Source organism: Mytilus galloprovincialis, chromosome 4 (assembly GCF_965363235.1).
Source record: "Mytilus galloprovincialis chromosome 4, xbMytGall1.hap1.1, whole genome shotgun sequence".
Lineage (NCBI taxonomy): Eukaryota > Metazoa > Mollusca > Bivalvia > Mytilida > Mytilidae > Mytilus > Mytilus galloprovincialis.
In genome coordinates, this window is record NC_134841.1 from 104,399,039 (window position 1) to 104,471,127 (window position 72,089).

The following is a 72,089-nucleotide window of genomic DNA, read 5'->3' on the forward strand; positions in this document are numbered from 1 at the left end:
TTTAAATTCAATAGCGCTTAAGATATTCTTAACGATTAACACCATACAAAGTTTTGATCATTTTGGTTCTAGAGTGTCCATAACAATTTCATCTACACGCAACTTACACGTAGAAGCCGAGGGGATAATAAACTAAGTTTTTTAAGATTTAGACAAAAAGATCGAGTTCCCGCCATGCATGGCAGACTTGTACAGAAACGATATGTTGTCGAAATTCTGTTCGTATCTTTTAGACATCGTATGGCCATTGCGCCATTATCGTAATCCATCGTGTAGCCTTCGTAATCCATCGTTTAGCCTTCGTGATCCATCGTGTAGGCTTCGGCTGAGATATGAAGCTTAAATACCCGTCTTCGGTTAACCTTCGTATGTCCATCTTTTGCTATCGTATATAATTTCGGCACCATCGTATAGACTTCGTTATTCATCGTACTTGCTTCGGTCACTTTTTGGTATTTTAACGAGATCGGGACCAACTTCGTACGAACTTACAATTTTCGCATTCGGGTGTCCATCGTATATAAAAATCGGGACAGTGTGACGCGGGCATTATTACATAGACGTAACTTGATGTGTGCTTTTTTGTAAGGTAAGTGCATCAGATATATAAAAAGGACAGCATAAATTATTACAGGAATTTACAGAAATGAGAATAATAAGACAAGACTAGGAAAAATGGATAAAAAACATAAAGTAGAGAGACTAACGGTGACACAATTTACTGATGGTTGGTTGCGTAACGTCCAGTGACAAATATGTCATGCATGTTTAGGACGATGTGATACAATATAAAGAATAGAAAATAGTGGAATTTTATCGTATGAAGATAAGAGAAAAAAGTGGACAGGTGTGCAATAGTATAAGAATAAATTTATCTTGGGTTGCTTTTTTTTTTATCGTCCTGTGGTAAATAATGATAATGTTCCGGACGAAAAGAAATTAAAAATAATTATGAAAAGGAGGTCCTAATGTATAGCCCGTTCGGGATAAAGTTTGGAGAAATTATGACTCACTAAAAAATTAGGTAATATTGTATTGGGGTAGAATATAGATAAGTACATAAGTCCACCTACGGACACCTTTTTAAGCGCGCAGAGAGCGTGGTATCCTCAATACACGAACAGTGGCGGGAGGGCACTACACCCACTCATGCTACAGTGTTTCCCTATATAATCAACCACATTTTTCCTACGAATAAAAGGGGGGTTGGATCCCCCTATGACGAGTGCTATAATATTTAGACAGGGCCGTATCTATACACCTTGTTTAACTACCTGTACATACGATTTGTTCCCACTTGTAAACTATATATATGTCATTTAAATATGAAAATATTCCGTTATCCAATTTGATAAAAAAAAAAAAATGGTCATACAGATGATAAAAAAATATTCTGAATCAAGAGTTTCCCCATACATTATAGTGTTAAATATTGAAAAAAATGTATTTGATCACCAGTATTGAAAAAAAAATCTGACTCAGATAAAAAAAAAATAACCCTCCCCCTTTTTTAAGTTAAATGGTTGCTACTTTATGAAAATTATTTTTATAATTTGCAGTAGTTTGAATATACTAGAAATGTCTCGATTACGCATTAGAAAACGTTAGCCGCTGCAGCAGCGTAATTACAGCCGAAAAAAAGGATTGAGATATTAGGGATCACTACATTTTTATCTTTTCTGTTTGTTTCAAATGACATTTCTTCTCCAAGGAGTATTTGGTAAAAGAATAGGGTAACGTTTTTTTTTATTTATTTTAAGTGTTATTTAACGCATTTGAGATACTAGACAAACATATCATTTTTTTTAGTTATGCATTTATGCGTGAATCGTTGTTTCAGTAAAGACCAGTGGCGAATATTTGTGTGTACGTCAAGTCGATTCGGGGAGACCTTTTCAAACGAATTAGGCAGCAACTATTTACTTCATTTTTTGGGGAGGGGAGCAAGGGGGGGGGGGGGGTAGAGGGGCGTGGGCTATTGATTTTTTTTCAGGACAAATTTTGGTGAGAAGTCGACTGTAATAGTCAGAATCGAGGGTCCTAAAAAATAGTTCATCTTGACATAAAATTTATTGATGAGAAAATGTGGTAAAAAGCTGCGTTTAAGTCCATATATTAGATGAAGAATACAAATATTTTGTCAGTAGATGCAAAATTGATAGTCACGAGTTTCAAAATCAAGTCATTTTGCAAGTCTTGAAAATGAATTAGATGATATTCCATTTTATCAACTGCACTCAAAAGATATTCGATTTTATCAACTGCACAATTAAGTTATATTTTATAGCATTATCATAACTAATTGGATTGGACCAGTTATGTCAACTGAGGATTAAATTCAACTCAATATACAGACTGTTTATATAATATTTTGCACTTTTTTTTTTACACCAACAACCTCCATATTTCCGGACCAAAGTTTTGGTGCATTGTACATTCATAATATAGTTTTTGAGATTTGGACGAGTTTTCACCGCGCCTTCAGCCACACAGGTGTAAAATTGATACACAAATAGATACATATTAAGAATAGTTCATGAACAGAGCGTGCAAGAGATTTACAGCACATTTCAGTCAGTTTCGTTTCCGTTTTGTATCCGTTACGTGTCCGTTATACATCCGTTGGAGGTCTGGGGTCTGTTGTTCAACTTGTCGTTAGAGCTAACGCGTCGTTAAAATTTCTTAATGATTCGATTAAAATTAATCATATGATTAGTGTGTTGTTCAACTTGTCGTTAATTTTAACGCTGCGTTAAAAAGTCTTAAACTGTCGTTAAACTTAATCCACCTCTTTGAGGTGTATTAAATTTTAATCATATGATTAAAGCATCCAAGATGGCTGCTGTATCAATGCATAAATTAGTTTATCCTCGAAATATGAGGCGTTTAAGAGATATTTAGCTCCTGGAAAGAGATTTCAGCCATAAAATACCTTAATATTTGAAAGAAACACAATATATTTGCTAAGAGTTGAGTTGAACATAAATTGGAAAGAGATTTGACAAGATGGGACGAAGGATCGGACGCACTCATACAATGGTCATTTGATAACAGAGAGAAATTGCACATTTCGGCAGTTTTTCGTTTGTATTTTACCGCTCAGTGACAGTGTTGATTGCAAAAAAACTAAACGTACGCTGAGACGGGCCACATGTTATTGTGCGGAACCATTCAGCAAATTATGACAAACAGCTTTCATAAATAAATAATGTTACCATAGCATTAATGTACAGGCCATAATTGATTTTCAAAGCAAGTCTTTGCTAATTTCCCCATTTTCGAAGTTCAAATATTAGCACTTTCAGTTTCAGTAGCTCCCTTGACCTAGTCCTAACTGTTTACGCAGGTAAATTATGATGGGTGAATTCGTCCCCGTATCTATATCTCGGACCTTACGATTTTTATCTTTGCACGGAGTTTTTAAACATTGTATATTGTTTTCCCATTTAGTAGAGTTTATGAGCTATGGGTGGATCCAGCCATTTTGGGGGGTTTCAACGTAGCCCAGATTAAAAGGGTTGTTTCAAACCTCACGTCGCCTTTCAAAAACTTTGATTGTCAAATAAAAGGGGGATTCCAACCTACGGACTCCCCCTTAGGCCTAGGATCCGCAACTGCAAATATTTATAATGAAAATATACTGCCATCAGTGTTTAATATTACTGATTAGGTAGTAAGAGACTGAGTCAATAAAATGTCTCATATTTTTTATATGACACAATATACAAAAACAAGCACCTGTTATTAAGAATCAGATATATTTCAAAACAAGTATTATACCACCGTTGGGAGAGAGGTACAACAATGTATGATTTATGTGACTAGTGCTTGTTTTTCCAGATCATCACAGAATATATGTTTGATTTTTTTAACTTCCAACTCATCTATAGATGCTTCTCTGGTTAGTCCGAGTAAGAAATGATAAGTATAAATGATCATAAATTGCATCAATATTAAAAAATAAAGAGCATGCAAATATCTCATAGAGCAAATAACACGGATAATTTATATTGACCATTTGTTATATGGTTGTGGTCTTCAGTGGCGACACGTACATGCAGGTCATGTTCCGGAGCACCTGAGATAACCCCTAGTTTTTTGATGGGGTTCGTGTTGCTTATTCTTCAGTTTTCTATGTTGTGTGTGCTATTGTTGTCTGTTTGTCTTTTTCTTTTTTGGCCATGGCGTTGTCAGTTTATTTTCGAATTATGAGTTTGACTGTCCCTTTGGTATCTTTCGTCCCTCTTTCATAAATTAATTTCACTTTGCAATGGATCAAATCTACGAATGGATCCAGGTAATGGGTGCAGTAGGAGCTCCACCGAAGTTTTGAGAGAGGAATTCTTGGCATGTAACAGATGGAAAATTTAGGGTCAGTATTCATAAAACAGACATGGGGCAGTGGCAAATATGGCATGCATATTTGAACACACAGAGGGTACCCCTGGCACCGGCTGTTTTCCCCAAAAAAACATAAATCTATTTCTCTTCTATGTGACTTCAGACTATATATGTTTTCAATTTTAGTTTCACTTTCTATATTCTGTATTTATTCTTATGTAAGCCCAAGGTGAAAAATAAATTGATGCAGGAATATATATATTAATAATAAACATCTTGGAGTTGGGCTATTTCTTTCTGTTCGGGTGGGGATCAACTCCAAGAAGACAACATGCATGCGTATAACGACACTGAAGATTTTCTTTTTTTTTAAATAAAGACAGTTGTTGTCAGTCATGACGTCCTTGAATAGATCAGTTAGAAAGCAAGGTTTGAAGTTAAGTACACTGGAAAACCTCATTTCTAGTGTTGAAAATAGAGGGAGCAAAAGTTCCACATCCAGGGAATATTTTTATATAAATAACTTTTTATTTGAAAGATTTATCTTTTTTCAGTTTAATTTAAAAATAAAAACAATAGACAAATTGTGATTGGTCTTTCTTCCTTTCTTTTGTTATCTTGTGAACTATCATGTTAAAAATCCGGTGGCAAATACTTCATGCCTTTATATAACGGAGAACAATTAAGAGAATGTATTTCAAACAAGAAGCTAAACGTTTTGCCACAAAAATAGATACATAATCATAATTCATAGTTATTTTATTCACAGTGAGCAGCCATCTTTGTTGGTCGGTTGTAGCACAATCTCATCAAATGGTAAAAAAGACCACACAATAGGTTCAAGGACACAGTTATCGTCCTTTGGTTTTCGTTAGTTAGTCCCTACTGGGAACAGTGTATAACTTGCATTTTTATTTGATACACTTTCACAATTTATTTCTTGATATCTATTGCATGAAATATTAAGTAGGGGCTGTTATTACATGTTATAAAAATTTGGGTGCTGAATCTTTATGTTAATTAGTGATTTGGTCAGTTTAAAAAAGGTCAATTTTTATTACGTCGGAAGCTGTCAGTTAGAGCTGGTAGAAGTTTCTATTAATTTGATATTATTTGTCTCACTAGTAGTACACTACACTGTAAAAATCTTTTTGAGAAAGAGTAGGTGCGATTTTTCAAATTTGAATTTTTTGTCTAAAAAAAATGCTCTACGAAATAACTGTGTTCTCGGGCCAATAGGGACCAAATAAACATCGTCTACTTGTATACCGTAAATCAGCATTTGGATGTGCCTGTAATTCAGTTGTTGCATGTCGTTTGTTGCTATATATATTATTGTTTTACGTTCTTAGTTTTGTTCATGAATATATATAACGCCTTTAGATTTCTAGTTTGAATTGTTTTACTGCCTTGATTTGTCATATCTATAGGTCTTTTATAGCTTATGCTTCGATATGAGTTTTGCTCGTTGTTGAAGGCCATACGTTGACCTATATTATATTTAACTACTACATCTTTTGGTTCCCGATAGGGAATTGTCTCTTTGACAATCATGCCACATCTTCTTGTCTTTATATTTACTATTAGCAAAGCCCATACCGCATAGTCAGCTATAAAAGGCCCCGATAACGGATAAGACAATGTAAAACAATTCAAACGAGAAAACTAGCGGCCTTATTTATATATATATATATAAAAAAATGAACGAAAAACAAATATGTAACACATAAACAAACGACAACCACTGAATTACAGGCTCCTGACTGGGGACAGGCACATACATAAATAATGTGGCGGGGTTAAACATGTTCACTAACCTGGGACAGTGGTATAACAGTACAACATCAGAACGAACTATAAAAATCAGTTGAAAAAGTCTTAACTCATCAGATGGACAAAATACAAGTGGACGTGGTCGGCCATTATGCACACCATCCCACGTGAATATTGGATACCCAAGATATATCATACTGTCTTATTACTTTCTTTTATCTCTACTATTGTATTTATTGAAAAAAAAATGTTCTGACAGGGTATTGTCAGGGGCGGATTCAAAGGTGTTTTCAGGGGCCCCGGACCCCTCCCCCTTTTGTGGAAAAAAAAATTGGTTAATTATATAAAGGGAATCACTGAAGCACGATTGGAGCGGACCCCCTCTTAGGCAGTCAGTGCCCCTCCCCCTTTATGAAAATTTCTAGAACTAACAAGTTGTTATTTCAGTTTTAGAAAATCATTGAAAAGGTTCTCGGACTGTGCCATTACACTTGCACAAGTGAATATTTAAAATTGTCACGCTGTATCTTCTTATGCCGTGTGAACTGCAATCGATTACAGTTCTGTTATTTATTACGATCTACACCATCCGTAAAAATGATCTGAAATGTTAACTTGGCATGCCATACTTGATAAAATGCGGACGTGAAAGAAAGCTCCCTTCACATACGCGTCAATGGAGATCGTTATTCCAAATTATTTCGTCATTTAGGCCTGTAAAACAAAAGCGTATCTTTCGCATGTGTAGAAGGTATGACTTAATTAACAAAAAATATTTAACAGATATTTGAAGGAATAATTATGTAAAAACAAAGACTTCAACTGAATTATCATTGCAATCACGGACACTGTCGTTGTTGTCAGACACCAAATTCCGGCATTAAAATCATGGCCATGAATGATGCATTTTGATTGAGGACCGAAGACAATCTCTGACATTGCTTCTGAGTTAGAACAGTCATGTTGCATGATAGGACTATTTCAACAACGATTGGAATTTTTTAATATAATTATAAGAAACAAACTGATTTCAAGTTACTCATTGAATGTTGGTTTTTCGACCACCTGCATGACCTCATCATTTCAGATACAAAGATTTATGAGAATAACATGAAAATCTGGCCCTAGTCATAATTTAAAGTGGAATGCAAATGCTGATTATTACAAAATGCACCCTAAACCATTTTCATGGTAAATAAATGCATATTAGATCATATTACTTTTGAATTTAAGATTACTTAATCAGTGCATTCACTGAAATTATTTTTTCATTCATTAACTTTTAACGACTGATTAATCAGTCGTTAAAAGTTAATCGGATGATTAGTAAATGCAATGATTAAAATGCGTTGTTCAACTTATTTTAATCATTGTATTTACTAATCATCCGATTAATTTTTAATCATATGATTAAATTTGGGTAGTTAGCAAGTGTTTCCCACAATGCATTGTAAATCAGGGCCTGCAAAACTTCCTTTGATGCATTAAATTATAACATTCTTCTTTTAAACAGGTTTTGGGTGCCAATAACTATCATGATTATTGAATAAATATCTTATAACATGTTCATGTTTTTTCTTGTGGAAACATAAAAATATTTTAGATATGTTTCCAGTTCAAAATGAAATATATGCTTGAATGAAAAAATAATTTCAGTGAATGCACTGATTAAGTAATCTCAAATTCAAAAGTAATATGCATTTATTTACCATGAAAATGGTTTAGGGTACATTTTGTAATAATCAGCATTTGCATTCCAATTTAAATTATGACTAGGGCCAGAGTTTTTCATGTTATTGCTCATAAATCTTGGTATCTGAAATGATGGGGTCATGCAGGTGGTCGAAAACCCAACATTCAATGAGTAACTTGAAATCAGTTTGTTTCTTAATTATATTAAAAAGTTTCAATCGTTGTTGAAAAAGTCTTATCATGCAACATGTGACAGTTCTAACTCAGATGCAATGTCAGAGATTGTCTTCGGTCCTCAATCAAAATGCATCATTCATGGCCATGATTTTAATGCCGGAATTTGGTGTCTGACAACAACGACAGTGTCCGTGATTGCAATGATAATTCAGTTGAAGTTTTTGTTTTTACATAATGATTCCTTCAAATATCTGTTAAATATTTTTTGTTAATAAAGTCATACCTTCTACACATGCGAAAGATACGCTTTTGTTTTATAAATGAACAAATAATTGGGAATAACGATCTCCATTGACGCGTATGTGAAGGGTGTTTTCTTTCACGTCCGCATTTTATTAAGTATGGCATGCCAAGTTAACATTTCAGATCATTTTTACGGATGGTGTAGATCGTAATAAATAACAGAACTGTAATCGATTGCAGTTAACACGGCATAAGAAGATACAGCGTGACAATTTTAAATATTCACTTGTGCAAGTGTAATGGCACAGTCCGAGAACCATTTCAATGATTTTTTAAAACTGAAATAACAACTTGTTAGTTCTAGAAATTTTCATAAAGGGGGAGGGGCACTGACTGCCTAAGAGGGGGTCCGCTCCAATCATGCTTCAGTGATTCCCTTTATATAATCAACCAATTTTTTTCCACAAAAGGGGGAGGGGGCCGGGGCCCCTGAAAACACCTCTGAATCCGCCCCTTACAATGCCCTGTCAGAACATTTTTTTCAATAAATACAATAGTAGAGATAAAAGAAAGTAATAAGACAGTATGATATATCTTGGGTATCCAATATTCACGTGGGATGGTGTGCATAATGACCGGTCACGTCCACTTGTATTTTTGTCCATCTGATGAGTTAAGCCTTTTTCGACTGATTTTTATAGTTCGTTCTGATGTTGTGCTGTTATACCACTGTCCTAGGTTAGGGGGAGGGTTGGGATTCCGCTAACATGTTTAACCCCGCCACATTTTTATGTATGTGCCTGTCCCCAGTCAGGAGCCTGTAATTCAGTGGTTGTCGTTTGTTTATGTGTTACATATTTGTTTTTCGTTCATTTTTTATATATATATAAATAAGGCCGTTAGTTTTCTCGTTTGAATTGTTTTACATTGTCTTATCGGGGCCTTTTATAGCTGACTATGCGGTATGGGCTTTGCTAATAGTAAATATAAAGACAAGAAGATTCTTAATAACAGGTGCTTGTTTTTGTATATTGTGTCAGATAAAAAATATGAGACATTTTATTGACTCAGTCTCTTAATACCTAATCAGTAATATTAAACACTGATGGCAGTATATTTTCATTATAAATATTTGCAGTTGCGGATCATAGGCCTAAGGGGGAGTCCGGGGGTTGGAATCCCCCCTTTATTTGACAATCAAAGTTTTTGAAAGGCGACGTGTGGTTTGAAACAACCCTTTTAATCTGGGCTACGTTGGAACCCCGCAAAATGGCTGGATCCACCCATGATTTTACTAAATGGGAAAACAATATACAAACTCCGTGTAAAGATAAAAATAGTAAGGTCCGAGATATACGGGGACGAGTTCACCCATCATAATTTACCTGCGTAAACAGTTAGGACTAGGTCAAGGGCGCTACTGAAACTGAAAGTGCTAATATTTGAACTTCGAAAATTGGGAAATTAGCAAAGGCTTGCTTTGAAAATCAATTATGGCCTGTACATTAATGCTATGGTAACATTATTTATTTATGAAAGCTGTTCGTCATAATTTGCTGAATTGTTCCGCACAATAACATGTGGCCCGTCTCAGCGTACGTTTAGTTTTTTTGCAATCAACACTGTCACTGAGCGGTAAAATACAAACGAAAAACTGCCGAAATGTGCAATTTCTCTCTGTTAACAAATGACCATTGTATGAGTGCGTCCGATCCTTCGCCCCATCTTGTCAAATCTCTTTCCAATTTATGTTTCAACTCAACTCCTAGCAAATTTATTGTGTTTCTTTCAAATATTAAGGTATTTTATGGCTGAAATCTCTTTCCAGGAGCTAAATATCTCTTAAACGCCTCATATTTCGAGGATAAATTAATTTTTGCATTGATACAGCAGCCATCTTGGATGCTTTAATCATATGATTAAAATTTAATACACCTCAAAGAGGTGGATTAAGTTTAACGAGTGTTTAGCCTTTTTAACGCAGCGTTAAAATTAACGACAAGTTGAACAACACACTAATCATATGATTAATTTTAATCGAATGATTAAGAAATTTTAACGACGCGTTAGCCCTAACGACAAGTTGAACAACAGACCCCTGATTTCTTAATATTCATGAATTCTTATTATTCATAATCGATTTTAGAGTATAGGCACGTTTTCACAATCAAGCAGTTCTTATTCAGGCCAGACACTGCCCTTTGGCGGAATTTTGAAGAACAAACCAAAACCAGTTACACAGAAACATTTTGAATATTTATGCGATTTACATGTATTATTATTGTCGCCTTTGATTTTTCCGTATATCTTGTTCATCCGTTTTATTCGGAACGCTTCCGTTAGGTGTCCATTTTATGCGGTACTCGTCCGTTGGATGTATGTTCGACATCCGTTCTGTCCGGTACGTGTCTGTTTCTCGTACGTTGCATATCCGGTGTGTGTCTGTTATGCATCCGTTACACGTCCGTTTTATTCGGTCCGTACATCAACGGACTCCCAACGGATAACAATTTTGTCAGCCGACAACTTTTATTTTCATCCGTTAGGCGTCCGTTCGTGCTATCCGGTAAGGTGTGACCGAGGCTTTACATTTGACGCTATGATGACTGGATATAATTGATATTTATCATGCCACTGCGTATACATCTTACACAGTAAAGAAAGTTCGAACAACAATTGAGTCATATAGATTCTACCACTGCATCGAGTGTGATACGATATTTATCCACTCCAGACAGTTAAAATTTAAAATTTAACTGTCGAGAGTGGATAAATATCGTATTACACGAGATTTGGTGGTAGAATCTGTTTCTCTAATGATTTTCAAACAATACGCAGACAAACTTATTCTTTCTTTTCGACTGATCTGCAAAAAGATGTGTTCTTTCTATGTGACGTCATCAGACATGGTCGCCATTTTCCATACCGTCACAATAAAAAATTCAGAGGAAAGCATGAAAATTCAACGTCACAATCGGATTTTAACCAATGAAGTACTGAGATCAAACGAACCACACGTTAATTACATTTTTTTATACAATGGGTGCAGAATAGGATAAATTGACGAAGAATTAGAGAGACCTTAATTCATGTTTGAATATCTTATAAATCGTTGTTACAAATAAGCAAATACGTAGTTGTAAGATAACAATGATATATTGAATACAGTTTAATAATTTAATTTTAGATGTAACGCGTCTTCTGATTGGCTGACGTTATTTTGTTATCAGCCCATAGACATAATTTAGTCATGTGACCGTGACGTCATGAACGTTTTTTCATGGTTTTCTACGGTTTAAAATGGAATTTAGAATTAAATTATAAGAAATGACTGTAATTTTTTTTTCTGTCTGTTCGAAATAACATAAAAAATTTGGTGCACACTGTTAAATAACCCGCTACGCGCGTTATTCAGTGTGCACCAAATTTTTTATGTTATTTCTTCATAGACAGAAAAAATATTACAGTCATTCCTTAAATGTTACACGTTTTTTTGGTTCTATACCACTGGGTATAACCGCCGTACAGTTGATTCCGGACGTTAATCGCTGCATCGCGAAGCGATGTTGGTAGATATACCGTCCTAATATTTTCATCAAAGACTAATTGACACTGGCGTCAACGTGATGATCTTAACTGCAGTTACGATCATCCCAATATGGCGGACACAAATATAGGGATATTTTAGAAGGCTGATTTCTCCACTTTAACAGCTTATTTTCAGATTTGTTTTATATCAAGACAAATCTTTATAAGCATTGCCGTTGAATGTGTTTTTCATAAGTTACAGAAAAAAACCCAGAAGAACGAAAATCGAGATTCAAAAAATCACGATGATGATCGTAACTTCGTCTACAGATGATCGTAACTTTGACTTGTTTTTATAAAAAGATGATCGTAACTCAAAATTTACGAATGTTTTTTTTCCACTAAATGAACACCCTATTTAGTAGTCACGATAAAAAAAATATTATTTTAAAATCAAACAAAGAATAAATGATAACCGCTATTCTAAAAAGAAATGACATAAGGGGGATTAGCAGACTTATATGCAAATGTCCCCAACATTATTTTCTTATGAGTAATTAAGTTAACATTCAAAATGGATTTACGTGGATATGAAGTTGAAATAAATATCATTCTCATAATACAGTTTAAGAATACAGACCTAAACTTTCACTGAATAAAGTAAAGGAGGGCATGAAGTTACATTATTTTGATGACTTTCTATCGGTTTTAAATTGTTGCCTGGTCTTGGTTTTTCTTAATCAAACTATGACTATTAAAAATTAGAAGACTACAGAGGTGGACTTCGAGGGAGGGTCAAGGTACTCGCATCACCTTTTTGTGGGGGAAATTTGGTTGATTGTATATGGAATAAATGAAGCATGACTGTAGCGGGCCTACTCTTAGGCAGCTAGTCATCAATCCCTTTTTGAAAATCTCTGGAAACGCCACTGAACTACTGTTGCCTATATTTACCATGGGTTGACTATTTATGTAAAGAAGGAAAAGTTGAAATAGATGGTATACACGTTCATATTAGATTTTTCAAGCTACAAATTATTACATTTATACGGTATATGACATGTATTATTGAAGTTGGTCGGAGAAGTTGTGTTGAGCCAAACATATCATTAAGGGATCTATCATAAGGGGGGATGTTTGGAAAAAGGCAGGACAGGAGATTTGAGTAAAAAAAGGCCGGATGACAATTTATGTAAAAAAAATCAGGATGAAAAAAAGGAGGACCGAATAGAGTAAAAATAAAAACACAGGATAGAGAATTTCAAAAAAAAAAAATGCAGGACAAAATTATTCATCCTAGGCCCTCCCCCAAAATAAAAATCAAATAGTAGCTCCCTTTATTGATGGTTTCTTGGTTTTTTTTTTTATTCAACAGATATGATTTCACTTCTTAATGCTTTATTTTTCCAACCTCTCCCTTAAAAATCGTAAATCTGTTAATAAAAGAAACTGTAAAGTCTGAATTCCCCGAAAATACCAGATCCTCGAAAGGTACTATTGTCCCTATAAAGTGTAGGAAAAAAATGAAAAAAAAATCTTCAATTTTAACAAACTGGTCATTAATATGAACTGTCCAATACCTTATTTATATAAAACATACGAAATCAATATAAAGCTGTTAATCCCCAATGCATTTTAATATTGAACTAGATAAATAAGAAATACCAAATCTCGCGAAGTCATAACCATTTGTGCACTTACCAATAGGACGTTATCCTCCCCTCAGTGATCGTTCCTCATTATTATCACAATATCAGCTGATAACGTACATTTTGTCGCATACAAGACAGCTTTATTTGTCCTTATTTATCAGAAAATGCTTCGTTGGAACAGACAGTTACGATCATCTTAAGTACAAGTTACGATCATCGTTTATAAAAATAAATAAAAGTTACGATCATCATCGTGATTTTTTGTATCTCGATTTTCATTCGTCTTGTTGCTTTCCCATCCAGTCCGAAAAAATATTTTATTGGCAATGCTTATAAAGATGTTTCTTGAAATATACATATTTGAAAATAACCTGTTAAAGTGGAGAAATCAGCCTTATAAAATTTCCCTATATGTGTGTCCACCATATTGGGATGATCGTAACTGCAGTTACGATCATCACGTTGACGTTGAATTGAAGTACTGTTTATAAAACAAAGTTTACTGCTCCCTCTCTAGTTTCAGTAAGTTCTGTTTCACGTCAAACAAATACAAATTCAGGTTGTTTTAACTTCAATATGAAATGTTAGAAATGTCAAATAGTTTTAATAGTTGTAAATGCTTGCTAACACAAAATAAAAGATAAACATTTAAATAGAAACAGCTCATTATGTTCTCGATGTTCTCAAATAGTACGGTACAGAACCATGACGTAAACATGCAACAAACGTACAGAAAAAAATTCGAGGAACGCGGTACACAACACACAATGTCCAGAATCAACCATACATATAAAAAATAAGATGTGGTATGATTCCCAATGGGACAACTCTCCTAAAGAGACTAAATGACACAGAAATTAACAACTATAGGTAACCGTACGGCCTTCAACAATGAGCAAAGCCCATACCGCACAGTCAGCTATAAAAGACCCCAAAATGACAATGTAAAACAATTCAAACGAGAAAACTAACGGCCTAATTTATGTACATAAAATGAACGAAAAACAAATATGTAATACATAAACAAACGACAACCACTGAATTACAGGCTCCTGATTTGGGACAGGCACATACACACAGAATGTGGCGGGGTTAAACATCTTGGCGGGATCCAAACCCTCCCCCTTCCCCTAAACTTGGACAGTAGTGTAACAGTACAACATAAGAACTAACTATAAAAATCAGTTGAAAGAGATAAACATACACATACTAAAAATACAAGTGGACGTGGCCGGGTACTTGAATATCCCAACAACAAAAAAGACACAGTACAGATCTGAGAGTACTCGCAGTTACTGACAGCTAGTTCAAAGCCACTAACAACTAATAAAAAAACCCATCATGCATCTAAAACTAAATTATCAATCCGTACACATCCAACATCCAATTGATTTAGTGTAAAGACGTGATAAACAGTCAGAGAAAAACATGACCTTGAGTAGTATATATTGTGTGGCAGCAGCAAATATTTTTGCCACGTTGACAAAAATTTTGCCCCCGTCAGCAAAAATTGCATAATATATTTGTTGGATAATATCAAAATATTGATTTTTAATTTGTAAAATATAAAAGAATGTTTTTATTTTTTTTTTCACTGCATTAAACAATTTTAATGCATTACCAATCAATTTAACATTGTTGATATGCTGGATATGGAAGTAGTAAAAGTAAATTGAACATTTAAAAAAAAATTTTCATTTCATTAAACAATTTAACGCATTACCAATCATTTAAATTGTTGATATGCTGGATATGGAAGTAGTAAAAGGAACATTTAAAACAATTTGAGAGCTTTAATTTGATAAAAGTTTAATTGGTAAATATAATAATTAACCCTAACCCTAACCCTAACCCTAACCCTAACCCTAACCCAAACAAAAATATCATACATTATAAATTATTATTATTATTAATAAAACATGGATGAGATAGAATCATGTGAAAATATAGCCAGACTTGATAACATATTCGATATAATATATGCAAAGTCAGTTTTTGACATTCTGAAGAAGGAAAATCAAGTGGAACACATAAGTGGAGGAAATGCATGGGATTTTTTTTATCAAGTAGAAACAGATAAAGTGTACACCGATTTTGTTAATTTAGTCAGACAATCAAATATTCCAGATAATGTGAGAGTCTACTATCAACTTACATTTTTACAATCAACAGATTGGAAAAATACTATATTGAAAACACCGCACAGAGCATCTCGCATAATAGATAAAGTTGAAAAAATGATAGATTTGGAACCTATTTTTAACAATGGAAAATGATGATTTAGATGAAAAACTTAGGAATGTATATTACAATACAGCAAATGGGGGAGCATACCTAAGTGCTGAAAAAATTTATCAAACGTTGAAGACATCAAGAGATGGAAATGTACCAAGCGTATACAAGATCAGGAAATGGATGGAAAAAATAGACGACTACAATTTACAAAAACCTGTAAAACGTAGAATTAAAAGAGTGAAAATAATTGTATCGGAACCGTATGAGCAATACGATGCTGACCTTATGGATGTATCCAACATACAGAAATATAACAATAAGACACGTTTCCTGTTGGTTGTTATCGATATTTTCACACGGTTTTTATGGATTTATCCATTAAAAAACAAGTTTGGGAAGACAGTAGCTGATGCATTTGAAAAAATCTTCAAACATGGTAAAATCCCTTTGAAGGTTTCCACAGATGCGGGAACTGAATTCAAAAACAAAGATTTGAAACGTGTGTTTAAAAAATATGACATTTACCATCATGTCTATTTAAATTCCGACAGTAGTAAAGCGTCAATAGCAGAGAGGGTCAATTTGACATTTCGGAGGATGATGTTCCGATATTTTACAAAGCATAGAACTTATAGCTATCTCAATGTTCTACAAAATTTGGTAGCAAGTTATAATGCAACGCCACATAGAAGTTTAAATAATACAGCTCCAAAAGATGTGAATGAGAAAAACAAATATGATTTGTGGGCATATATGTATATTAAAACTCCACCCAAAGAAAAACGAATCAGAGAAAAGAAAGAAACATTAAAAGTACAACGTAAAAGAGGGAAACAGTTTCATTTTAAAATCAATGACATGGTAAGACTGAGCCATTTGAAGAAACCGTTTCAAAGAGCTTATCAGCAACAGTGGACCTCCGAAATATTTAAAATATATAGACGATTTCTAATACATGGGAAAATCTTTTATAAAGTACAAGATTTTTTGGACAAGGAAGTTGTAGGCAATTTCAATTATACAGAGTTGCAGCGTGTGAAAAAGGAGGCTGACGCATTGTGGTTTGTTGAGAAAGTGCTTAAATGGCGAAGGCGGAATGGTCAACGTGAGGGTTATGTAAAATTCCAGGATTGGGATAAACGTTTTTGTCAGTGGATTCCTGAGAGAGATATTGTTGACTTTTAAAATGAGCTTTTACATGGTCATTAACAGTAACAAAAATTTAGACATTTACCCACATAACAGACCACACAAATTCCGTACATATCTTCAGACGCCAATAGTGATGAAATCAAAATGGAAAGTCGCATTAGTTGATATTAAATTATCATCAAATAATGATCTATATATATATGCAAACATATGCGGTGATGTAATAGTCGATGGTAACAAACAACCCTTATTGAAGCGAATATGTTGCTGCTCTCAAACTGAATACTACCACTTTGATCAACTTGCATACATTCCAGTGGTGAAAAGTGAAATAAGAGACATTGAATTCTTTATTACTGACATGCAAGGGAGTCATGCATCATTTTTAAAAAATCCAGTGTCGATTACACTGCACTTCAGGTCGTATCCATACTTTGCATGATAATCATGGAATTGAACAATTCTCAATATGTGCTAGACCCTAGGACATGGATAATGTACTATGAAAATCTAGCGAATGACAAACATCACAATTCATATCTTAATAATTCATACAGAAGAACTATCCAGAGTGGTGGTTCCCTCACTAATTCAGCAGCTAGCTTCATGGAACCAATCACATTACCACAAAGTAAACCACATGCGCAATCACCCATTAAACTTGTAACACATGCACAGCAGCAGGTGGAAAATGCTAAGTCGGAAATTAGTCGAGCTGTGAAAAAGATAAAACGCAAACGTGGGAAGTTACAAAACAGTAATAGAAAAAGCCATAGAGGGGAGCAGAAGAAAACGAAAAAGACAAAGAAAGGAGGAAGGAAAAATAAAACAAACAGTAAGAAAGGAAGTGTACAGAGTGTGAAAAAAAGATTAAAGAATCAGCTAATTGAAAAGGATATTTTCCAGTAAAATTCAAAATGGCTAAAATAAATCCTGAAACATTTCATGAGCTGCAACCAAGTCAGTTGTCTTTATTCAATCTACCAGGTCATCAAACTGCAGTCACAAGAATCACATATGAACATATTCGACCAGCTGCAACTTTTACAAAGACATCGCCAATAGAGTTTCACATATCTGGTGGAACAGAGTATCTAGACTTAAGTAAATCAACAATGCATGTACGTCTAAGACTTAAAAGAGGAGATGGAACCATAGCAGATAGCAGTGACGTTAATTGCGGGCCTGTGAACTATGTTTTGCATGCATTATTTAATCAAATAGATGTTTTAATTCAAAATAAAATTGTCACATCTTCAACAGGATTTTACCCTTACAAAGCTTATATGCAAACTTTATTGAAATATGGGAAAGAAGCTAAAGAATCGCAGCTCTCAAGTCAATTATGGATAGACGATCATCAAGGAACATTGGATGATGCAGATTGTAACACAGGATCAAATCTTGGGCTCTACAGAAGAACAGCATACATAAAAAATGGTAAAACTGTTGATCTTGAAGGAAACATTTTCCATCCCCTGTTTTCAATGAATCGTTACATATTAAATCAAGTAGGAGTTACTGTGAAATTCTACAGATCGAGACCAGAATTTTATCTAATGTCGGTTGATGAAGATGCTGATTATTACCTTGAGATTGAAGATATGTATCTATCAATAGCAAAGATCCACGTTCACCCCGGCATTGTATATGGCCACGATTCTATACTCAGGACAGTAAACGCTAAATATCCCATTGTGCAAAATGATGTTCGCACAATTTCACTTCCAGCTGGTCAAATAAGTTTTAACTTCAACAACATATTCCAGAATAATAGACCCAATAAGGTATTGATAGCCTTTACGGGGAGTCAAAACATAGCAGGTGACTACTCACTATGTCCGTGGACATTCAAACATTGCCACCTAAGTGAAATAAATCTTAAAGTTGAGGGAGTGCCAGTTTCCGGGAATCCTGTCAGAGTAAAATTTGACTCGTCAAGTGGAGAATCATCCATTGTTGCATTTCGCAATCTATTTGAGGTTGCTGGGAAAACTCTGCAAGACTGTGGTAATGGATTAAACAGAGACAGTTTTTCTGAAGGATATGCCTTGTATGCCTTTCAACTGGAACCAATTTTTGAAGGTTTAGATTATTTAACATTGAAAAGGAATGAACGTGTCAATTTGGAATGCACATTTGATTCTCCCCTCACTGAACCAACAACTATAATCATTTATAGTGAATTTAGTGGATATTTTGAAATAACTCAAACTCGAGACATCATAATTCAAGAATGAACACTATGCAATTGGAGTGTATGATTAATTGTGATGAACTAATGAAGGATAAAATTGTTGGTATATTTGCAGCAGATCAGATACCTAAGATAGTGAGAAATCGACCCATGGGATTTATTTGTAACACTGAAAATCATTTTGAGAATGGTGCACACTGGATCGCCTTTTTCATAAATGAGGAACGAAGAGGGATATTTTTCGACAGCTTCGCACACTCTCCCGATTATTATTCACGTCACTTCTTAAAATTCTTTGAACACAATGCGATATCTCTGGAAATAAATCAAAAACGATTACAGAGTGAGAATTCATCAGTATGCGGTCAATATTGCATTTTCATCTTATCACTCTTATGTAGAGAGTATGATCTAACTAACATTCACGATTTTTTCAGTGATAATCATCAAGCAAACGACATCTTTGTTTTCAATGTGATTGGTAAAACCTATTCACACTGCATATGAAAAAGTGTTTAAAATGATGAGACACATGGTAACAATCATCATTCGAGCAAGAGGTGATCATCATGAGTTTGGTGAAATTTCAAACACCCATGACTTCAATATGTGTCGGTCCAACGGGTTCAGGAAAAACTACATACATTAAAAGATTATTAGAGAACGCTCAGGAAATGTTTACAATACCACCTCAGAAGATATACTACTGTTACAGCATATGGCAAGATGTCTTCGATGAATTGAAAAAAACTGTCTCCAACATTTCATTTCAACTGGAACTGCCCGATGAAAGTGATTTTCTTGTTGATAAGGATATACACACATTATGGATCATTGATGATAAAATGGATGAAGTAGTGGACTGTAAACTGATGCAGAAGATTTATTGCGTTTTAAGTCATCACACCTTAACATCAATTATTTTTATACTACAAAATTTATATCAGAAGGGGAAGGTTATGCGATCAATCAGTTTGAATTCTCACGTCTTTTTTCTTTTCAAAAATGGTAGAGATTCACTGCAAATACAATCTTTAGCTCGACAAATGTTTCCAGGTCAAGTTCGCTTTTTCATGGACGTTTACCAACGTGCAATTAGCAGACCATACAATTGCTTGATAGTGGATATAGCACCAGGTTCAAACCCTGAATATCAGTTGCGCGCAAATCCTTTTCCGGGGGAGGACACGATTGTTTATCAACCAAAATGATTTTAAAAGAATCAAGTAGAAGCTTCCTTAAATTATTGGCGAACACTACACCTGAACAATCTGCTCAAATCATAAAAAGCACGGACCACAGACAATTACAACTATTAGTAGAAATAGTATTCAACTGTCTAAAAAGCGTCATACCATTGTCTGAGAGGGTTAAAAGGAATCTTTCAACTTTTGCAAAGTTCATTCGTGCTGTGGTAGTTAATAATATAACACCTCAGTTGAGGAGAAAACGTTTACTGAAGATAATTGTTATTATTCCAACATTGATATCATCTTTTTTCAAATACTATGACTCGGGAGTTAATACTATTACCCAAGGAGAAATATGAAAGATTGATGAATATGTCCAACCAATGTGAAATTGTTAATGTGAAAGAAAAAGAAAAGGAATATGATGGTAAAGATAGTGACAGTATAAAAACAGAAATAAACCTAGAAGAAGATGTAACCAAACAACATGGTAGTGGTCAGGTTTTGCAAAAAACAGAATTGAAAAATTTAAAAGAAACTGTAGATCGATCAAAATCAGACAATCAAGAGGAAAATAGGATGGATGTTGATGAATATGATGGTGCAGCAGAGGGTAAAGCTATCAAGATGTCTCCTGAAAAATTCTTAAGAAATGTGGAAAAATCGCAAAATCGCAAAAGATTAAAGAGTAAATGGTTATCATTTCATTTGTAATGAAGAAGTGGATTATTTAAAACTATTGGAGACTTCAATCAATCACTTGTATTTTTCTTTAAATTTGTCTATATTTATATATGTATATAATATATTGTCTATTTGTATATTTATTTACACTGTGTACCTTTAAATTTAATTAATAAAATAAATATTTAGATAACATATGTTCGCCTATTAGTTCTAGTCCACGATCGCGTAGTATATATAAAACGTTGAAAGTGCTATTGATATCACAATTGTCATGGCTGATGATCATTTCTGCGAGGATTTATTGCGTCTTTATCCTGACAGTAACCCTCAATATCAACAGCAGTTGCGAGAGTTAAATGATCGATTGAGTGTTGATAATGACAACAGATCAAATCTTACGGTTAAGGTCTATTCATGTTATTATTGTAAACTTCTGTTTGATCACCCTTCCAAACTGAAGAGACACCAGAGAAACAGTTGTACATTTCCATGTCGACAATGTGATAGACATTTTGATTCAGCGGAAAATTTGTTTAAACATAGCAACATCGATCATACAACTTATCAGACTGGTTCAGGAAACACTGATTCAAATTCACATACTACAATCAAACATAAAAGTGTGGATAAGTCTGCTCTCTTGGGAATAGCACGAGCTCGTTTCATTTATCCGAATGAGGATAATGGGGAAAAGTATGATCTTCTAGCATTTTTATCTGGAATTAAGCATGAGGTAAAAACTCATTTACAAGAGATGTGTGATGAACTCGGTCATATTAAGTGGTATATGAATTGTCTTGTGCAAATGATCAAGCCGAATGGAGGTGAAGGTGGTAATGATTTAAAGAATAATGCACATTTTATCTCGAAGACATCGAATCTAGTTGATAGAGCAAATATAGATGATGAACATGATATTAATGTGACATATCAAAAAATATTCAAAAGTTTTGATGAGTATATACGAAATGGGAGCGGTTGGTCATTAGATCATATTAAACACATTGAGATTAATACAGCTAAATATAAACCTTTAGGCGGTGGATCGTATATACCCCTACCAAGAACTCTTGCTGCAACCAGAGCGTTACTCAACATAAGAAACTTAGATGAAAAATGTTTTGTATATGCTATTATAGCATCCATACATCCTACGTGTTCAGGTGACCCTTCTAAAGTGCATCACTACATCCCATATGAACATGAATTGAACATGGAAGGTATACAATTGCCCGTTGCACCATCATTTGTGAGTAAATTTGAAAGGCAGAATAACATTTCAGTAATGGTGTTAGGATTTGAAGAGGGTGAATTTTTCCCCCTCCATGTAACAGGTCTAAGAGAAGCTCATCATGAAGTTGACTTATTGTATTTGAAAAGTGGGAATAAAAGTCACTGGTGTTTGATTACAGATCTCAATAGACTTTTATATCGAACAAAATGCTTGGGACGCAGTCATAAGTATTGCAGATTCTGTTTATCAGGTTTCACCAGTGAACATACTTTAGAGAAACATATAAAATACTGCTCAAAATTTGAAGCTCAACATGTGACATATCCCACCAAGGGGGTAGACGATATACTAACATTTCAAGATCACGCCAAACAGTTACAAACATCATTTGTTATTTATGCTGACATGGAAACATTTTGCGAACCTATGGTTACTGAAGAGCCAGAAGATAATCGAACCAGCACAACGAAATTAACAAAGTTGATACCATGCGGGTACGGTTATCAAGTTGTTTGCATCGATGACAGATACACTCAACCACCTAAAATATATAGAGGTGAAAATGTTAGTGAACACTTCCTTCATAGTCTTCTTGACGAAAATAAACGTATAAAGGCTATTTTGAACAATCCTGAACCCTTGTGCATGACTGTTGAAGATGAGGAAGATTTTCAATCAAGTACACATTGCCACATTTGCATGGAAGAATTTACAGATTCCACTATCCGCGTTCGAGACCATGCACATGTTTCAGGTAAATTTCGTGGCGCTTCATGCAGAGATTGCAATCTTAATTTTAAAGAACACACATTCGTGCCAGTTATATTTCATAACCTGAAACAGTTTGATGCACATTTAATCTGTTCCTCGATAGGTATTTTCAAGAGTGAAGAAATTGGCTGCATAGCCACGAATGCAGAAAAGTACATCAGTTTCAACCTATCCAATCTGCGCTTTATCGATTCATACCAGTTTTTGAATTGTTCACTAGAGGAATTGGTATCGTCAATGTCTAAGGAGAATCCGAAAGAAACATTTAAACATTTTACAAAAGAATTTGATGATGATAAGCGGATTGCTCTTTTGTTGAAAAAAGGAACATATCCTTACGAATACATTGACAATGCAGCAAGGTTCAATGAAACTGAATTACCCTCTATAGACAAATTCTACAGCAATTTATCAGAGAAAACAATTAGTCAAACCGAGTATGAACATGCGCAACGGGTATGGAATCAAATGAATATTAAGAATATAGGCGAATATCACGATCTTTATCTAAAAACTGACGTTCTATTATTAGCTGATGTATTTGAAACTTTCAGGAAGAAGTGGATAACGAACTATTCCCTCGACCCTGCAAATTATTACACTCTTCCAGGGCTTTCCTGGCAATCTGCATTGAAAATGACTGGTGTGAGACTTGAGCTATTGACAGATCCTACAATGTGGCTCTTCTTTGAGCAGAGTATACGAGGAGGTTTAACAATGGTGAGCTGCAGACATGCAAAAGCAAACAATCCCTACTTGAGCAATTATGATCCAGCTTTACCAACTTCATACTTGATGTATGTAGATGCGAACAATTTATACGGTTTAAGCATGAGCATGCCATTAGCTGTGGGGAAATTCCAGTGGTTGTCAGAAGAGGAAATAAACGATTTCAATGTCTTAAATGTATCCAATAACGCTGACATCGGATATGTCATTGAATGCGATTTGGATTACCCAGATAACTTACACGATCTTCACAATGATTTTCCTCTTGCAGTTGAAAAAGGAGTGATAACAAATGAAATGCTTTCACCTCATTCACGTCATCTGTATGAGCAAGCAAATGATGATGGGAAAGAATACCAACCGAGCACCAAATTGCTAGCTACTTTGAAAGATAAAAAGCATTACATCTTGCACTATGTGAATCTAAAGTTATACCTCAAACTAGGTTTGGTTTTGAAGAAGATTCACAATATAGTTTCATTTGAACAGCGTCCATGGTTGAAACAGTATATTGACTTCAATACCGAAATGAGGAAAAAGGCTACTAGCAATTTCGAGCAAAAACTTTTTAAAAATGGCAACAATGCTATTTTCGGTAAATCAATGGAATCGTTGCGGAAACATATCAACTTCTCTCTCTGTCATAGGTGGGATAAGTTTCAAAAACTTACTGCAAAATCATCATTTAAAAGCTTTAAGATATTCAACGACCACTTGTGCGGCGTGCTACAAACCAAAACAAAAATTTTCTTCAACAAACCAATTTACCTAGGACAAATGATTCTCGATCTGTCAAAGGCGCACATGGTTGATTACTACTACAACCACATGAAAAAACTATACAAGGAGAATGTAACATTATGTTACACAGATACTGACAGTTTCATTATGCATGTGAGAACTGATGACATATATAGAGACATGTCGTTAAACAGTGAGCTATATGACTTTTCAAATTATCCAGCTGATCACCCTCTTTACACCAAAGACAGGAAATCGATTATTGGTTTATTCAAAGATGAATGCAAGTCCATTCAAATGGTGGAATATATCGGACTAAGAGCAAAAATGTATAGTTTTATCACCGCAGACGACAAGGAAACTGTAGTAGCAAAGGGTATTAAAACCCGAAATGTTAGATTCGAACAATATAAAAACACCTTGTTCAATTGTTCTCCACTACTCTCGCATATGTACACTTTGAGAAGTTTCAACCATCAGATTCACATGGTGAAGGTTGTGAAAAGTGGACTATCACCATATGATGACAAGAGACACTTGCTGGATGATAATGTGCATTCGCTAGCATATTTTCATAGAAAATTAAAAGAAAAACATTAATACAATTGTAAATTGAAAAAAAAATCCATATCCGTAATAAATTCAAGAAAAAGAAAACACACTGTACAATAATTATATAATATTTTATTTCATGTAAATAAATATATGATTTTATAATAAAATATATCAACATATTTAAGTTTTATCCGTTTGCTATCAACCTGGGGAAGTGAAATACATAGGGCAATGGGGAGTAGCATGGTAAAATGGCGACTTTAACTTAAAAACCCCAATGAAAATACATAACTTTAAAACCCAAATGGACCTTCAAACAAACTTCAAACATAATGACAATAGGACAATGGGGAATAACACCTTCAAACATTAAGGCAATAGGACAATGGGGAATAACACCTTCAAACATAGGACAATGTGAAATAACACCTTCGAACATTAGAACAATGGGGAATAGCACCTTCAAACATTAGAACAATGGGGAATAACACCTTCAAACATTATGTCAATGGGGAATAACACCTTCAAATGGGGAATAACACCTTCAAACACACCAGTGAAATACATTGGACAATGGGGAATAACACCTTCAAACACGATGAAAATATTACAAATAAATTTTAGATTAAAATATAAGAGACATATTCTTTGGTAAATTAAACACAATTATGAAAATGGGGAATTACACCTTCAAACGCACCAGTGAAATACATTGTGCAATGGGGAAAAAGACCTTCAAACACGATGAAAATATTACAAATAAATTTCTTAAATTTTAGATTAAAATATATGAGACATATTCTTTGGTAAATTAAACACGTGAAAATCGCATGTTTAATATTTTCCTTAGGGAATAACACCTTCAAATGGGGAATAACACCTTCAAACACACCAGTGAAATACATTGGACAATGGGGAATAACACCTTCAAACACGATGAAAATATTACAAATAAATTTTAGATTAAAATATAAGAGACATATTCTTTGGTAAATTAAACACAATTATGAAAATGGGGAATTACACCTTCAAACGCACCAGTGAAATACATTGTGCAATGGGGAAAAAGACCTTCAAACACGATGAAAATATTACAAATAAATTTCTTAAATTTTAGATTAAAATATATGAGACATATTCTTTGGTAAATTAAACACGTGAAAATCGCATGTTTAATATTTTCCTTAAAATATCGGAAAAGTTCTCCCTATTGAACGAAAGTCCGAGTGAATTTAAAACAGACCCTGGGACGTTCTTTAAATGAATGAATATCTCTTCAGATGTGAAATGGCTGCATTCCCTTATCATTTTATTTAATTGATATCTTTGATCAAAAATTTCCTCGGCAGCATTAAACACATCTAATTCGGCAAATCCAGGATTTAAAACAAATTGAAAGTCTGCATAATCCATAAAAATAATTAAAATTGGTGAGGGAATTTTACAAAAAAAATCTCTCATTTGAATATCACATTTTGTTGTTAATTTATTATAAATACATGCAACAGATAAAGTTCTTAATGAAGGTGGAGCTGACCGCTTTCGTTTTTCACTCAGTGTCTTTTTTTCTACTTCTTCTCCCATTGTCCTTTTTCTGTTCTGATTGGCTAAAAGAAATAAATAAGATACATAAACTCTAGTAAAATAGTTTTCACATCATAAATCTACAGATACATGCATGAAAACAAATGAACAAAGTGCGACACCTGTATTAAGAAATTGGATTTCATAATGGAGATTTCTAAAATAAATGAAAAGGATGAATTGAGTAGTGCAAATGTGGAAGAATATTCACTTAAAATGACAGATGAGCATGATTACAATTTTATCAATATGGATACAGCTGAAATCAGTGACCAGTTTCCACAACTGCACTGGCTTGGTGCAAAGATGAAAATTGTCGGATTGTTATTCTGTTCGATAACTCTAGCAGTTATATTAATAAATGGGCCATTAAACAGTGAAAATGATCCTCCATTCATATCTGATGATGTTAAACGAAACAGTAGCGGAAACGATTTATTTTGTAATAAAATGGACACTTTTGCTTTATCTGAAGATATTTTTGTAAATACATGTATATTGAATAGTGAACTGTTTGTATTATTGAGAAATGATCCTCTTAGAAATGAGATCGCTTTAAATCAAAGGCAATGGTTTTATCTTAAAGCGAGTATTTCACATATTGATAAATCAATCTTTGATTGGAAAAATGTTGCTAAGTTATAAATGATTTCTATCCTAACTATTGTATATAAGAACATATTAGAAACAGAATAAAAATTTGATCACTTACTGGTGTTATCTCCACTCGCCATCTTCAACTGCTTCAGAAAGTATGAATCCAGCTCCAGCTGTTTTCTTTTTCTTCTTTAGCCCCTTGAACGGGCCAGATTCTGCTGCAACAATCACCTTTCTGACGTCCGACTCTGACACTCCCGCCTCCTCATCGCTATCGCTGATAGCAATCACCTTTCTCTAAAATAAGAATATCATAATATAGAAAATCATCTTAAAATTTTAAAGTTATTTCAATGTTTTCAATTTTTTTTTTTTTTTTTTTTTTTTTTTTTTTTTTTTTTTCTTTTTATGGTACATTTAATTGGATAATTACTTTAAATTCATAAACTTGAAAATTATAACTACTTATTTTGATTTACATAGAAAAAAAAAAACAAAAGTTGTTTTACCTTTCTTTTCAAAGTAACTTTTTTTACTTCTTCTTCTTCTACTTCTTCTTCTTCTTCTTCTTCTTCTTCTTCTTCTTCTTCTTCTTCTTCTTCTTCCTCTTCAACAACTATAACCTTCTTTTTCCTGCTAGGTTTTTGCAGCTAAAAAAATTAATATATAATAAAAACAATTGAACGTGTAAGAAATCATATAAATCAACGTTTGCTGTGGGAAAGAAATTCGTATTTATTAGCGGTTGAGAAATTTACCTAGAAACAAAAATGTTGAAATATCTGCAACTGAACGTTTATCAAAACATTTTTTACTTGCTATCAATAACTTTGAAAATTAATACTAACAGTGGTGAAATCAACCCAGAAACAAGTGAAATATCTGCAGCTGAACGCAAGCCGCTTGTAAATACTCTCTATCAATAACTTACTTTTAACTAAAACGTTTGTTGTATATTAAACCTATAAAGTATATATTTATGTTCAATTATTTGCTGTTGAAGGATAATTAGAACGTTTATCATATAGTTTTTACTCGCTTTCAATAACTTTGAAAATTATGTGTACTTACTAGCAGTAGTGAAATTTACGAAAAAACATATAAGGTGAAACATCTGCAGCTGGTGCTTTTATTAAACACTCGCAATATCTTACTTTAAAATAATTTTGTAGATCGCTCCTATTTCTTAGAGAATAAAATATATATCACGCTCAACTATTTGCTGCTGAACGATAATAATTTAGCTATATGTTCATGTAAATATTTACTGCTAAATATTAGAAATCACTAACCTGTTTTTTTATTTCTGCCTCAGCTTTTAAAAGAACTGGCTTCAGATTGCATAGCTCTTTAAACTCATCAGTCCCAAGAGTTATGCTTCTGCTACTTGTTAAACTGCCTATGTGGATATAAACATATCCCTTGTACGGTGTAACCGCAATGTTCTTCTTTCTTCCAAAATTCAACTCAGCCCGCTCTACTTCTCCACCAAATCCCCTCATGTACTCAACCTGGTTCATCATTTTTATCGCTTTATGATAGAATTGAGTGTACCGCGTTAATAAAGGAATAAAGCTTCCGTTTCATTAAATTATGAATAATAGTTTCCAACACTTATTTACTCCTAAAGGCTCGCCAACCTTCCATTATCCATGTTACACCATTTTATTAATTCATATGTAATTTCAGTGTAGATCTGTCCCGATCGCGATTTTTCATGTCAGATTGATCTCCAATATTGCGGCAGTATTTGGATAATACACCTTCTGTTTACATTAAATCTTAGTTCATCAGTTTAAATATAAAGTGTTTATCACCTTTCAAATTTGAAAAGTGATCATTACTCAATAAATTTTGATTGTTTTTATTTAAGATCAATTATATATTATAGATTTGTTCGAACCGGATTTTGATGGTTATTTTTTACATCTCATTACTATTTTTTCTCTCTATATATAATTTTTCCTTCATTAAAACAAAACCTATTTTCTTTTCTTTTCTTTGGATCATATTTTCAATGGTAAATCGAGTTGGATTTTGACGATTATTTTTACATCTCATTACTATCTCCTTTTTTTTTTCTCTCTCTCTCTCGCTCTAATTTTTTTCATCGTTAAAACACCTTTTTTCTTTTCTTTGGATCATAGTTTCAATGGTGAATCCTATCTCCTTTTTCTCTCTCTCTATTTTTTCCTTCGTTAGAACATAAGCGACTTTTTTCTTTTCTTTGGATCATCTTTTCTTTGGATCATATTTTCAATGGTGGATCATATCTCCTTTTTCTCTCTCTCTCTATTTTTCCCCCTACATGCTACTTTTTTCTTTTCTTTTCTTTGGATCGTAGTTAATTGTTTTGCTCATGACTTTTTTGCAGCTAGCTAATTTTTCCCATGTGTAAATATTTCATTTGATAAGATTTGAGATTGAAGCTTGTGGATTACCATCTTTTATAATTAATAGTTGATAAAAATGTTTTAAGCAAAGTTTTTGTTTTGCAAATTTCTAGATATGCTCTTTTCTTTTCTTTGGATCATTGTAAATGGTGAATCTTGTTTTGTTCATGACTTTTTTTCAGCTAGCTTCTTTTTTCCTGTGTAAATATTTCATTTTCTTGACAAGATTTGAGATTGAAGCTTGTGGTTTGACCTCTTTGAAGAGTTGTCTCATCAGCAATTAAACCATATTTCTTTTATAATTAATAAATTTAAAGTAGATAAAAATTAATTAAGCAAAGTTTTTGTTTGCAAATTTCTAGATGATATACAAATGGTGTCAACTGGTAATCATCCACATTGATTGGGGTAGCAATGCAGTGGGAAAAGTTTAAGAAAAGTCTAATTTATTAACACATATCAAATACAAATACTTTATTCCATGAAACAACATAGTAAGTTTCAAAACAAATCAAGTTTTCTGCACTATTTATATAACAATTGTAAATAATATAAACAAGAGAACTATCAAATGAAATTTGGTTATAAAAAACTTACATCATTTGTAATGCACCATTTTTTTCACATAAAACATGTTATAGAAAGCACCATGACAGCGGTTACAAATCAAGAATTTTTATATATTTATCTCTAGGTTTAACTTAATCATATAGCACTATAAAAAGTAATAAAAACAAAAGAAAAAAAGTTTAAGCAAACACAATATGATAAAATATGCGATAATATGTTGTAATTAAATTTGGATGCTGTAAATTCTCATATGAAAAAATTCCAAAGATGAAAATGATGATAAAGTAAACATAAAAACAAAAAGTTCTCCAAACATTATATACATATATATATTATTTACATATATACAATAATACCAATCATATTTGTTTTTTAATTTAATTTATTTCTATTACAAAACTAAACATATGTAAATGGAAAACTAAAAAGAATAATTTAATGAAAGGAATAGATTAATAATGAACTTTAATACCAGAGAAAGTAGATTATTTAATGAAAAGAATAGATTTATAATGAAATTTATGGTTTGAATGAGCATGAAACATATAAACTAAGGTGAATTTATAAAAACAAACTACATGTATACTACTATTTACAATATAATAAAATGAGAGTAGAGAAATGCGAGTATAATCAAAATCTTTTCTTTAATTAAAATAAAGTGTAACTAATCCAAATAAATCAAATGAAAGAAAATTGAAAAGTTTTGGTGATATAATTTTTCATAATATAAGTAGATTTGTAGAATACATCCTCATCAGTGATTATTAAAATTTAGATAACAGTGTATAAATAAGTTTATAAAATTTAGAAAAAAGATTATAAAATTTAGAAAAAAAAAATAAAAAAAATATAAAATTTAGAAAAAAAATTTAAAAAATTTCATAAAATTTAAAAGTTTAGAAAATTAATCATAGGTTAGTCTCTGTGACCGAATAGATATCCTGTTTGATCTTCTCAATATTCTTGGTGGTTGTTGTTGTGCTGGGGCTACTCGTCTGTTATTTTCACGTGGTGGAAAAAAATAATTTATAATTTCTTGAAGCCTTTCATAAATTGCGATGAGGATATATTCTACAAATTAAAAAGTAGTAAATACAGAGATAGATATTAACTTAAACAGTTTTTTTTGGTGTATTAACAAAATCTGCAATTTCTATTTCGGATAGTGAATCTGCATCGACATTGAAGGAGAATTGGTGTTGGCGGAAATTGGTTTTTGCAGTTCTCTTCTTTTTGCAGATGCAAAATAACATCAGCGACAAGAGCATAACACATGCTAGAGATGCTGTAAAGATAAATTTGAATATGTCACTTACTTTAAAAATTATAAAATATATTGATATATATAAATAGATTAGACCATTGGTTTTTCTGTTTGAATTGTCTTTATAGCTTACTGTTTGGTGTGAGCTTTTGCTCTGTGTTGAAGGTCATACTTTGATCTATAATACATTGGCACTCATACCGCATCTTTTTCTTATTTATAAATAAGTGTTTTTATTAGAACATGTATATATTTTTATTTTATTTATTTATTTTATTTTTATATTGTTTGTCAATCAAATAAATAAATTAAATTTTAGATACTTACCAAAAATCATTATAAGAATGATCTTAATATTATCTAGACCCTTGTCTTCCTCCTGTGCATGTGGTGTTGACTTCTGAAATAAAGAAATAAAATCATGTATTTCATGAAAATGTTGATATTAAAAAATCTTATCCTTCACATTTTAATTTGTTTTTAAGCACTATACTATAGAGAATACAAATTGACTCGTTCATGTACATGTATTTCCTAATAAAAATAGAAAACAAAACGGACGTTTTAATTAAAAAAATATCAGATAAATGCTTACCAGTTGTTTATCAGTGGTGCCGATTGACAATGTGGATCCTGGTGTTACTCTTGTTGCTGCTGTTGTTGTTGTAGAAGCTATGACTCCATTCTGTAAAAAAAAAATATACATAATGTAAGAAATGTTTTACACAATAAAATTAATAAATAATATATAAGATCTGCTCATAGTTTAGGTTGTTTCTAGTCACTTTACATATAGAGACAATACTACGTGATTACTTTAAAGCTCTTATTATTCTGTTATTCTTTTCTAATTTCCTATATACTTACATCACAATGTATACCATTAACAATTGTTATTGTTTCTGGTGCTGCTAAAACATTGCTGCATTTAGAATTTCCTTGTTTGATCTCAATTGAATGCAGGTCTCTATTATTTGCAAGGTCCAATTGTCCGGCAACAAAAAATCTTTCGAATACGACTTTCTTTACATCTAGTCGGATTCTGGTGTTGTAGAGCCCTGCTCCAGTCCATCTGCAATGGAAAGTATCCCCCTCCACTGTGCATACATCTCTCAATTCATGCGAGCATGAAACAGCTGACATTGTGAAACAAATGATGATGAATATAAACATGGTGTTGATGGGTGACATTTTGCAAATATTTTGAGGAATTAAATACCCGGATGAGAAATAAAAACAATAGTCTAATTAGGGAATAAATTAGGGGTAATTAATTCCGTGATATATGGTTGGGATAAGAGTGGTAGATGGATAAGGTTTAATTAATGTTTGAGTATGGATTGTTTTAATAAATAATAATAATAGTTTTTACAATATACGCTAGGGTTAGGGTTAATTAATATATTTTCAATTCTTATTCATTTTTTGTTACAAATGAAACTTAAAAGTTTTATAAAATTTCTTCTCTCAACGCGAAGTCATTTAATCTTCTATTTTTTCAGTTTTACTTTTAACTTCTTTATCCAAAATATTAACAATTTAAATTGTCTATATGTTAAATGCGATGGAAAATAAATCAAAACATTCTTTTATAAGTGAAAAAACAAAATTTTCATTTAATATTATACAACAGTTATATTATGTAATTTTCTTGACGTCTGCAAAATGCAACGTGTGAAAAAATCAAAACAGTCTTTTATATTTCTACAAATTTTAAAATCCAATATTTTGATATTATTCAACAAATATATTATACAATTTTGCTAGCGGGAACAAATTTTTGTCGGGGCAAAATTTTTGTCAACGTGGCAAAAATATTTGCTGCTGCCACACAATATATACTACTACCTTGTGTAATGCCAAGATAAAGGTATCGACATATTGTAGATCCATGAATGTTTATATGTTGTATAACTATATAACAATAATATTTAGTTTGCTTTCAATTTACTGATAACAAAATCAATATTAGTACCAATAATAACAATATTTATTGATCTAATTACAGTGTTGAATTGGTAACCTTTTAGAATAAGTTTATTTAAAGGATCGATTAGTTTACCCGGATCATTTCTTAATTTCCGGACACGGTAAACAATATTGCCGTAAAAAAGTTTTCTACAGGTACAACCAAACTTCAAAACCTAACGAGTTGTGAAATATAATCACCGTAAGATGGTGCCAAAGGAACATCACCATCCAAAAAGGGAAAAATTAACAATAGGGAACGAAAAATCGTCCCTTTTGTCGTAAATTTTAGTGTGGAGTTTCCCATGTTAAACCGAAATATCAAAATCTAGGAAAGGACAGTTCTTACCGTTTAACTTTGATTTATTTAAAGTAAGTTCCTTGGGTAAATTTCGGCAGTATATTGAGAAAATGTTTGATTATCTAACTACAAGATATCATCAAGATAACGGTAAGTGTACATGTTGTGGAATTTATCAATTCAATGCAATTCAGACGGATCTTTACTGAGTTTGGTCATAAATTGTGATTCATAACAGAACAAAAACAAGTCTGCTATTAAAGGGGCGTAATACGTGCCCATATGAATACCTACAACCTGTCGATAAACTTTGTTGCCGAAACGTACATAATATTATCGAGGAGAAAATTAACAGTTTCAATCATCTCATCACACCTCCAGTAAGTATATCTAGCATATTTACCTTTCTCATTAGAGAAGAAGGCTTTAAATGAGTTCCAGCCTATATATTTGTATTCAGATTCAAAGATTTTTTTACACTCCAAAAATAGTTAATTCCACTATTTTCATATATTTTATTCAGTAGTTCTTTGATAGTATCTAAAGAACTTCTTAAAAGCACTGAAAGATTAGTTTTAGAATGCTTACTAGATGCCGAGATGGAACGATATTTTACTGTTTTTTTTGTGTAGTATAGGTACCAATACATAGTAGGGACCTTCAAATGTTCAGAAGAAGCCTTAAGCTGTGATGTGGTTATGAAATGTTTGTTAACTATATGACTCTTTGTGGGTCGCATGGACTTGAATGTAGACGCATTTAAAATTTAATTTTTAAGAACGTCCGTGTAGTATTTACCGTTTACCACCACCACATTGTTGGCTGCCTTGTCGGCCGGTACACACCGCTTTGAAATTTCTTGAAGTGTATTTCTTATTCTGGAAATAGGCGTAGTATGTACTCTTTTATTTACTTCTCATTTATTTTCAAAATGAGATATTCTTTTATCTACCACATTCATACATTTAATTAAATGAGAATCAAGAGATTTTTTATTTATCATATTTTTCCCGTTTACACCAATTTTTACAAAACGAGGAATGGCATTTTTGGTGACTATGTTGAACGCATCTGTCCTACTGAACTAAAGATAAAGGAGATAAACAGATACAGTTAAGTCTGCCTCATATCTTGATTTATATTTAGAAATTGACAATGAGGGTCGGTTGAAAACAAAACTTTACGATAAAAGAGATGATTTCAGCTTCCAAATTGTGAACTTTTCATTTCTATGTAGCAACATTCCAGCAGCACCTGCATACGGAGTATATATCTCCCAATTTATACGATATTCTGGGCGTGCACTTCCTATCATGATTTCCTTGAAAGGGGGTTACTGCTCACAAGGAAGCTATTAAACCAAGAGTTCCAAATAGTGAAGTTGAAATTACCCCTTCGTAAACTTTACGGACGCCATCACGAGTTGGTTGACCGTTATGAAATATCCGTTTCACAGATGATATCGGGCATGTTCCTTATGTCGTAACTACATTCCCGTTCCATTTTCACTAATGTGACCTACCGAATTAGACTATTTACCGGGTTTGTAATAACAACACGACGGTAGTCACATGTGGAGCAGGATCTGCTTACCCTTCCGGGGCACCTGGGATCACCCCCAGTTTTTGGTGGAGTTCGTGTTGCTAAGTCTTTAGTTTTTTATGTTATGTTTTATGTACTTATATTTGTCTGTTTGTCTTTTTCTTTTCTTAGCCATGGCGTTGTCAGTTTATTTTCGATCCATGAGTTTGACTGTCCCTTTTGTATCTTTCGCCCCTCTTTTAATTAGATTGCCATAAAAATGAGGTCAATTTAGGATGAAACCTTCAATCTGACTGACATTAACACTTTAGTATCCTTATTATCGGTCGTCCCACTGTCTACATCACTCTGCTCAGCTTTTAAGGTAGATGGGGTGTCTTCCTATATCTTGGATTTTGAAATACCAGAAAACAATCGGTCTTCATCTTTAATGAAATGTTCAAATTTCGAGAGAAGTAGGTAATTCATGTGTGAGAATTTTTATGTTTATATATAAAATGACATGTTTAATCATATTTATGACCGTATTGTACAAAAAAGCAGACTACTTTTGTTTGATTCATTTTTTTCAGAGTTTGCCACATAAAGGGAGACAACTCAAATGTAAGGGGAGATAATTCAGATAAAGTTTCTTTTACTATAGAATGTGTACGGAATTTACCCATTTTATTATGTAGCAAGAAAACAAGTCCCGTGACCCCATTTTTTTTCTTATCTGAAAGCATATTGAGCTATCTTCTCAAATTTTATTATACAATTCTATGGTGTAGTTTTTGTTTCATGGCACAACATTAGGGTTCCCATGCATATTCTATACACTATCTGACAATTTTGCACAACCTGTAGCGTGACAATAAGCCCCGTGACCCATACTTTTTATTATATTTTTGAAAATAGCATGATATAAACTACATTTTGACAAATTATTAAAAACATCTATGAATTTTAATTTAGACCCCCCATCTACCTTAAGAAATTTTCATATCACGGTTTTGTGACGTCATATACGTTGACAGGACATATCAGCGACGTCATAATGTTTGATCCGACGTTGATAAGTTTGACCCGAACTTATCAAGTCATCTTCCGGTTATTGGTGAAACTAAGAAAACACTTCCAAAAGTCGCAAATACATCCCGATAAATCGATTATCTGGTTATCTGTATATTGAAATCGTAAAATGTCAACTGCTCGACACAACATGAAGGCTTTTTGCTGCGCTTACTCGATAAAAAATTTATTTTGTCTCGCAGCAGATACTTTTCCATATCAACATGCAGACAACCTCAAAATCGGTACGTATCATGAAGTCCGTACGGTTGCTTTAATTAGGGCCCCGCCTTTAGGCAGGTCGCCCTATAGTGATCAGTCTGTCCGTCCGTCCGTCCGTCTGTCCGTCCGTAACACTTTCGTGTCCGCTCCATATCTAGAGAACCATTATGATTTCATACTTTATACTTTACATGTATATTAACCACCACCAGAGGGCGTGTCATGATGTATGTACAACTTCCTAGGTCAAAGGTCAAGGTAAAAAAACTTTGGTTTCAGTTGACAACCCTGTATCATGTGGTGAAGATCGGGTCCGCTCTATATCTTGAGAACCATTATGATTTCAAAGTTTATACTTGACATCCATTTTAACCAACACCATGATGTATGTGTCATGATGTATGTACAACTTCCTAGGTCAAAGGTCAACGTCAAAAAAACTTTGGTTTCAGTTGACAACCCCGTGTCCTGTTGTGAAGATTGTGTCCGCTCTATATCTTGAGAACCGTTATGATGTCAAATATTATACTTGACATCCATTTTAACCAACACCAGAGGGTGTGTCATGATGTATGTACCACTTTCTAGGTCAAAGGTCAAGGTCAAAAACTTTGGTTTCAGTTGACAACCCCGTGTCCTGTGGTGAAGATCGTGTCCGCTCCATATCTAGATAACCGTTATGATTTTATACTTAATACTTAAAATGATTATTAACCAACACCAGAGGGTGTGTCATGATGTATGTACAACTTCCTAGGTCAAAGGTCAAGGTCAAAAACTTTGGTTTCAGTTGACAACCCCGTGTCCTGTGGTGAAGATCATGTCCGCTCCATATCTAGATAACCGTTATGATTTCAAAGTTTATACTTGACATCCATTTTAACCACCACCAGAGGGCGTGTCATGATGTATGTACAACTTCCTAGAACAAAGGTCAACGTCAAAAAAACTTTGGTTTCAGTTGACAACCCCGTGTCCTGTTGTGAAGATTGTGTCCGCTCTATATCTTGAGAACCGTTATGATGTCAAATATTATACTTGACATCCATTTTAACCAACACCAGAGGGTGTGTCATGACGTATGTACCACTTCCTAGGTCAAAGGTCTGTCTGTCTGTTGGTATGTCCATCGCTAACAAATTTGATCCACACTATATTTTGAGAGGACAGCTGTTATTATTTCACACTTTATACCTGACAAACATTTTCAACTTAACATATATATTAACCAACACCAGAGAATGTGTCATAATGTATGCATCCTAGGTCAAAGGTCAGTCCGTCGGTCTGTCTATCCGTTCGTTGTTCTTAACAAATTGTGTCCGCTCTACCTCTCGAGAACTGTTAATATTTCATACTTTATACTTGGTGGGTCATAATATATTGAAGGCATAATTCTAAAAATATGTGACAAATATCAATTGGGCAGCACCTTTAAACATATTGTTCAAACATCAATCCATATATCCAGAAGTCACCTTAGAGTAGTCAACAATGAGTTCACATCATGCAGTCATATCACTATTATACTATGAAAGCAAGTTGAAATATTTATCAGTTGTAACTTAAAATCTTAGATTAAAATCACATGTGAGACTATGTAATAACTTCAAATAATGCTTCATATCAGATTATCCATACAACTTATTTACCCCACGTTATTGACAGCGGGGCCCTCAGAGATGGCTCCCATCTCAATGATATCTAGTTGTTTACATCCCCCTTATTTCAACTATGGTAGATAGTTGTCTTATAGGCAATCATCCATCATCCCCTTATTTTTATATCAAATATAATTGACCTATATTGCTTATAGTTTCTGAGATTAGAACTTGACCAAGAAAACTTAACCTAGATCATTGATCCATGAAATGAGGTCGAGGTTAGGCGAACACTGTCTGACAGCATAGTGGACATTTTAAGGATTCCGTATACCAAATAGAGTTTTCCTATATGTCTCATAATAAGTGAGTATTTTACATGACAAAAACTATAAAAAAAAGTTCAAGCAGTCGCTAAACTATGAAAATGAAGTAAGGACAATGGACATATGACAAACAGAAATGTTGTAAAAAAAGGCAGCTGCAAATAAGGTATGAAGCTTTCAGGCTTTATACCGTCTGCAATATAAAGCTTTATACAAAAACTTGAAATAGTTTACGCTGAGATGATAAACATGAATATATGAAAAACATGTGTGTTTCTTTGATATACGTTTCACACCCATTTCTTGCCCAAGTGTTTGGCAATTGAACTCTTCTCTTTATTTATCTTCTCAGGCGCATATTCATAATTACTGAATCCGAATTCGGATATTTAATGCAGAGTTGATGTATAAATATATATAATCATGTTTAGAGGAGTAATACTAAACTTGGATAATCAATAAAAAACATATTTTATATAAGTAGACAGTGTTAAATGCTATAAAACTAGCAGCTTTCAAGTTTTCTGTGAAAAATAATCCGTAATCGGTTTGAGTTTTAAATTGCTCCTGCCATCTTCCTGTTCTTTATTCGTCCCTCCATTGTCTCGAGTATCATTTCCTTGTAGCGTAATACGGTTAAGCAACTAATCTTGTAAGCAGCTGTGTGCATGTGCAGGAAACAATTTACAGTGAGAAAACTTTGGTGCTCAAACCAGTATAATTTCGCCTATAACTCAATTGTTCAAGATACTGGTATTAAGAATATCAACACTGCCTGTTAATTTAAATATTAACTTAATAAATTAACTTTTGATATTATGTTATCATCTATACTATTAAACGAGAAGACCTCATTTTTGGTGTCGCTTCTCTTCTTTCCAGAATAAATTAATCAACACGCCTCTGTGTCCTATAGGTACAGTGCATAGTCGCATTTGTCATCCATTCATATGATTATTCAGATTGAGTTATTTTAGGAGAAAAACGAGAAAAAAGGCATCCGGATATTGTCCCGTCATTGTACGAAATTTTAAGTCAGATTAGACTTCCGGTTTGCGTTTTTCTGTATACTTTGAACATACATATACTACGAATAAAGTGTATTTTCAGAATTTTATCTGCTATCATTTTCAAGTTTACTATCCACGGCGGTCACAGAGTTTATTAAATAGAAAGGGTCTGTATACTATATCAATGATCACCATGGATCGATTAGTAAACTTAGAATTGAAAGTAAATACGCTTTATTTATATAGTAATGAATGTTCATAATATACAGATAAGCGCTAAAATTATTCATGTGAACTTTTGATACTCTTTCTGAAATTCTCCAGTCATTAAATCTTTTACAAAATTCATTAATTACATAAAAAAAAGAAGATGTGGTATGATTGCCATGTTAAGACAACTCTCCACAAGAGACCAAAATGACACAGATATTAACAACTATAGGTCACCGTACGGTCTTCAACAAAGAGCAAAGCCCATACCGCATACTCAGCTTCAAACTCTCCACAAGAGACCAAAATGACACAGATATTAACAACTATAGGTCACCGTACGGTCTTCAACAAAGAGCAAACCCCATACCGCATACTCAGCTTCAAAAGGCCCGAAATGACAATGTAAAACAATACAAACGAGAAAACTAGCGGCCTTATTTATGTACAAAAAATGAACGAAAAACAAATATGTAACACATAAACAAACGACAACCACTGAATTACAGGCTCCTTACTTAAATAAATGTTCATAACATACTAAATGTATGTTCATATTGAAATTGATAGAAAACCAAAAATTGGGAACTTTGGAAATAAAGGTGGAGGGTAAAAAAACATTTTCCTGTCCCCAATAACCTATGACTTATGATACTTTTGCTGAAATTCTCCAGTCATTCTGTATTTTACAAAATTCTTCCAACAACACTTTACATACTTTAAACTACGCTCTGAATGCCCGCGATTTCGCGGGTGTGTTCTAGTATAGTTTTAAATGACATGTTCTCCCTAACTGCTAGCTAAATCAAGTATTGAACATCTGTTATGGTGTAAGGCATTACTCTTGAGATGGCCTCTATTTTCTCCATGAGTAATATAGTCTGCATTAATATTTGAACTTGTGAACGTGACACATCTTAGATCACTCACAATAGCATTGACTTATTTGAGAAGACTAAGATTTTCTATCTCATGGTCAATGTCATATTGCACAGTTTTCAGCTTTGTAATAAACGGACTCACGAATTTCGTTCAATTCCAACATGTGTACATGACGATACATATTCCACAGGTTTGTCATGTAAATAAAATTCATCAAAACATTTCTCATTCCTTCTATTATTTAAGTTCATAATTTTATTTTAAGTTCCACTAATAAGGTATCTGTCTGTATATATTTGCAAATGTTTCTTGTAAGTTTAACATTGTCTGTAAAGAGATTGCATCTTCTGATAATAATACAATATCATCTGCGCAAGCTGGTGAGGCTATATGTATCGTATAATACCGAAGCCCAAACATTCGATGTTATACGAATCTCATAATGGATTAGCATAACGTTTATACAGTGTTGGAGACAATATTCATCAAAAGCTCTCGAAAACTGTGCATTGCATTTACCCTTGATTTCAACTGTTTATACCACTTGTATACTAAAAACAAGACCTCATCATTAACTCCCGATTAAAAAAGTTTTAAAATCAACGGGTCATGCCACACAACATCAAAAGCATTAGAAATAAACTCATCATAGATACTACTATTGAACTTTTATATTTGCGCCAGAGGCGCGTTTCGTCTACAAAAGACTCATCGGTGACGCTCGAATTACAATTTTAAAAAAGCCAAATAAAGTACGAAGTTAAAGAGCATTGATGACCAAAAATTTCTAAAAGTTTTACCAAATACAGCTAATGCAATCGGAACAACTCGGCCTTTCTGGTTGCACGAAGAAATAACCTCGTATGCATTAGGCGGAGGAATCATTGTCCGGAAAATTTTCCGATTCGATTCAAAATTATATTTTTTCGACTGGACTGGTACATTTTTTTTACCACTACTGATTTAACTTGCTCCTGTCCGGAAAATTTTCCGATCCGATTGAATTTTATATTTTTTCGACTGGAATGGTACAAATTTTTTACCATTACTTATTTACTTTGCTCCTTCTTTCGCGCCAAAATATTTGGCAGAGTTAAAGTTCTTGATTACTGTGATATGTAACCAAATTATAGCGCCACCTGGAGGATAGAACTTCTTTGTGTCGCGGATCACTACAATTCCGGCCAACAATTTAAGAAGAATTTCTCCGTAGTGCATACGAGGCTATTGTACTGCGTAGCGAGAATGGCCGAGTAGTTACGATTGACAGCTAATGTAATCTATTCCTCAGATAGAAAAGCCTTAGTATTTCAAAAATTAAAAGGTTTGTTAACAGTTAATTTATAATTATGAACATTATCAATGATAACTCAAGTCAACACAGAAGTGCTGACTATTGCTCTGGTGATACCCTCGGGGAATTAATAAATTCAAAAATTCTAAATTTTGTAAACAGTTAATTTATAAAACCATATTATTCAATGATAATTCATGTCAGCACAAAAAGTGCTGACTACTGTGCCATTTTTTCATAATACAGTTTATACCTAGTATTGGAATCCTGCGCTTATCGTAGTTTCTTTTTAGCCAGTTTAGAGTTCACCCATAGCTCTTTTTTTTTGTTTCACATTTTATACCCCCATCTTGTTTGAAAGTAGTATATGCTTGTTTACTGTCATTATCCAGAAATTCAGATTTGTAGGCCAAGGCTCCAATTTTCGAACCTACGTTTTTCACCACAAGTGATGACTCTTCTCCGCTAGTTTTAAAAATATCAAACACATTTCTAGATGCAATATCCAAGGAGTTAAATACACTAACGTCTGGTTACTTAGTGTATGGTTAAAATGCTGTTGTTCAACTGGTTTAACGAAATGGTTAGTTAAGGATGACGAAAAATATCTTAACCATTCGTTCAATATTTAACCAAAGTTTAGAGATTATTTTTGTCACCCATAACGTGTTTGTTTGTTGAAATTTTAATTGTGTTTTCTTTATCAGGTAAATCATTACGTATTTTGGTATCACTATAGCAAATGTCAGTATATAGGTACGTCTATACATTTTCATTGGTATTTATTCGTCTTGTTAAATGTCCAGTGACATTTGGTGTGCTCACACGTTTAATCAATTTTATTACTTCCAAGCTCCCTTATATTTGACGGACAATTAATGTCAATAAATTTATTTGTGGACGGATTAATTATACTCTAGAGCTATCAATATTGTCAATTGCCAGTAAGTTCCTACAGCTTACAGAGGAGTAATAATTATCACTCCTGGCAATGCCTTGTCTATCAGAGGTGATATGTTTTCTCAATTATAGTGAGACCAGGCGTTGCATCTATCACACAAAACTGCGTTATCTGCACAAAGTTTATCACAAACAGACAAATTTCAACTTCATTTATACCTAATAACATCTCTGTAAACTGCAAAATTATTAATAACAGTAGGTGAATCGGTTTTACTACTTATATCTTGCAGGATTTCGTCTGTTTCTAAAAATTCACAAATTTTGTCTCTCATTACCTTGTTCAAATCATTAAAATAAAAAATCTTATCTGGCTCGTTTATAATAAAGTGTAAATGATCAGCATAGAAAGTTTGTAAATGTAAATTATATAGTGTTTGAGTTACTGCTCTTAATGCCTCAAATGCTGCAGTTGATAAACCAACACAAGAATACCATTTTTCAGGTCTACCTGAAGATGATCACAGTCAGTAGCTTCTAACATTTGATTCAACGCTTTTGTTTACATTTTGTTTATTTACATTATAGTTTACAGTTCTTTGTACAATTGGACGGCTCGGTGTGAACGGCAAGTCAAAGCAAAACATATCTTATAAAAGATAGGTACGTATAATATGGACTCTTATATACTTTTTATTTATTTGTTTAACACTAGTTACGCCATCCAGACAATCGCAGTTATTGCGGTAAAATGTATAAAATAACTTTTAACCAGACTTTAATCAAGACAGTGTTTAAAATTCATAACAAATAAATCTAAAATGTACTGCAAAAGGTAAAAATAATGGTTCAGTGCATATATAAATAAAAATTTACCATTTGCTGTCAGGAAAGCTATCTGATTCTGGCTCGCAAGTAATATTTACAATGTCCTTGACGATAAAATCACTGACTACTGATCAGAACGAGACGGAACGATGTCTCAGCGTTTTTTTGTAACTTTGCTTGGTGGTGGGTTAAAAATAAAGCTCTTAGTAAAAGGATTAAACACCATTTAGACTCATTTATAAGTGTTGGTTTGTACTAAAGCTCGACAAAGTCAAGGAATAATTATTCTTCAACAAAGTTGCAGCTTCAAGATTTTCAGCCTTCCATTCCTGCACATGCGGTACGGTAGATCTAAATTTGCATGACGCAGACGACGCTCTTCTAACTCAAATTTACAGAGGTAGAACCTACAAAGTGCAGGAAATGAAACGGACAATTTCAAGTTGGCGGTGTCTGGTAAGAAAATAGTTTTTAACTTTTAAATGTGTTGGCAAGTTAAAACTATATAACGAACTCTCATGACCAAAACGCAACCTATGATTGATTTGCACATATACATTAGTATGTACACCACGTAACTTTACACAAATTGTGTTTTACTAACATTTTAGATAAAGTGTCTACACGACTGAAGTTGACGCTGTCAAGCTTTTAAAAACATAACCATGCACCATATAAACATTTATTCAGCTACTATCGGAGCTTCCAAAACTGCCTTTTACATGAAGATATACATATGTATTTTTCAATCCAATGCTGTGAAATCATGCACACTCCATTTAGGAAGCAACCATTTAACTTCAAGAAGGATAATGTTTTTTGTCTGAGTCTAAAAATGTTATCGCGTTAAGTCTCGCATATTTTTCGTCCCAGTTTTTCGACGCTATTAATCATGTTATCTTTTAAAAAGGTAACACAATAAGGTATAGGGAAAAATCTTGAATTCTCATATCTTTTTTCATCTGCTTGCACTTTGACCACAATATTTTCCAGCAAATTGGGGAACAGAATATATTTTTTAGGAAAAAAAAAACCCCTTGAAGTTAAATGGTCGTTCCTGTTCTGTTGTTCAACATTTAACAACAACATAACAACTCATATAATTATATAAATACAGATCAGATCAGTTGAGGGGTAAACAAATTATCCCTCAGAGAATTTATTTCCAGAACATATGAATTAATACTCTGCCATTGTTTTTGGTATTTCTGCCAGGTTTTTTTTGTATTTTTAAGCTTCTAAGAAAAAAGAAATGGAACTAGAAGGTAAACCAGTGCAAGTCCGACTCAGTCAGAAGGACACAACTCCAGTATGGTGTATATCGGACAACAACGCAATCACAAGCATAAATATGTCAAATGTCAACATATTAAATCATACAGTCTCTGTGACGTTAACAGTCTTTTCCAATAAACAAGTGACCATAAAATCATTACATGTATTTCAAATTGGTTTGGGTCAAGAAAAGTTTTAAATAAATTAAATGGAGACTATAATATATAGGTCAACACCAAGTTTCCTGAAGCACCAAATCACAAGCCAGGCACCTGACTTAAAACGGGCACATAACTAGTGTTTACAAGATCTTAATCCTACCATTTTTTCATTGATCTTGGTCAGCGAAATAACTAAAACTAAGTTTACACAAAAACATCATGAAAAAAATCTTAAATATCGTGATAAGATAAGATAAGTCGGAAAGCTTAGCCAGGTTTTACCCCATTTCTTAAAGCAACAATTGAAGTCTTGTGACTAACATATTTGGGCATTTTTTTTTGTCTTTTTCTTCAACTGAGTCTGTTTCCTAAAAAAAGTCATATGAAATGAGTTCAAAGCATGTTGTACGTTATAAATGCCAACTGCGTATACTTTTTAGAAATTCTAACATACAAATGGTTTTGATTAAGATATTACTGAATAAAAATACGAAGCCTTCAAACCCCCGGCCATCGCTGGTCGCGTCAATGTTTTCAACACATTAGTGAACATTTTGTAATTTCTTGGGAACCTATGCTCAGATTGAAATATGTGATAAGGCTTTTAATAAACTGGCCTGTGTCAAATTTGTACCACTAGATACGCTGTAATACGCAACTGTGCCCCTTCGATGTGTCAGTGATTTCTGACAAAACGGTGCTTAACGAGTTACATCCCTTTTATGACACTTTACATAAACACACTTATTTGTATTATTTTGTATATACTTGCACCATATGCTGTTATTTACATGTGAAAATAGTTAAAATAAATAATTATCTTTTTACTGAATATATTTTCCACTGCTGGTGGTGTTTTAATTCCCCGAGGGTATCACCACCCAGTAGTCAGCACTTCTATGTTGACATGCATTATCATTGATATGGTCATAATTATAAATTAATTGTTTACAAAACTTTGATTTTTTTTAATACTAAGGCTTTTCTACATCAGGAATAAATTACCTTCGATGTATGTGGCAAAAATTTTAGGAATTTTGGTCCTCAATGCTCTTCAACTTCGTACTTGACTTGGCCTTTATAACTTGTTTGATTCAAGCGTCACAGACGAAACACGCGTCGTCTGGCGCAAATACAAAGTTTCAATCCTTGTATCTATGATGAGTTTATTCATGCTACAGACATATGTAAAACAATTAGTTCAAACATATTTTATCATTGTTAAACATTTCCAGGACTGAAATAGGGCTAAATGTTACTCTCAGTGTATCCCAAACTATGTCTGACTGACAAAATGCCAATCAAAAAGTTGTTCGGTCAGACAGAAATTTTCAGATTGTTTAGCTGAAAATATAGTAGAAAAACGTCAAATTTTATTTTCGGTCAGACAAACCCTAAAACAGTTTGCCACATACTGTACTCTTGGCCATAATATATTATTCCACAAGTTACTTTAATATATTTGTATATATATTTTACTGCTGTAACCAAATAATACAAATACAGAAAAAAATGTATCCTTCATAAAGGCCAGGGCTAGCCAAAATATGCATAGATACTGGATCTAGTCAGAGTTGAAATGCTGACATGCACTTGCATTACTGATAGCCTTTTTCATACATGTTTTAAAGAAATAATAATCAAAGTATTTTCAACGTTTACATTTCTATATAATTTGAAAAAAGGAAATGTGTTAGCAATCTGTGTATGCCTTTTAATAGTTAAAAAAATATAACAAAACATTGTGTATCATTCCATGCGGGTTCTACTTAATGGAGTCAAATTGTAAAAAAAAAAAAGCATAAACTAATGGATTATTATCTAAATGGGTAATAATTAGAAAGATTAGATCTCATATTTTCTTCTATCTAAAAAAACAAATTACGTCACAGTACCCAAATTGCACCTATTTAGATAAAGATAGCAGCAAAAATCGTAAAAGTTTTCTTAGGAACTCAACAATTTGTATTTTTTATCATTTGAAATTATGCACGTCTTTCAAATAGGTACATGTAAATATATAAAAAACAGATGAAGTGTTTACTGGAAAAAGTAAAATTTATGAAAACGTCGCCATGCGACGTCCACAAAAAGCAATCTATTAAAAATGAGCAAATACAATATGTTACAAGCATCCATTTAAAACAAAATTAATAGTAAGCATGGACTATTGTCAAATTGTTCTAAATATTTGAAGAAATAAAACAAAACATCAGTTATTCGATTTTTACTGACGTAAGCATAAATGCAATTTGGGTACTCCACGTTTGCAAATCATGTGTTTGGAGGTCGGTTCAACTCCATTTTTCTATGATTTTACATTCCAGTGAATGCTTCATCTGTTGATATATACTGTGAACGTTATGTGTATCTCTGAATATATTTACCTGGTTCTATTTCAAAGTTTATTTGTTGCAAATTTTCTTTAATTGGCGACAATTTTTTTTTTAGCTTTGAGGGACTTTTCAACATGGATGTAGTAAAAAGTAAATACTTAAATCTTTTCCGTATGCGCACCTAAGCCATGACAAAATATTCAGTTCGTTGATTGTGGCCATTATCCGGTTGAAGAAGAATTATCGCAAAATCACGCGAATAATTCACATTAGTTATGTTAATACAGTCATGTGTATTATTTGCGGAACTTGGTGTGTTGAACAAGATTCCACATTATTAAACAATACACCAATCTCCGTTGTTTCTTTTTTTTTCATGAACTAGTTTCCCGGTGTTTCTGGGGTCAATCGGTACCTATTGTGACGCAATAGCATAAGCATTATGACAAAGGAAATTTACAGAAAAAGCACAATTTCAAATGTCGTCGATATACATATATCATATGCAACTTTAAAGATGAATCATCAAATATGGGTGTCGTTCAGAGGAGTACAGAGTTATTTGCAATGCACCACACCGTATTATTATTATTATTATCATTATTTTAATAATCATCCGGTCACAGCCTATTTAATTTATTTCATAGCCGTCTTTTCTTTTCATTTTTTAGCTCACCTGGCCCAAAAGGACCAAGTGAGCTTTTCTCATCACTTATCGTCCGTCGTCCGTTAATTTTTACAAAAATCTTCTTCTCTGAAACTACTAGGCCTAATTAAACCAATCTGGGCCTGAATCATCCTTAAGGTATCTATTTTAATAAATGTATCCGACGACCTCGCCCATCAAACAAGATGGCTGCCATGGCTAAATAAAGACAACAGTAGTATACCGCTGTTCGAAATTCATAAATAGATTGAAAAAAAAAATCCGGGTTACAAACTAAAACTGAGGGAGACACATCAAATATAAGAGGAAACTACGACACAATAGAAACACAACATTAAAATGTTACACACGGTACAAGACATTTTAAGAAAAAAAAATGGTGGGTTGAACCTGGTTTTGTGGCATGCCAATCCTCCCGCTTTTATGGCAATGTTAAATATAACATTAAAATGACAACATTACACGACAGGACTACAATACAAATAAACGGGAGAACATATAGGACAGAGAAACACACGAATAATAGCTAACAAAAATTACCAGGTTTAAAATTTAATACGCCAGACGCGCGTTTCGTCCACACAAGACTAACCAGTGACGCTCAGTTGAAAACAGTTCAAAATTAAAACATTGGGGTAAAATGCAGTTCTTATATCTCTGAAACTAAAGCATTTAGTGCAAATCTGACATTGGGTAAAAATGTTCATCAGGGCAAGATAGTTTTTTTCATATCTGCCCTGAAATTTTAAAACGCATCAGACAACCCGTTGTTGGGTTTCTGTCCCTGAATTGGTATTTTAAGAAAATTTTTGCAGTTTTTGGTTATTATCTTGAATATTATGATATACTGAACCGCAAAAGAAATGTCGTATTTTTCGAAAACTCCAATTTTCTAAAACATTGAAAGAAAATATTCATTCATTTTGGTTTGGGTAAATTACCTTTAAATGAAGCTACGATTATGTTTAAATCTCCGTTACGGCTTGACTGCGTTCATTAATTCGGTCGTCCTAAAATTGGTTCAACTAGGTCCGTGGGACACGTTTCACAGTAAAATTTCATGATGATGATATGCACGTGTAATCCGTGCCTCATTAAGGGTATTTAAAAGGTGCGAAGTTTTTTTGTCATCATTATCTGTTTGAAGCAGTACTGATGCCACGACTGAAACCACGACAAAGAGATCAGGCAATAGGACGTTTCAATGCTGGATAGCGGCCTCAAGTCGTTGCAAATGCATTTAATTGTAATGTACGCACCTTCCAACGTCTACGTGAACGCTACAATGCAACAAACAGTACAAATGACCGTCCACGTACAGGTCGCCCCAGAGTAACAACATTGCGTCAGGATCGCGTCATCTTACTACAACATCTGCAGAACCGGTTTCTCTGTGCAACTCATACTGCTCGTCAAACAGTAGACATGAACCAGAGACCAATTAGTGATGACACAGTCCGGTATCGATTGAAATCTCGTAACCTCAGTTGTCGTCGTCCTGCCATAGGTCCTAGTCTCACATTCCGGCATCGCCGTGAACGACTACAGTGGGCCACCCATCGACAAAATTGGAGACATCAGCAGTGGAGGACAATTATGTTTTCAGACGAAAGCCGTTACTCCATTTCAAATGCAGATGGCAGGACACCGATCTGGAGAAGACAGGGCGAAAGATATGCAGATAACTGCATGATGGAAAGCGATCCATGTGAAGGTCCAATCATTATGGTATGGGGCGGAATAGGCTTGAACCATAACTTAGGGCATGTTGTCTTCGTGAATCTTGTACCAGGTAGAGGAAATGGTGTCAATGCAGCCCGGTATACCGATCAAGTTCTACGACTACATGTTGTGCCACATTTTGCACACCATCATAACAACACTTTCCAGCATGACAATGCACGTGCGCATACTACTAGAGCTACAAGGGATTTTCTACAGCAAAAACACATTACAACTATGCCTTGGCCCGCTCAAAGTCCGGACTTAAACCCCATAGAGCCCACCGGGACAAATTGAACCAAACTATGCCTAAATCATCTTGGGGGTATTTAATTAAAAAAATGTATCCGATGACCTTGTTCATCAATCAAGATGGCCACCATGGTTAAAAATAGAACATGATGGTAAAATGCAGTTTTTTGCTTATATCTCTGAAACTTTAGTATTGAGAGCAAATCTGAGATAATAAAAATGTTTTATCAGGTCAAGCTCTATCTGCCCTGAAATTTGCAGACGTATCAGACAACCCGTTGTTTGGTTGCTGCCCCTGAATTATTTATTTTAAGGAAATTTTGCAGATTTGGGTTATTATCTTGAATATTATAATAGAGATTAACTGTAGACAGCAGAATTTTTCAGCAAAGTAAGATCTACAAATAAGTAAACATGACCAAAATTGTCACTTGACCCTATAAGGAGCTATTGCCCTTTAAAGTCAATTTTTCACAATTTTATTTAATTTTTTTACAAAAATCTTCTCCTCTGAAAATTCTGAGACACATTTAACCAAACTTGGCCATAATCAACCTAAGAATATTTAGTTTTTTTTTTAAATGTACCCGATCAACCAACAAGGCTAAAAATAGAAAAGAGGTAACATTAAAGTTGTGTCTATTCTTATAAAAACCATTATAAATAGAGTAAATCTGACAGGGCAAAAATGTTAAGAATGTTGAGTTCTACCAACTGTCTATTTTCGTCAAAATTGTCAGACGACTTCCTATAGGAGATATTTCCCTAAAATGACAAATTTTACCATTTTTTTTCCATTTTTGCCTATTATCTTGAAAACTATAACATATACAATGAAACATTAAATGGCAAAAATGATCAACAAAACAAGTTCTACAAATACGTTTCATTGTCGCAATCGTCAGCCTCGTCCTTATGAGAGTTATTGCCCTTTGATCATGATTTTTTACAATATTTTGCGTTGCGTTTTTGCCTTATTTATTGAAAATTATAATATAAAGAGAGAAACTTAAATAGGCAAACATGATCAGCAAGACAAGATCTACAATTATGACAATGTACAGGAAATCGTCCGATCTACTAACAAGTCACATTTTGATGATAAAGGTAGTAGGCTGACACTCTTTATAGTAGTGATTCCCAGACCCTTAAATAAGGATTTTTTCTTACCATCTTTTGAGTTTTGAAGAAAAACTAAAGACGATAGAGAGAAACTAAACAGACTAAATGATAAGCATTTTTCTAATGAATTCTATTCTTGTCTCCAATGTTGGAGAGTGTCCTTTGTTGAATATACACATAGACCAAGGTGAGCGACACAGCCTCTTTAGAATTCTAGTTTTTTTTCTAATTCAATCGAGAATATTTTAAATATTTTTGATAGCTAATTAATAAAATTGAGAATGGAAATGAGGAATGTGTCAAAGAGAAAACAACCCGACCAAAGATCAGAAAACAGCCGAGTGCCACCAACGGTTCTTCAACACAGCGAGAAAATCCCGTACCTGGATGCGGGCTTCAGAATTTATATTTACGAATACTAGTAATGTTCTTGTACCGATGATAAAATTTAGTAAACATTTTTGACAAGTTTGTGATATCAGAGGCCCTGGTGTAATAATATTTCTGTAATACAGAGATTTCTTTCGTTAAAATCAAATACGTTTTTACATACACGAGCGAATCGAAAAAGTTGAGATATATAATCACCATAAGATGGTGACAAGGGAACGTCACCATCTAAAAATGACAATAGCAACCGAAAAATCATATCTTTCATTATACATTTTGGTAATAAGCCTCCCGTTAAAAATATAGATATCAAGATCCAGGAAAGGGCAGTGTTCATTGTTAGTATTAGCTTTATTTAAAGACAGGTCATACGGATGAATCTCTCTAGTGTACATATTGAAGTCGTCATTATTGAGAGCCAATATATCATCCAAATATATAAAAGTGTTATTAGATATTTGTATCAGATGTTGTTTCGATGGGTCTTTGCTGATTTAAGTCATAAATTGTAACTCATAACAATATAAAAACATGTCCGCAATAAGTGGTGCACATTTAGTCCCCATTGGAATTCCGATAGTTTGACGATAAACAGAATCTCCATAGCGAGCACATATGTTATTTAATAAAATGTCAAGCGCAGTTATAGTATCAAAACAGGTCTAATTGACTTAGTTTTTTCTGTTTGTTGTTACTAAAAAATGACCTAAAAAAATTTGAACATATATATTCGCATTTTGACTTTTTGAATGCCCATTTAATTAGGTGTATGATTTTTTTTCTTAATAAGATTATGTGGCAAAGTGGTATACAGGGTAGAAAAATCAAAACTTTAAACAGATTCGAATCCCCAATATAAGCATGCAATTTATCAAGTACTTCCAACGAATTTTTGACACTCCAACAGTAATTAATTCTACTATTTTCAAAGGCTTTATTTGAATAATTTATTTCCAGGTGTTTTATTGTACCAAGTGTACTAGTAAGTAGAATAGACAGTTTAGTAGTGAAACAATGGCTTGAATACATAATAAATCTATATTTTTAAGGATTTGTGCAGCTTCGGAAGCCAGTACATTGATATTGTACATTGATGTAGACAAAGTGTATTGATTATTTACAATCAAATTTTACATCAGCAATTTGCTTATTAATATTACACATGTTTTATAGTGGCCACTTGACATTCATCAAGCAATTATCAATCAAATGAATATCTTTATTATCTTTATATATATATCGAAAAGCTAGTCTTCGGTTCTTGTACATATTGTAGGTCTTTTAAAAATTTAATTCTTTACATTGTGTTCTTAAATTTTGGTTATCATTGGGAGTCATGTCAGCACAGCTCAGGCAGTCGACCAGGAAGAGGAACAATATGCCAATAGTGGCTGCAGCTCCAGCAAGGAAAAAGGTTAACATGAGAGTACCCGCTACTACTTCAGTACTTGGACCACACATCAATTATACCAGCTACCAGTTCTGCTGGGATATACCTAATGGCATATGTTTCAATTCTTTTTGTCATTATAGTCATGCATGTATGCAGTATTATGATGGTTACTCAGTTATAAACGATCAATTTAAGCAGTAAAATATTTTGCTTTCACAAAATTTTAGGGTCAGGCAACCATACGTCAACTCGAGGTTTTCAGAATTAGGATTAATGCCTTCTCAAAATTTTGTATTCAGGGAACAGCAACATACAAGACCGAGAGCTCCTGACACATCTATAGAAACTAGGGTATACCCAAAAAAAGGTTGGAAGACTTGATGGAAAAGTGTCCCAACAGGGAGGCAGCTGAATAATTATATGTAGGATTATTTCTTGGCTTTCGTTGGCTTTCGTTTACAATACACAGGACCTAGAGAACCTGTTATGTCAATTAATTTGCTTTCTGCAGAGCAATTTAACTTTGAAACTTTCAACTCATTTATCACACCCAGATCATAATAGTGTAAATTTTTATATTTACCGTACCGTTTTCAAAGATAGTTATTCCATTTTAGACAGTATACATGATAAGATTTATGAATTGGGTGGTAAAGTTTTCCTGTCTAAAATGGACGTGAAATCGGATTTCCGTTTATTAATTTTAAATCCGGCTGATTTTGATTTAATAGGCATTACATTTTATGGTTATTACTTCGTAGAAAAAGCTTTAGCCATGGATTGTTAGCTTTTGTGTAAACTATTCCTTATATTTGCAACTGTTCTTCAGTTTGTTGTTGCATGCAGTCAGGTTGAAATTCAAATGATCATTATTCAGACGACTTTCAGACGGCTGAAATCACAAATGATTGTTTATTGTGATGGGTATATTTACGAATTTTTAAATGAGTTTGGTGTTCCCATTGCAGAAAATAGAAAAAAAGGCCCAACTACCGTTTCAATATTCAACTAAGACTAAGATTTTGAGATTTTTGGAACGTTTGTCTTATACAGATTTTAGGTTTTTTAATTTCACATTCAAATTGCCTGATGGAAAAAAAGTGGCTGCTATCTTGATTGGCTGCTAAAAGTGGATGCCAGCTTGATAGAAATAAGATGTGGTATGAGTGCCAATGAGACAACTCTCTATCGAAGTCACAATATGTAAAATGTAAAGCATTATAGGTCAAATTACAGCCTTCAACACGGAGCCTTAACCCACACCCAACATCAAGCTATAAAGGGCCCAAAATGACTAGTGTAAATCGATTTAAAGAGGGATACCAACGGTCTAATCTATATACAGAAAACAGGGAGCGGGAAATACTTATGAACCACACCAACAAACGACAACAAAAAAACCCCAACAGGTTCCTGACTTATAAATAGGACAAGTGCAAACAAATGCAGCGGGTTTAAACGTTTTAACAGGCGCAAAACTTCATCCTAACCTGAAATAGTAAGGTAACATTACAATATAGAGAGACACCCTATTAAAGATCAATTGCAATGGCTAAACTTAATCGAAAACACATATTCACAAAAAATAAACATACATTGAACGACTATAAATTTGATCTATGACACAATATAAATACAATATTAATAAAAAAAAAATATAAATCAATTGTTTTAAAAACAATTGTTAACGGTCTTTCCCCTCCGAAACAATGATTGATTAGTTGGTGGAATGGACTGATTGGTTGGTTGGTTGACTGATATACAATTAAACATTATAGGGTAGGATAGAGTCTCTCTGAACCAGCGAAAACGAAACAAATGAGATCATGGACCCCGTATTAAACAGATTGATTGGTTGGTTGGTTGATTGGTTGTTTGATTGATTGATTGATTGATTGATTGATTAATTAATTGAAAGTTTGCATGACAATCTCTCTTTGCGAGGCATAGGACTTAACGTCCATATTCTGACCGAACGTGACTTCCTACTTGTACACCCCTGACTTCCAAACGGGCGGCCTGGATTTCCTTATGAATAAAAATCATAGGCCTTACATCTTTCTTTTCTTAGTTTTCTCTATTTTCTACGGGAACATGGACTTAATGTTTTTTTTCAATTTGTTTTCAACTTGTGTGTGCATTTTCTATATTTGGATATGAAATATTATATCATAATTTTAGTTCCGCGCGCGCGATGGTGTTGTGAAGTCACGTGACTCTCAAATATATATGTCTGGACATATATATTAATTTATTTTCAGGGGGGGACGTTGAACAGAGCACAAGTGTATTGTTAGGACAAACACGATCATTATTGGTTTTATTATTTACAGGTCATTAATGTCTGATCATGCATGCATTTTACGTACACATGTTTACGGGAGCACAGATTTGTATTCTAATGCATGTTTAGAAATTTGATTGTCGGATTTCAGTAATATTTACAAACTTGGGAGCGATTTCTACGTCATTGAATTTAATTTCTCAATCAAGCGGATCGCGCCTAACGGGAAATTTTTATAGATTCGTTTAATACATGCACACAAAAATAATGCTGTTGTTATAGTATTTTAACAAAACGTTTATCGATTAACTTAAGAAAATACATGAATTGGAGCAGATTTTTGTAGGGATGGATTTTTATTTCAGAAAGAAGTTTGGATTAGCATTTTACAGTAAAATGTACGGGACTAAAAGCGATTTTTTTTCTCTTATAGAAATTGGATAACTAAAAAAAAACAGTTGAAAAAAGGGGGGTGAGTGTAGTAATTTGTTGGTTTGAACATAACACGGGCATAGACCATCCAATAAAATTACGCCGCGTACCATTTTGACAAAAATTTCCAGTAAGGACATGTCGAGACAAACAGTTTGGTAAATTGTTTTGTCGATATCTATAGCTCTTTCTGAAAAGAAGCGATATAAACTGAATGTTAAAAAAATCACAACATGACCTTTGACCTTTGATCTTGACCTGATTTTCTTCATTTTGGACCAAAGACCTCAAACAACAGACCCTAGGTCTTTATCACTTATATCAAAAGAAGAGGAAATAACTCTCGGATGGCTTCGGCCAATATTATTCTTCAGATCCTGAGAATATAACGAGCAAATTAGTTGTTTCATACATGACATGTTTAAGCAAGACAATAATCAACTAAAAGATTATGGAAAGCGAGGTCGAAAGTTTTTCTTTACTTAACGACGTTGTTAATATGAAACAGTTTTTTTTGTTCGTAATACTGTTGTAAGCATGTTTCTTTCTTCTTTAAAGAATTGAGGTTTGTCAACAGTTTGAACGACTGTGATTGATGACCTGCTTTATTGGATAAATTTATAAAAAGAAAAAAAAAATGCCATTTTGAGGTCATTATGACACAAAGAGATCAAGTATAAAAAATCAGAGACAGCAACCCTAAAACTACAAGTGAAATCCACAAAAATAACACATACAGTTCATGTTCACAATACTTCCTCAATGAAAAACATGTCGATAAATCCTTGATATTTGTTAATTTGCATTCTCATATCTTTGGAGATTATTTTGCCGTTTCCCCCCTTAGTCATGGTCTATTGATTTTTAAACTTTTTAAAATGCATCTAGTTAGTACAAGTTAAAGTTTGTGATTAGGCCATTTTAAAGGTAATCACTTATGATACTAAATGATAATTTAGCATTGGCATATCTTTTTTCCAAGGAAATTATTTGACCTTTTACCTTCAGTCATGGTTCATTGACTTTGTATATTTTGCATAATTTACATGTTAAAAGAATTGCCATTTCTATTTCAATAATTTTGCAAATTTATATCAAAATTACATACAGGTGAGACAAACTCTGTGTCAACAGTTTATTTTTTAAATTGTTATAAATTTTCATGATTTTATATAACAAAAAAAACTTTTGCAGGGTTAAAATTGGCCAAATGATATTTGTTTCTTTTTTTAATCGCACCAAAATACAATAACAATGACGGAGTCTTACAAATTTCACATATAAATGAATGTGATATTACCAAACGGTGTTGAGTAAAATTATTATGTATGTTTGCTTGCACTACTTTTGAACCCTTTTAAAGACTGAACATTGTAAATGATATCTAAAATAATCAAATATTATTATCTTAAAAAGTTATTTTCTACAATATCTTAAAAGCAATTGACAAGGTAAATAAAAACGTATTTGTTCAGATTTTCTATATTCTTTATAAAATCAGTCAAAACATTTTCCCACAATCAATACATTTTCCTACAATCAATACGTTTTCTTAAAATCAATACGATAATTAAAGACAATAAAGCAATAAAGAGTAAACCATTATTTTATTAAAACATCCAATTTGTTAAATCATTGCCATACCTGTATCCCAATTGTTTACAAGCCACCATAGCATCGACATCATCAAAGCCATTGTCACAGACAGTTCCCCATTTGCCGTCGTAAAAGATCTCAAGTCTTTGGGAAACAGTCCGTATATCACCTAAAAGGATAGAAAAAAATTGTAAACCACATTTATTTTTTATTTCCATCCTTAAACATCTACAAAAGACGTATTTGTAAGTTTTCTTCATGTAGTATATCCACAAGCAATGTAGTTTACCAGCATACAAATAAAGACTATTTACAATAATGGACTTGAATAAGACAAAGGAATAAAATTGTGTTCTTTCAGTGAGAGGTTTAGCGCTATAAAACCAGGTTCAATCAATCATTTTCTACATATGAAAATGCCTGTACCAAGTCAGGAATATGACAGTTGTTGTCCATTCGTTTGATGTGTTTTATCATTTGATTTTTCCATTTGATTAGGGACTTTCCGTTTTGAATTTTCCTCGGAGTTCAGTATTTTTGTGATTTAAATTTTTTTAGCAACTCTTTATGTAGTCATATTAAAATTGTAATTGAGTCTGGAAGTTTTACGTTTCTCAAATCAGCATTACTTATATGGCCAATTATATGACCTAGTGAGGCAACATTCATTTTGAACGCATTTCTGTCGTCTTTTTCATTCACAAATCCTTAGAATATAACATGAATTAAGATAAAATACACATGTAATAATTACGTTCAGTTTTTTGTCAACCTTGCCCTTTGGTCTTAGGTGTATAGTTGTCTCATTTGCAATCATATCATACTTTCTTATGTGTATGTTCCCTTAATTTTTCAAAGGATCACATAACTAGTATACATCGAACATGGCAAAAGTTTTTCTGAAATTCCTAGATTCTGAGTGTTTATGGTTTAAAAGCTGATTAAAAAAAAGACGAAAACGGATCAGTTTCTAATGCATTTCGGAAACACAACCAGATAAAATTCCGGTTTAACGACGTAATACTAAAAGGCAAGATTTCGTCATCACAGCATTGCGTACTGAACTGAAAGAGAGATGCAAACGAATAAAAGTGTTGATGAAGTTTAATTAGTTATCAAAGGTACTAGGCTTATAATTCAATACGCCAAATGCGCGTTTCGTCTACATTAGACTCATCAGTGACGCTCAGATTAAAAACATTATAAAGCCAAACAAGTACACAGTTGAAGAGCGTTGACAACTCTTATTCCAAAAAGTTGTGCCAAATATGACTAAGGTTATATATTCCTGTGATAAGAAAATCCCTAATATTTCGAATAATTCATACTTTTGGAAACAGTAGAATTACGAAAATGACCATATAATTGATATTCTGAAGTGCTGACTACTGGGCTGGTGATACCTTCGGGGGACGAAACGTACACCAGCAGTGACATCGACCCAGTGGTGTAAATAGTTATCAAAGGTACCAGGCTTAGACTTTAATATGCCAGACGCGCGTTTCGTCTACACAAGACTCATCAGTGACGCTCAGATAAAAAAAATAGTAAGCCAAACAAGTACGAAGTTAAAGAGCATTAAGGACCCAAAATTCTAAAAGTTGTGCCAAATACGGCTAATGTTATCTATGCCTGGGATAATAAAGTCCTTAGTATTTCGAATAATTCATGCTTTTTCAAACAGCATGAATTATTCTGCCAGGTAATGAATAAAACCTGGGGTTCGGTGACGATGAGAAAATCATCCGTCAGGCCGGAAGTAGCTCCTTTTAGTTAATTAAATGGTAAACTTAACCAAATGATTTTTCTTATAATAGACACAGTCCATCTAAAGTTGAGAATGTTTATTGTCTTGCCTGTACTAGCTCACACGAATTAAGTCGTGCATATGTGACCTTTACATACCTTGGAAGCGTAATTGATAATTTAGGCGGCTAAGATAAAGGTGTAAAAATCAGATTTGGTAGAGCCAAAACTGCATTTAATGGGATCAACTTTGAAAGCAAGAAACATCACTCTAAAGACCGAATGTAAACACCATCCTCTCATATGCAGCTGAGACTTGGGAAAAAAACAGAAAACCTGTTTCAAAAGCTTCAAGTCTTCATCAACAACTGCATAAGGCGCATCCGTAACATCAGATGACCTGAAAAGATATCAAACCAAGATCTGTGAGTACAGACCAACCAATACCCAGTGGATGAAGAGTTGAAAAAGAGAAAGTAACGATGGATAGAGCTCACATTGAGGAAGTCAAATAACAATATTACAAGGTAATTCTTACAGTGGAACTCGCAAGGAAAGCGTTGCAGGGGCAGACTAATATACACCTGGAGAAGGAACGTTGCAGCCGAGATGTACAAGTAACATGATCTGGAGAGGCTAAAACAATCAGAACAAGGTTGAGAAATATCGTTAATGTCTATGCTTCACCAAGGGGCCATAGGATTAAGCATGTGACCTTTGTCATTTCTGCAAACAATATGGCTCCTGGAGGAAGAACTGGTCAATCAGATTATCTTCTTCAACAAAGTGTATCTTAGCCATCACAACAATCTACACACAGCAATTCAACAATTTATAATAGGTATTTATACTTGAGTCTATATCAGGAGTTCTTTAGCGAATTCCAAGATTTATTTTAAAGGTACATTATTTTGAAAAAACTTGAAAGTAGTAATATTTAAAAGTGTGGAAGGTAGATGACTGAAATAGTTGTTGCTTACTAGAAAAGTATACAACTGATGAATTTGTAATAGATAGTTTTCTGTTTAGATTTGATTTATCACCATTTGGTGTTTGTGTTTTTTCATGGAAAAAGAAGTATTATTATTATTTAGAACTTACGTTTGTGCTAGTTTCTTGTCCTATCGTATTTTACAAATTATTTGAAGCTAGAAGTAGCATTTTGGAGGCAACGTGTGCATATATTTCTTCATCCAAACGACGGTTTTGCAGAATTCCACTCTGAATGTGAACATAATTCCTAACTTATTAGAAATTTCGTAAAAATTACTAGGTTCTTGGTAAATGTAGAAAAAAAACATCAGTATTCAGTCTTGTTCGAAAACGTGAATGATTTGGAACTACACGGAATTCATCCGAAACATCATTCCTATAGGAGAATATCTGAAGTCTTGATTGGTAATAATACGATGAAAGAGCATATCTTTGAAACAAAACTTTACGACAAAAGAGATGATTTCAGCTTTCCAATTGTGAACTTTCCATTTCTAAGTAGCAACATTCCAGCAGCACCTGCATACGGGGTATATATCTCCCAATTGATACGATATTCCCGTGCTTGCATTTCCTATCATGATTTTCTTGATAGAGGTTTGCTGCTCACAAGGAAGCTATTAAACCAAGAGTTCCAAATGGTGAAGTTGAAATCATCCCTTCGTAAATTTTACGGACGCCATCACGAGTTGGTTGACCGTTATGGAATAACCGTTTCACAAATGATATCGGATATGTTCCTTACGTCGTAACTACAATCCCCTTCCCTTTCATGAATATGACCTACCGAATTAGACTATTTACCGGATTTGTAATCACTTAAGCAACACGACGGGTGCCACATGTGGAGCAGGATCTGCTTACCCTTCCGGAGCACCTGAGATCACCCCTAGTTTTTGGTGGGGTTCGTGTTGTTTATTCTTTAGTTTTCTATGTTGTGTCGTGTGTACTATTGTTTTTCTGTTTGTCTTTTTTATTTTTAGCCATGGCGTTGTCAGTTTGTTTTAGATTTATGAGTTTGACTGTCCCTTTGGTATCTTTCGTCCCTCTTTTATAAAGTTATCAAAGGTACCAGGATTATAATCTAATACGCCAGACGCGCGTTTCGTCTACATAAGACTCATCAGTGACGCTCAGTTCAAAATAGTCATTAAACCAAACAAGTACAAAGTTGAAAAGCATTGAGGACCCAAAATACGGCTAAAGTAATCTATTCCTAGGATAAGAAAATCCATCGTTTTTCGAAAAAGGCAAAGTTTTGTTGATAGGAAATTTACAAAAATGACCATTTAATTGTTAAATAGTTATAACAAATTACGATTAGAGTGATATGACTGTCAACATTTTGGGTAATCAAACTGGCCGTACGACACGGTATTAATATAGTATAACTAAACAACAAACAGCATGGCATAGATTGTCATCGCTAGAACACTTTCAGTCAACAATAATATAATTATTCTTATAATTTTGTAAGCAAAATATTAAGTTGAATTTCAACAGTCTTTCTTGTTAAAAGTGTTTCTTAGTAATGATATATTCTGAAGAGATTAGCTTAGCTACTAATGCAAATGGGTAAAGTAAACAAACAAATCAATGTGTAGTGATATTGAAAATGTTTCTATCAGTAAATAGTAGAAAACACGAATCAATTACCGCTAATGGGATATCAATTTGTTTCTTGAACTAATTTACTAGATGTATTTTAGAAGTTTTCAAACTGCTTTATGCACCATTATATCTTGTACAACAGAGGAAATTGTAAAGATGTAGGTTAGTAATCTTTCATAAATACCTAGTTATGCCAGCTTGTTCTAGATACATATAATATATAAAGATCAGCAACAATTTAGGTTTTGAAATGTATCGCTGGCACGGGCTTGAGCACTTCTTTTAGGCAAAATTAGAACATTGCCTGTAATTCGCTGTAAAGCACATTTCCTTGACTTGAAAAAACACAAAATTCTTTTGGAAGCATTTAATATTATTAAATTGTAAGTAAACATGACACACTAAAGCTATTATTAAGTTATTATCTATTATACACATGTATGCTTCAAGAATAGCCGGTAATGAAGGGAAATGACACACTTCATTTAATTTGGTACATGTGTTAATTATTAGCTGGTCATTGAAATATGCAAATAAACTATTGTTGTCAAATTGAACAGTTTTGCCTAACCGGTAACTCGGATAGTTGTAGACCGATAAACTGGTTAACCGATATTTACTTTGATGTTTAAAGTCTTATTCAAAGTTCTTAACGAATGAATGGTTTTATGATACAACTAATTGACGTTTATTCAAGGGTATTATAACAAAATAATGCAAACACTAACAAAATCATGATTTCAATATGTAATAAATTACAAAAAAAAACAATTCTTGTACCACCAGTATAGACTAATTCCATTTCACATAGTTTTTGCATTTCACTATTTTGGAGTTATCATTACGTTAAAAAACGACCAAGCCTTATATGATGCAGATTGCATATTTGCATATACGCACATACAATATAAAGTCAAAGTGAAGAAATAAACTAAATCGTTCAATTTAATCAGCTTACAATTGTTCAAAACAAACTTAGTCAATTCCTTTCTCAATTTTATTAGTATATGTAAGAGAATGATAATCCCTACGCAATACCAGTGTTTCGTCTACATAAGACTCATCAGTGACGCTCATATCAAAATATTTATAAAGCCAAACAAGTACAAAGTTTAAGAGCATTTAGGACACAAATTTCCAAAACGTTGTGCCAAATACGTCTAAGGTAATGTTTGCCTGGAATAAGAAAATCTTTACTTTTTCGAAAATTCAAAGTTTTGTAAACAGGAAATTTATAAAAAAATTACCACATTATTGATATTAATTCATGTCAACACCGAAGTGTTGACTACTGGGCTTGTGATACCCTCGGGGACGAAACGTCAACCAGCAGTGACATCGACCCAGTGGTGAAAATAGTGATCAAAGGTACCCTGATAAATGTGCTTCTGGGCAGTTGTATCTAATTTATAGAAACTCTTTGTTTTGAACTGTAAATAGACCCAATAAAAAAATAAAATCCCTTACTAGGTAAATTATTTTCATTCATTCTTCACAATTAAGAGCTATAAAATTCTACTATTTCATTGGTGGAGAGTACTTTGCTATATTCTAATGCTATATCTGTTTATATTATACTTTCCCGGAGCTGATAGACAAGTTGTCTGTGTGCTAATTAAGTTAATAAAATTTAAATGTGTTCAAGCTTAACAAGAGTAATCAATAAACTAAGTAATTGATCTATCAAATTAATTACCACGCTTACCATACAATCATTCCACATTACTTACTAATGATTTCAATAAACATTAATACATGTATCAATTTTATTAAAATAAAAAAAAGGTCTAGTTAACCTATTATGGATTTTGGCATTCGGTATTCCGCCCTTCCGACGGTTAACCGTTGACAACACTAACACAAACAGACTAACATGTCTTGAGAAAAGCATGAATTGCTATATTTCAATGCACAGTAGGAAATGAGAAGTTATTGTATTTTCCCGGTGACAAAAAAGTTACTACTGATTGCTCCTCATAATATGGGCCACATGAAGGTTGATACATTTACGTCACCAGGGAGAAGCATTTTTTTGTGATGAATCTTTCAAGTGTATGACTCTTTCTCTCTAAATGATACTCATGTATTTAAATGTAATTATAAGACAACCTGAGTCATTTTTTTTCAGTTTCAACCATATCATTTCAATTTAACATGAGATCGCAAGTTAGACGTTTTAAAAAATTCCCAATAACTGGTAAGCTTTTTGTTTTATATGTCAAATTCTCAATAATTTGTTTATAGTAATTATGCAATTGAAATAACATTCATTATGTTGACAATATGCTGATAAGAAAACTGTTGCTATGGTCTTGATAATATATAAAAATGCTAAGTTACTAATATTTAGGACTCTACATTTCGAGTTAAAGCTTGAGGCAACTATTTGTCATATAACACTGAAGACTGTACATAACACGAACATGAACGACCGTTCGTGTAACTTAGTCAAGAAATAAAAGAAAAGAGAATTTAGCAATGCGAACAAACTTTTGACGACGGGCGAAATCCCTACTATTCTTTTAGAGACAGAGCAAGTGGCTCCTAGACCAAGTTATTCCACAAAATACACAATAAGTGCGTACCAAGCCGTACTACTATATTATGATAATCAGACCAAAAGTGAAGATCACAGAGATAGTACAATGAAAAATGTAAGTGACAGGAAGCCAAGCGTCCCGTCGCTTTTCCATAGTTTATACTACAACAAAATGCTATGTACCGAGTAGTAGCAAGTTCATTCTGGATACAGATTAGCGGAGTTGTTTCTGGTGCAAGATTGTATTGAACGGTTCATTGTCTTTGGAAACCGGTAATTTTTGTTGGCTTAAAAGTTTTAAAGATATACAAGAGCAGCTAGCGCGCTTGCTAGAGGATTTAGGTCACTACCAAATGAAAATCAAACATGACCCAGGAAATCAACAGGTTAAAGTGGATGCTTTGTTAAGACTAAATGTTGAAAAACCTTGCTCATAAATGTCAATTTTTGTAAATCCAGAATCTCTACCATGTGGTGGATGCAAGTATTGTATTAGATTTGATGAGAATTGAAACCATATTATGACAACTGCTAATGTAATACCGTTCGCTGCGTTTCCATATAAGGTGAATGATTCAGAAGTAGAAAACGACTTCAGAAGTAGCTCTGTTCGAATATAGGAAGCTGTAGTTCCAGCAGTTAAAGAAGCTGTCGAATGCAACCACGATCTTTTAATAACTTCGAATGCAGGGTATTAACATACCAACGTCTAGGCTCAAACAGAAAATCTTTTGGAACAAAATCGGGGACAATATAACAAATTATGTCCAATCATGTAATGACTGTAACAAGAAAACAAAAAGGCAACGAGAAAAGCAAGATGTCCTCTGACTCAGGAAAATGCAGGAGCACTCATTGAGCAAGTTTACATAGATTTTTGCAATACCCTTACCCGAAACAACACAGAAAAGTGCAAATATTATTGAGGGTAGATCAATTTACGTAAAAGGTAGAAATTATACCAATACAATTACAACCCGCTGAGGATTCAGCAAGGGCAGGCGTGAACGAGGTTTTTACTCGATTTGAATGTCCATCCTCTTTTCATAGTTAGAAAGGTAAAAACTTTGAAAGTAAAGTGTTTGAACCGCTTAAAATGATGCTGGGAAGGAAAAAAACTTGCACACAAATTTAAATTTTCGACTGCCAGGTAGAGATATTGATGAAGGCGAAGAGGAATATGTGAGTCGGTTAACAGAAAAACATCCGACAAGCGCAAGAGATCGCACAAGAAAAGTTTAGAACTTCACAGGAATACATGAAAAGAAAATTTGATATCAAAATGTTAAAAACTGAATATGTACAAGGTGAATTGGTATACACATTGGACACTGCACCGGTAAAAAGACGGAGTAAAAAGAATGAAACCCATCGTTGAAAAGACCAGGTATAATTGCGGAGAAAATAATATCAAATGAATAAAATGTGAAACTAGAAAAGGCACTGATTGTAATAAATAATGACCGATTGAAAAAAAGTAATGATCGAAATATTCCATCCTGGCTGAAGAGAGCACACCATCAGTTAAGGAATAGTAAAAATATATCATAGGACATGGGAGACATTGATTGAATGCGTAGGAAAGGTATCTAAATTTAGGAGAGGACATTTATTACCGTTTGAATTTGATTCATTACAAATAAGTTCCTTTGGGTCAATTTCGTCAGTATATTTAGAAAATTCTTAATTATCTAACATGCATGCTATTGCTATATCGTGGCACCAATTTGCCTTGCACTGTTTCCGACGCGCTAGACTACCTGATAACATAGGCTTTAAAATAATAAAGCTTTCGGTGGCCGGTCGTTACCTTTTCTCCTTGTTTTTTTTTATCTAGCGCCGTATCGCAGTACATGATATATCAATCATTAAGATGGAATTCAAACATTTACATGCCATTCCACACGATCTGTGTACACTGTATTTTGAAATGTAACTTGCTAACCCAAAATGTTGTATACCTTCGTCAGTGTCCATGTGGCATGCAGTATGTTGACGAGACAGAACAGCCATTAAACAAACGCATGAATGGTCATCGAGGTGAATACACTTGCAAGCCCGACCTCACCATAAATCGTCATTTGAGATCACCTTGTCGACAGACCTTTTCGGGAAAGGTTTTGGAGTAGAAAGCAAAGGACAGTTTCCCAAAGGCAGCAATAAAAAAAAAGGATGGATCACTCATTTTCCTACCATCACCTGTTTCCAGTAACTCAGGCTTTCGTACTGGACTCTGACAGTTTTAATGATTTTTATTATTATACCAGTTACATTACAGGGTTATATTCATTTGAAAGGGATGTACGAACACGCATTCACGTTCAATCTTTTAACGTTTGTCAAAATGTATTATCATTATTTTAATAATAATCAAACTGCTATCTAATTTGGAAATATAAAATATGCAGCCTCTGTTTAATTACTCTACTGTTGTCAAATTTTTCAATATGATATCAGCTTTGATCGGTCAGTACTGTTTATTGGAAATGTCTTTCTACGCAATCGTTGATGTTACATCTTAACTTTCATCACCTTTGAAAAATGAGAGTTGTTCTAGCTCATATCGCACATTAATATTTTTATTTGAAGTATTACTTAGCAGTCTCTGTTGTGAATAGCTATATAGCATTCGTCATTTTAAAAATGTTTCTGTGTTCTGATTAAACTGGTTTATTGTATAAATTTAAAGATTTAATCAGAACAGATTGATATGATTCATTTTACATCATACTGATGAAGAATATCTGTTATCCGAAATATTCATCATTTGCTCATTTTATTATTGTTTTTTTGGTGATGTTGTACGCTTTCAGACTTAAATTATATTTGGGGTGAACTGTATCATAATTATATGATCCATCGCTCTGTAAGATTAAGTGAGTCCGTGAGATATAACATGGACAGTGATAGTACGAAAATAGTTTTTTTATGACATTTCAAGTTCAGAAGACACCTTATTAGATGCATGGAGCATCAGAACAGACTTTGTGGCCGATTTGGAGGAGTTGTAGGATAATTCACAAATTATGAGAGCGTCGCCAGTAAACGTTTTTTTCCGACCATCAAATCACCAATTAATGCCGTGGGAGCTTAAAAGACAATATTAATGTAAAATTGAGAGTAGAAATGGGGAATGTATCAAAGTAACTACACCCCGACCAAAGAGCAGAAAACAGTCAAAGGCCAACATTTGTCTTCAACACAGCGAGACAATGCCGCATCCGGCGGCGAAACTGACGGAAACAAATTAAAATCACATATTTAAAATCTGTAAAACGTCGTCTGTGATTGCGCGTATGCATCATAGTAGTTACTTTGAAATGATGCCTTGAAAATAAGTGACGTTATCCACTCAAAATAAAGGTTACAAACGATGTTGCATTAAAATGATGTGATGTTCGAGAACTTCTTTATGCTAAATATTTTGGAGTATCAGGTCTTGTCCATGGTATAGCCAATATAATATGCAGTAGGATCAAAGGGAAAATATACAAATTGACGATACAAGATTGATGAATAATCAAAAAGATTAATCATCCATAGTGCCTACTACAAAAAAAAGAAGACAAGTAAAATACATACCTTCTTTTTGTGCGAATGTTGGAAAACTGGAAACAACAATGCATAAAACAACTAGCACAAACATGGCCCTGCAATAAAACAGAACAGTTTCAACAATGATAAAAAAAATAACAGATTTAAAATGCTGAATGCATTTTCTATCCTTATCAGTGGTTAACCGATGTTCAAGTCTTAGTCCCAATAAAATTCCATTTTCATGCATTGAAAACTTTGAAAACAGTACATATGCAGGCAGGATAGATATTTAGGTCAGTATTGAACATAAACATTTCTTCCCTAAAACAATGGTAAAGTGCTTTTATTTTGTAGTTACTTTTGGTAAACACGTTTTGTAGAACAAGTATTTCAGGAAAACCAATTAGATGTCTAAAGTTTGATATGTTTCGAACTGAACGTTGATTGGAAAATAACACAAACACCATATTGAGGCTTCAAAGAAAATGAATCATCTGATGTATTCGGGTTTTCACAAATACAAATGAAAGTAAAAAAGAAAAGAAAAGATAAATAGAAATTGGCAAAAGAGATTTAATTTTGTATTGCAAAATTCTTTTATTTATTCTGATAGTTAGATAATATTTGATACTTGAAGTCTGAGAACGCATGAGTGATTACAAAGACGGACATTGATAATCCTATATATAAATCATTTAAATAAAGGCAACAGTAGTATACCGGTGTTCAAAAGTCCTAAATCGATTGAGAATTTATAATCCAGGCAACAAACTAAAACCGAGTATAAAAATGTATAGTTTAATAAAAATATACAGTCATGTTCATTTCTTCTAAAAGACATTTTGGATTTGATGGCTCTGAACAATACTGTTTCATTTCGAAATGTGAAATCAAAGGCTGCAAAACCTGTGGAATTTTATTAAATGAAGGACGAAAGATATCAAAGGGACATTCAAATAATTAATAACAGATTCTCAGTTCACTAGGAGTTTAAATAAACAGTCTTATTTTAACCGAAATTACGATGATTTGAATTGTAAATCTATAAATGTCGTCTACGGATTTGAGTGTAACCTTTGCTGATTGGTATACGTCGGTGAAACGACAAGAAGGCTGATATAACGCATATGCTGCCTAGATCAGTCATCAGTATACATCTTAAAATTGATAAACAACAATAGAACATGTAATATCATCTATTTTATCGTAAATCTTGATAATAAACTTCATTTTTATGATATATATAACATGATCCAGGAAAGAGCAGTGTTCAATGTTCGTAATGGATCTATTTTAATTCATTTCAACAGGATAAACTGTTTATTGAACATATTGAAGTCGTCATTTTTTAGATCCAATTTATCATTTAAATATCTAAAAGTGTTACTCAATTTTTGTATCAGATGTTGCTTCGATGGGTCTTTGCTGTTTGTAGTCATTAATTGTAACTCGTAACAATAAGTGGTGCAAAGTAAGCCTCAATAAGAAATCTAATAACCTGACGACATACTGAATCACCATAGTGAACAAAAAGGTTATCTAGTAAAATTTTAAGTGCAGTTATCGTATCAAAGCCGGTCAAATAGACATTATCCTTTTGTCTGTTGTTACTAAAAATGACATAAAAGAGTGAAAATATATATTCGCATAATAACTACTAAAGATTTGTCAGATCTAGGTAGAACTGTCTACCACTTTCAGGATCAGTACTAGGTAGAACTGTCTACCACTTTCAAGATCAGTTCTAGGTAGAACTGTCTAAATCATTTCTAGGTAGAACTGTCTAAACCATTTCTAGATAGAACTGACTAAATCAGTTCTAGGTTAGAACCGTTCTAGCTAGAACTGTATAAAAGGTGTCAGAATGACAGTTCTACATACTGTCCTAGAACAGTTCTCCTGATGGATTCTGACAGATATGATGAGAGGTTAGAAGTGATCTCCACTGTATGTCGGTAATTACCAAGTTCTTCTCGATTATATATCATAACTTTGTGAAACGGACTTATATGTCTTCTTGACAAGATTTTCTTTCTCGTTGAGGATCTTTTATTAGCCTTTTGCTGTTATTTGATCCTTATAGTCTGTTGCTGTCTATTTTTTCTTTTACTTCAAAATTCTTTTATTTAAAATTTACATATAAATAAAGGCAATAGTAGCATACCGAAGTTCAAATCTCATAAATTAATAGAAAAAAACCAAATCCGGGTCACAAATTAAAACCGAGGGAAACGCATTAAATATAAGAGAATGACGACACAACATTAAAATGTAACACACATATAAAAGAGATAAATTATCCCCGCCTCGTTAACGTTAGTATACAACATATCAGTGATAAGGTATGTACTTGCTAGTACAACATACATTGCAACAGATTAAAAAGAAATTAAAATGATATATCATAGATTTTAGTTTAATCAGATAAATTATTTGTTTCTGCAACCAAATTGTAGACGTTTTCCCTTTTTTGTCCACTATATTTGTCAATTTTTCGAAATGTTGGAGAAGTTTTTTTTTTTAAATTTCAAACAAATCAAATCAATTTGTTTTGTTTTCTGCTCGGATATGAAAAAATGTTATTGTTAGAAAATCGTTAGTATTGTAATTATTTCTATTTTTTTTTATCTTGTATCCATACAAAAATGATGCAAGTGCTATTGTACAATTATAGCCCTTGTATGAAGTCGAAACATAGAGATTAATACATAGCAAAATCCGTATCATATGCCGTATAATACAGAGATACCAATATCAGCCCGAGGGCCTTTAGGCCCGAGGGATGATATTGGTCGAGGGTGATTTGGCCTGTGATACGAATTTTGCCATGTTTGATACGCTTTATCATACATTTCAACAGGAGATCTAGAGTACATGTATATATGAATTGCTTTCTGATCCCTAGCAACTGAGTTGCCTTCAGTTCTTCTTTTGTCTTGTTTTAACTGTATTGTGACAGTTGCTTTCAATATTGCATTTCATTTGCCAGAAAATACGACAGCTCGACGTCTGTGACGTCAGATGTTCAACAATGACGTCATTCGATATATGCATGACTTCACGTCATGGGGAGCGTTACATTCGGAACCCATCGAAAACAAATATAACATTTTTTTTTATCTTTAGTCTTTTATTTTAAAAAGAGACAGCAATGAGGAAAAGTCAAAGCATAAATCAAAGCATGGACATACATGTATATGTGTCCCTCTGGCAGGGTCGGTGTGGACACATGTGTCCCTCTAGCCCTCGGCCTCAGTGAATATCAGTTTTTCAAAAGTTATTAAAACCACATATTTACCTCATCAAAAGACAGTAATTGTATAATATTGACCTGCAAGAAGTATATAAACTGAGGTGGAAGTACTAGGTTGATATACTTCTTGGGTTGTAATATCCTGTATTGACCTCATACGAAGGTTATAACTGTTATATTATTAATTTCCGTCCATATTTGTATTAGTATTGTCAGTTTAATATATTCGATCATTTGATTTTTGGCGAATTTTATAGATATCCTATTGTCTCTTAGACAATAAAAACATATTTTTTTTTTCATTTATCTTTTATATTTTTTTTGTACATCTTATGAATTTAAAGATTTTTTTCTTCAAACAATCAATCAAAAATATATATTTTTTTAAAAACTTTTAACAATATGATGAAATCTATTACATGACGACACATAAATATATCGGTTTTTAGATATTCTAAAATTAACCGTGCAATATGCGTTTTGCTTTTCGCCGTTTTCTATCTACCTTCGAAAATATAGTTAAACATGTGACTATCCCTGAACGAATCAAATTGGTTAAAATATACGAATTAATAATATTATATAATGTCCTATATACTGGATATAGTTAAAGTTAAAGCACAACATGTGTTATCTCTTCCTTGCATTGTTATCTACCTAAGCATTCTGTCCAATTTTTGAAATCCTATTGGCTACTTATCATATCTATTGAAATATTATCACCAAAGACGATGTCGCGGGTGATAATGTTTACCGAGAGTGTTAATCCCCCTATCACCTTATTCCAATCTAAGGGCTGTATTTTTCTTTATTATACTGAATGCTTTATAATTTAAGTGTGCACTATGTTATTAGGAGAACAATCGTAAAAAAGGAAGTAATAAATGAAGATAGTTAACTGATAAGTGTAATGACTTTAATTGCGCGTAACGAAACTTTAATCTTTAGTGTTCCGTATGTAATGTCACATCCTTGGTTACTTTGTAATGTTTTCTAATGTAGATTCAAATAGTCGTCCTATTGTAATTTGTTGTACAACAAAATGACGGAATTGATGAAGAAATAAGAATCGGTATAGCTCGGTCGTGGATGGTGTTGATGTTCCGAATCGGCAAAGTTTGGGCTGAGGCGGGTGTGAATTGTAGGCATTAATACCCGTTGCTAATATTATCACATGTTGCTGTAAGTAGGCGGGACTTATGAAAGATAAGTAGAAATTAACAAATACCGCGTGTCCAATGAAATGACTCGGAATGGATGATATAAGAAATTTGCATAAAGTATTATAAAATAAGTTATATCACTGCTTTAAAAGCTATGGGGTTCAAAGACTAGTAA

General features: G+C 33.3%; 2 protein-coding genes across 2 annotated transcripts; both read right to left on the reverse strand.

The window, feature by feature from the left end:
• Positions 1-25,010: 25,010 nt before the first annotated feature.
• Positions 25,011-29,213, reverse strand: LOC143073720 (uncharacterized). The gene is made up of 4 exons (XM_076249488.1): positions 28,371-29,213; positions 27,588-27,728; positions 27,194-27,375; positions 25,011-26,504 (listed from the first exon to the last, which is right to left on the reverse strand). The coding sequence occupies exons 1-3, from the start codon at positions 28,599-28,601 to the stop codon at positions 27,199-27,201; spliced, it is 549 nt and encodes a 182-aa protein (XP_076105603.1). The 5' UTR covers positions 28,602-29,213; the 3' UTR covers positions 25,011-26,504; positions 27,194-27,198.
• A 1,735-nt stretch (positions 29,214-30,948) lies between these two features.
• On the reverse strand, positions 30,949-33,084 carry LOC143073806 (uncharacterized). Its single transcript, XM_076249562.1, has 4 exons — positions 32,176-33,084; positions 31,904-31,993; positions 31,636-31,708; positions 30,949-31,115 (listed from the first exon to the last, which is right to left on the reverse strand). Exons 1-4 carry the CDS (start codon positions 32,497-32,499, stop codon positions 30,949-30,951), a joined length of 654 nt encoding a protein of 217 aa, XP_076105677.1. The 5' UTR covers positions 32,500-33,084.
• Between the last annotated feature and the right edge of the window lie 39,005 nt (positions 33,085-72,089).

What these genes read in the sequence shown, in the direction of transcription:
- LOC143073720 (XM_076249488.1), bottom strand. Translation starts at nt 28,601, where the DNA reads ATGATGAACCAGGTTGAGTACATGAGGGGATTTGGTGGAGAAGTAGAG. An exon ending in AGGCAGAAATAAAAAAACAG is followed by an intron (nt 27,729 to 28,370) that starts GTTAGTGATTTC and finishes TAATTTTTTTAG; the next exon opens with CTGCAAAAACCTAGCAGGAA. An exon ending in AAGTTACTTTGAAAAGAAAG is followed by an intron (nt 27,376 to 27,587) that starts GTAAAACAACTT and finishes TTCTTATTTTAG; the next exon opens with AGAAAGGTGATTGCTATCAG.
- LOC143073806 (XM_076249562.1), bottom strand. Translation starts at nt 32,499, where the DNA reads ATGTCACCCATCAACACCATGTTTATATTCATCATCATTTGTTTCACA. An exon ending in GCACCACTGATAAACAACTG is followed by an intron (nt 31,709 to 31,903) that starts GTAAGCATTTAT and finishes TCTTTATTTCAG; the next exon opens with AAGTCAACACCACATGCACA. An exon ending in CATTCTTATAATGATTTTTG is followed by an intron (nt 31,116 to 31,635) that starts GTAAGTATCTAA and finishes TTTAATTTGTAG; the next exon opens with AATATATCCTCATCGCAATT.